The 63,811-nt window shown below is 50.3% G+C and overlaps 2 protein-coding genes across 8 annotated transcripts; one reads left to right on the top strand and one right to left on the bottom strand.

Annotated features, from left to right (window-relative positions):
* The first annotated feature begins 16,938 nt into the window (after positions 1-16,938).
* ALDH3A2 (aldehyde dehydrogenase 3 family member A2) lies at positions 16,939-38,667 on the top strand. 5 transcript variants are annotated; one of them, XM_035724632.1, is made up of 12 exons: positions 16,947-17,052; positions 17,199-17,362; positions 20,304-20,535; positions 21,765-21,850; positions 23,167-23,375; positions 24,753-24,870; positions 26,432-26,573; positions 28,849-29,015; positions 30,430-30,529; positions 32,995-33,230; positions 34,263-34,326; positions 37,092-37,968. In XM_035724632.1, the coding sequence occupies exons 2-11, from the start codon at positions 17,210-17,212 to the stop codon at positions 34,284-34,286; spliced, it is 1,467 nt and encodes a 488-aa protein (XP_035580525.1). In that variant the 5' UTR covers positions 16,947-17,052; positions 17,199-17,209; the 3' UTR covers positions 34,287-34,326; positions 37,092-37,968. The 5 variants fall into 5 exon arrangements, with proteins under 5 accessions (XP_027481982.1, XP_035580525.1, XP_035580524.1 ...); XM_035724631.1 differs by having other exon boundaries at positions 34,199-34,326; XM_027626181.1 differs by lacking the exons at positions 34,263-34,326; positions 37,092-37,968 and adding an exon at positions 38,084-38,667 and having other exon boundaries at positions 16,939-17,035; positions 17,201-17,362.
* A 363-nt stretch (positions 38,668-39,030) lies between these two features.
* On the bottom strand, positions 39,031-58,527 carry SLC47A2 (solute carrier family 47 member 2). Of its 3 annotated transcripts, none has more exons than XM_027624586.2 (17): positions 58,334-58,527; positions 57,298-57,399; positions 56,950-57,018; positions 56,013-56,161; positions 55,359-55,401; positions 52,387-52,431; positions 52,071-52,168; positions 51,523-51,620; positions 50,414-50,527; positions 49,569-49,636; positions 48,475-48,583; positions 47,731-47,806; positions 47,225-47,294; positions 42,248-42,380; positions 42,074-42,168; positions 41,518-41,638; positions 39,031-40,588 (listed from the first exon to the last, which is right to left on the bottom strand). In XM_027624586.2, the coding sequence occupies exons 1-17, from the start codon at positions 58,484-58,486 to the stop codon at positions 40,368-40,370; spliced, it is 1,764 nt and encodes a 587-aa protein (XP_027480387.2). In that variant the 5' UTR covers positions 58,487-58,527; the 3' UTR covers positions 39,031-40,367. The 3 variants fall into 3 exon arrangements, with proteins under 3 accessions (XP_027480387.2, XP_035580285.1, XP_027480388.1); XM_035724392.1 differs by having other exon boundaries at positions 56,013-56,116; positions 58,334-58,508; XM_027624587.1 differs by lacking the exon at positions 52,387-52,431 and having other exon boundaries at positions 58,334-58,508.
* Positions 58,528-63,811: the final 5,284 nt, after the last annotated feature.

Below are 63,811 nucleotides of genomic sequence, written 5' to 3'. Positions count from 1 at the left end.
GACTTGAATAGACATTTTTCCATGAAAGATAAATAGCCAATCAACACAAGAGAACATTCTTTACATCACTAGTCATTCGGAAAAGGCATATTAAAGCCACAAGACTTCACTTCACACCAATTACAATGGCCATTATAAAAATAACAGAAAAAAAGTGCTGGCAAGGATGTAGACAGAATGGAAATCTTGTGCATTGCTGAAAGGAATGTAAAATAGTTAGCCACTGTGGCAGATAGTATGTGTGGTCTTTATCAATGAAATATAAATTACCACCTGATGCAGCAATTCCACTTCTGGTTATATACCTAAAAAGAACTGAAAGCAGGGAATCAAACGGATATTTGTACACCAATGTTCATAGCAGCATTATTTACAATAGCCAAGGTGGAAGCGACCCAAACGTCTATCAACAGGTAAATGGATAAACAAAATGTTGTATATGCTTGATAAGGAATGAAATTCTGATATATGCTCTAACTTGGATGAACCTTGAAACATATGATTCTAAACCATATGTAAAAAGGATCACTTTCTTAGTCCACAGACAAAAATAAACCCAAAATGGATTTAAGACCTAAATGTGAAACCTGAAACCGTAAAAATCCCAGAAGAAAACATAGGCAGTAATCTCTTTGACATCAGCCATAACATATTTATGGATATGTCTCCTCACGCAAGGGAAACAAACACACAAAAACAAACTACTGGGACTGCACCAAAATAAAACGCTTCTGCACAGCAAAGGAAACGACCAACAAAACAAAAGGGCAGCCTACAGAATGGGAGAAGATATTTGCTAATGACGTATCCAATAAGGGGTTAACATATATAAAGAATTTATACACCACCACCAAAAAACCAAAAATGGGCAGAGGGCCTGAATAGACATTTTTCTAAGGAAGACGTCCAGATGGCCAACAGACATGTGAAAAGATCCCCAACATCACTGATCATTAGGGAAATGGAAATTAAAACCACAATGAGACTATCACGTGACACCCGTCAGAATGGCTAGAATCAAAAAGACTAGAGATGAAAAGTGTTGGCAAGGATGTGAAGAAAAAGGAACATTCATGCACTGGTGGTGGGAATGCAAACTGGTGTAGCCACTATGGAAAATAGCATAGAGGTTTCTCAAAAAAATAAAAATAGAAATACCATGTGATTGAGTAATGCCACTGCTAGGTATTTACACAGAGAGCAAAACACTAACTTGAAAAAATATATATACATCTATCTGTATATGAAATGGAATATTACTCAGCCATAAAAAGAATGAGATCTTGCCACTTGCAACAATACTACAAATGGACCTAGAGGGTGTAATGCTAACTGAAATAAGGCAGACAAAGGAAGACAATTACCATTTTATTTCACTTGTGTGTAGAATCTATAAAGCAAACAATATGAACAAAGAAACAACCAAAAAAAAAAAAAAATCTAGACCCTTAAATACAGAGAACAAACACGTGGTTGCCAGTGGGAAGGAAAGGTGGGTGGGGGATGGGTGAAATAGATAAAGGGGATTACCAGGTATTAAAAAAAATTAAATAAAAATCGGGAGGTGGGAGAAAGTGCAAGTTCCTTAATTTCCTAAGTTTTCCTATGAGTAGATCCCGCATAGGGTTAAAATGTATGGTATAAATAAGCCTCCAAGTTCTTTTCTTCAATAAAATTTTTTAAATGTTTTACTTTAAGGGATATTTTCATTCAATAATATCTTTTGTGATGAAACCTCACTTGAAAGTCGGCAATTCGGTTTCACCTTGGTCTTTCTCTTTCGTTGAATTTCGGTAAAATTAAATTTGCTTTTAAAAATAGTGCTATACAAGGGCGCCTGGGTGGCTCAGTCAGTTGGGCAACTGCCTTCAGCTCAGGTCATGATCCTGGAGTCCCGGGATCGAGTCCCGCATCGGGCTCCCTGCTCGGCGGGGAGTCTGCTTCTCCCTCTGACCCTCTTCCCTCTCGTGCTCTCTATCTCTCAAATAAATAAATAAAATCTTAAAAAAAAAATAGTGCTATACAAGATGGCGGAGGAGTGGGAGACCTAAATTTTGTCTGGTCCCAGGAATTCAGCTAGATAGGGATCAAACCATTCTGAACACCTACGAACTCAGCCGGAGATTGAAGAAAAGAATAGCAGCAACTCTGAGTGAAATAAGTCAATCAGAGAAAGACATGTATCATATGACCTCACTGATACGAGGAATTCTTTTTTTTTTTAAAGATATTTATTTATTTATTTATTTTTAAGATTTTATTTATTTGACAGAGAGACACAGCGAGAGAGGGAACACAAGCAGGGGGAGTGGGAGAGGGAGAAGCAGGCCTCCGCGGAGCAGGGAGCCCGATGCGGGGCTCGACCCCAGGACCCTGGGATCATGACCTGAGCCGAAGGCAGACGCTTAACCATCTGAGCCACCCAGGCGCCCGATACGACGAATTCTTTTTTTTTTTTAAAGATTTTATTTATTTATTTGAGAGAGAGAGAGAATGAGAGATAGCACGAGAGGGAAGAGGGTCAGAGGGAGAAGCAGACTCCCCACTGAGCGGGGAGCCCGATGTGGGACTCGATCCCAGGACTCCAGGATCATGACCTGAGCCGAAGGCAGTTGCTTAACCAACTGAGCCACCCAGGCGCCCCCGATAAGAGGAATTCTTAATCTCAGGAGACAAACTGAGGGTTGCTGGAGTGGTGGGGGGTTGGAGGGATGGGGTGGCTGGGTGATAGACATTGGGGAGGGTATGTGCTATGGTGAGCACTGTGAATTGTGCAAGACTGTTGAATCACAGATCTGTACTTCTGAAACAAATAATGCAATATATGTTAAGAAAAAAAAGACGAAGAAGAAGATAGCAGGAGGGGAAGAATGAAGGGGAGTAAGTCGGAGCGGGGGACGAACCATGAAAGATGATGGACTCCGAAAAACAAACTGAAGGTTCTAGAGGGGAGGGGGGTGGGGGGATGGGTTAGCCTGGTGATGGGTATTAAAGAGGGCACGTTCTGCGTGGAGCACTGGGTGTTATACGCAAACAATGAGTCATGGAACACTACATCAAAAACTAATGATGTAATGTATGGTGATTAACATAACAATAAAAATTTTAAGGAAAAAAAAAAGAATAGCAGCAACTCTGAACAGAGAAGCGACCACTTACTGGAAGGTAGGACGTGCGGAGATGTGAATCCGAGGCGATATTCGGGAGGATAGACGGCGGGGGAGGGGGCCTCCATCGGCCGCTTCTGGCAAGTGCTAGAACCGCGGAGCACAAAATCGGAACTTTTAGAAGTTGGCTTCGCTGAGGGACGTCGCTCCAGTGGCTAAGCGGGAGTGGAGCCCTCGCGGGACAGTGTGGTCTCAGGACCCTCGGGGTCACAGAAAGACCGGGGGTGCCTGAGTGCGGCAGAGCTCCCGGGTATCGGAGCGGGGAAGCCGGCTGCAGAGATGAAGCCGAGGCGCGGGCTCTCAGCTCGGGGTGGCCATAAACTGTGATCCGCGGCCCAGTCGGGCCACTGCTCCTCCAGCAGGGACCCAACAAGCGGCAGAGCCGGGAAGACTCCCCTTCCTTCCCCGGGAGGAGTGGCGCGGGAGCGCACCGCAGGGATCTGCTGGGTTTGGAGACTCCACACCGGGTCGGGTGCCAGAGATAGAAACGGGCACAGGCCGGGTGAGCACGGAGTGCGGCCGGAGACCGGGGACACGGGAGTGACTGCTTTTTTCTGGGGGCGCACTGCTTAGCCCAGACCGACAAGGGCGGGGCAATTCCGCCTCCGGCATAGACATTTGGGAACCACGACAACAGGCCCCTCCCCCAGAAGATCAGCACGAACAGCCCGCCAACACCAAGTTTACCAATCAATGAGAATGGCAGATACTGCACAGAGAATTCATGGCTTTTTTACCATGATTTAGTCTTTCAAAGTTAATTTTTTAAATTTTCTTCTCTTTTTAAAAATTTTTTCTTATTTCCTTTTTCAACCAACTTCTCAATTCCGTTTTTAAAATCTTTTTTTAATTTTCATTTTCATAGTCATAGTCTATCCCTTCACAGCACTTAACCTTATTTTTGTGTATATATAAGTTTTTCTTTCCTTACAATTTTGGGATGCAGTTTCTTCTAACAGACCAAAATACACCCAAAATCTAGTGTATGGCTCTGTTCTAGTCACCCGCTGATCATATTCTTTTTTTCTTTTCTCCCTTTTTTGTTTTGTTTTGCTTTGTTAAAGGCTTTCTTAATTTTCATCTTTATAGTTATATTCTATCCTCTCAATGTATTTATTTTTATTTTTGTACATATACAAGTTTTTCTTTTTTCACAAATTTGGGATCTAGTTTTCTAAAACAAAACAGACCGAAATACACACAGAATCCAGCATATTGATCTATTCTGCTCATCTGCCTGATTATATTCTCCCCCCTCCCCAGTTTTGGGTCTCTTCTGATTTATTTAGTGTATATTTCTCTGGGGTGGTTGTTGTCATTTTAGTACTCTGTTCTCTCATTCATCTATTCTTCTCTGGACCGGATGACAAGATGGAAAAACTCACCTCACAAAAGAGAACAAGAGGCAGTACTGACTGCCAGGGACCTAATCAATATGGACATTAGTATGATGTCAGAACTAGAGTTCAGAATAACGATTATAAAGATACTAGCTGGGCTGGAAGAAAGCATAGAAGACACTAGAGAATCCCTTTCTGGAGAAATCAAAGAACTAAAATCGAACCAAGTTGAAATCAAAAAGGCTATTAAAAGATGCAATAAAAAATGGAGTCTAACTGCTAGGATAAATGAGGCACAAGAGAGAATTAGTGATATAGAAGACCAAGTGATGGAGAATAAAGACGCTGAGAAAAAGAGAGAAACAACTACGAGGGGAGAATTAAAGAGATAAGTGATACCATAAAGTGAAACAATATTAGAATAATTGGGATCCCAGAAGAAGAGGAAAGAGAGAGAAGAGCAGAAGGTACATTGGAGAAAATTATACAAGGGCATGACATATTCAGGGTACTAAACAAAAATGTGCAGCCAAGAATGTCCAGCTAGGATGTCATTCAAAATAGAAGAAGTGAAAAAAATTCCAGGACAAACAGAAACAAATAATTTGTGATCACCAAAGCAGCCCTACAAGAAATATTAAAAGGGATCCTCTAAGCAAAGAGAGAGCCCAAAAGTGACATAGACCAGAAAAGAATAGAGACAATATACAGTAACAGTCACTTACAGGCACTAAATTCATATCTTTCAATAGTTACTTTGAATGTAAATGGGCTCAATGCCCCCAGTCAAAAGACACAGGCTATCAGATTGGATAAAAAAGCAAGACCCATAGATACACAGTCTGCAGGAGACTCATTTTAGACCCAAAAACACCTCCAGGTTGAAAGTGAGGGGGTGGAAAACCCTTCATGCTAATGGACATCAAAAGAAAGCTGGGGTGGCAATCCTTATATCAGATTAGCTTTTAAACCAAAGACTGTAATAAGTGATGAGGAAGGACACTATATCCTACTTAAAGGGTCTGTCCAACAAGAAGATCTAACAATTGTAAATATTTATGCCCCTAACATGGGAGCAGCCAACTATACAAGCCAATTAATAACAAAATCAAAGAAACACATCCATAACAATACAATAATAGTAGGGGACTTTTTTTTTTTTTAAAGATTTTATTTATTTGACAGAGAGATAGAGAGCACAAGTAGGCAGAGAGGCAGGCAGAGGGAGAGGGAGAAGCAGGCTTTCTGCTGAGCAAGGAGCCCGATGTGGGGCTCGATCCCAGGACTCTGGGATCATGACCTGAGCCGAAGGCAGCCGTTTAACCGACTGAGCCACTCAGGCACCCCAATAGTAGGGGACTTTAACAGCCCCCTCACTGCAATGGACAGATCATCTAAGCAGAAGATCAACAAGGAAATAAGGGCTTTGAATGACACACTGGACCAGATGGACTTCACAGATATATTCAGAACATTCCATCCCAAAGTAACAGAATACACATTCTTCTGAAGCGCACATGGAATATTCTCCAGAATAGATCACATCCTGGGTCACAAATCAGGTCTCAACCGGTACCCAAAGATTGGGATCACTCCCTGCATATTTTCGCACCACAATGTTTTGAAACTGGAACTCAATCACAAGAGGAAATTTGGAAAGAACTCAAATACATGGAGGCTAAAGAGCATCCTACTAAAGAATGAATGGGTCAGCCAGGAAATTAAAGAAGAACTTTTTTTTAAAGATTTTATTTATTTATTTGACAGAGAGACACAGCGAGAGAGGGAACACAAGCAGGGGGAGTGGGAGAGGGGGAAGCAGGCCTCCCGTGGAGCAGGGAGCCCGATGCAGGGCTCGATCCCATGACCCTGGGATCATGAGCTGATCCGAAGGCAAACGCCCAACGACTGAGCCACCCAGGCGCCCCTAAAGAAGAATTTTAAAAAATTCATGGAAACAAGTGAAATGAAAACACAACTGTTCAAAATCTTTGGGATGAAGCAAAGGCAGTCTTAAGAGGGAAATATATAGCACTACAAGCTTTTCTCAAGAAACAGGAAAAGTCTCAAATACACAACCTAACCCTACACCTAAAGGAGCTGAAGAAAGAACAGCCAATAAAGCCTAACCCCCAGCAGGAGAAGAGATTTAATAAAGATTAGAGCAGAAATCAATGAAATAGAAACCAAAGAATAGTAGAATAGGTCAATGAAACTAGGAGCTGGTTCTTTGAAAGAATTAATAAGATTGATGAACCTCTGGCCAGACTTTCAAAAAAGAAAAGAGGGCGCCTGGGTGGCTCAGTTGGTCAAGTGTCCGCCTTCAGCTTAGTTCATGATCCCAGGGTCCTGGGATCGAGTCCCACATCGGGCTCCCTGCTCAATGGGGAGCTTGCTTCTCCCTCACCCTTTGCCCCTCCCCTGCTTGTGCTCTGTCTCGCTCATGCTCTCTCTCAAATAAATAAATAAAATCTTTAAAAAAAAAAAAAGGAAAAAGAAAGGATCCAAATAAGTATAATCATGAACGAAGGAGGGGAGATCACAACCAACACTGAATAGAACAATTATAAGAACATATTATGAGGAACTATATGCCAACAAATCAGGCAATCTGAAAGTTATGAATGCATTCCTAGAGACATATAAACTACCAAAACTGAACCGGGAAGAAATAGAAAACCTGAACAGACCCATCACCAGCAAGGAAATTGAAGCAGGAATCAAAAATCTCCCAACAAACAAGAGCCCAGGGCCAGATGGCTTCCCAGGGGAATTCTACCAAACATTTAAAGAAGAATTAATACCTATTCTTCTGAAGCTGTTTCAAAAAATCAAAATGGAAGGAAAACTTCCAAACTCTTTATGAGGCCAGCATCACCTTGATCCCCAAATCAGAGAAAGGCCCCACCAAAAAGGAGAATTACAGACCAATATCCCTGATGAACATGTATGCAAAAGTTCTCACTTCATGGTAGAGTTACAGAAGGGAAAATAAAATAAATAATAAAAAAGCAGCCCTACGTGAACAGTTGAACGCCACTGAAGCAGGCCTCCACTCCTCTCCTCAGGAAGCACCCTTGCCCGCAATGGCACTTGCCCAGAGGAAACACCAGTTCTTTTTTCCTTCTTTTTTTAAGATTTTATTTATTTGACAGAGAGAGACACAGCGAGAGAGGGAACGCAAGCAGGGGGAGTGGGAGAGGGAGAAGCAGGCTTCCCGCTGAGCAGGGAGCCTGATGGGGGGCTCGATCCCAGGACCCTGCTATCATGACCTGAACTGAAGGCAGACGCTTAAAGACTCAGCCACCCAGGCACCCCTCACTAGTTTCTTCTGCAGTCTTCCAGTTGTTTCTTTAGACAACAGTAAGGGAATATGAATGTATGTTCATTCCCACCATTTCTTACAGAAATGGCAGCATACCACCGTGCGTCATCTTGTTTGTTTTTTTTTTTTTCATAACAATGTATTCTAGAGAAAGTTCCATATCGGTGCAGTGAAAGCTTTCCTCTTTTTCCTTTTTTTTTTTCCCCTTAATTTTTAGAAGCTCTTACTCCACTAATAAATATGGCTTCATCAGGGCCCCGGGATCTGACCCACTTATGATTAGCGATGATTCCTCTTGGTGAGGAGCTAGACGAAAGTTGGAAGAGTAATGGGAGCTTTGGCTTCTCCTGTCTCAGATATGGTTCAAAAAACAATTATATACTGTGGTCAGGAAACAATGGAAATGAAGAAGAAAGTTTAAAAATTTAGTGGTAGGTGGGGCGCCTGGGTGGCTCAGTTGTTAAGCATCTGACGGGAGTTTCAGTCTCTCCTCATGGGGTCCCAGTTTCTTGGGGTTCCCTGTCCGCCTTTGATCTCCTCTGCTTTATATTCATCTTTTCTTCCCGAAGGCCTCCCCCACCAACTCCAGGCTCCAGCGCCAGAGGCCCTGACAACAACCTCACAGAGATTGCTTAAGCAGCACGGTATAAACCAGTTCACCATAACAAACGGATATAAACATGGATGCATATATCTGCTGCTGGTTCTGCTTCTCTGGCGAACCCTGGCTTGAGACAGCACCTTTCAAAGATCAAGCACCAAGTAAAACACCCCATCAACTCTACGACACGGGCAGAAGCGTGCTCTCAGTAAATAGGTCATTGTTGGTTAGAGATGGAATATGGCATAGATTGAGAATTAGTCCATTCATTCATTCATTACACGTCCGGGGCGCTGCACTGGCAAAGGCACACGGAGGCTGGTCCTCTGTGGCCTCCTGGTAATGAAACAAACCTGGAATTCAAAAAAACTCCTGAGAATTCAACAAAACTTCTCTTCACTTGAGAAGCAGGTAGCTTGACAGTTTACACACTTTGATGGGGTGATTCTATTCCTAGGAATCATCCTGAGGAAAGATTCAGGGATGTTAGTAATTCATACACCTAGGATGCTCATCACAATCTTATTTATAGGGGTGCCTGGTTGGCTCGGTCATTAAGCATCTGCCTTCAGCTCAGGTCATGGTCGCAGGGTCCTGGGATCGAGCCCTGTATCGGGCTCCCTGCTCAGCGGGAAGCCTGCTTCTCCCTCTCCCACTCCCCCTGCTTGTGTTCCCTCTCTCGCTGTGTCTCTGTCAAATAAATAAAACCTTAGGGAAAAAAATCTTATTTATAAAGAGAAGCAATTTAAATGTCCACTATCAGGGAAGCATTAAAGAAATGATACAAGGAAATATTATAGAGGCACTGAAAACCATGCCTTTAACATGGAATGGGGGAGATCACATATTCAGTGTAATCCTACATGTGTGAATAATAGAAAAAAATACTGGAATAAAATGCATTGAAATGCTTCAGTTTTTGTATGTTAGGGGTGAAATTATAGGTATCTTAAAATTTCTACTTTATATTTGTATGCATTTTTACAAGTACTCCATATTGTTAAAGTATAACTTTAATAATTTAAAAGGGTAATTTTAGAAATCTGAGTACCTACTAAGTACAATAGCAAGAAGTGCTTTTGTGGATGAAGAACTGACATGTCTTTATTCTAAAGAAGCTTAGAGGCTAATAGGGAAGAGATTTTATGTGTTTTGCTTTTTTAAAATAAGGTTGAATTATAAAACCCCAGCAGCCTTCTTAGGGCAGAGGCTCTTGCAATTTGGTTAAATGGTACTTCCCGGTGTTTAGGACGATGCTTGGCAGAGATGAGACAGTAATAAACATTTGGCAGTTGTTGTGTCCCAAATAGAGAATGACAAAGTCCTGCTGGATATCAATCAAATGCCCCATAGGCCCCCAGCCTATACCAAAAAGAGAGATGACATTGAAGACAGTTATTCATTAAGCCACCAAACAACATTTCCAAAAAGTTAAAATAAGAAACTAAGCACCTGTTTGTGTGGACACAGTGAGGATCTTAGGACAGCCACAAGATTAAAATTTCACAGAGAAATGGGGGCATATCAAAATTTTTACATGGTAAAGTGTACTGGTTGGATACAGAAAAAAATGAGCTATTTGAATACGTATTACAGAATTCAGTCAGTCCTCTAGACTTTTTTCTTTTTTTTAAATTTTTTATTGTTATGTGAATCACCATACATGACATCATTAGTTCGTGATGCAGCGTTCCATGATTCATTGTTTGCGCATAACACCCAGCGCTCCACGCAGAACGTGCCCTCTTTGATACCCATCACCAGGCTAACCCCTCCCCCCACCCCCTCCCCTCTAGAACCCTAGACTATCTTTTTTTCTAAAGAAAAAAGCAATCCTTGTTACTGAAGGATAGTTATGGAGAATGCACATATGGATTGAATTGCAGAACATATATATAACAGTTTATCCCGGAAGCACATGTATGCAATTCCCTACATTTAGAATCTTAATTAAATGGATAACTTTATTTAAAAAACATATAATTTGCCAAAGTTGACCCAACAAAAGGTAGAAAGTCTAAACAGACTGATTTTCGGAGAAAAAATCACGAAATCTGTAAGAATAAATTCCTCCAAAACAGCAGGTCACAATAGTTTCATAAAAGAATTCCACCAAACTTTAAAAAAAAAAAACAGACCACTCCTATTCTAGGTAAATTGTTCCAGGGCATACAAAAAGGAAAAAAAAATCAATTATGAAGTTAAGAATAATATTAATATCAAAACCTAAGAAAGATTACACACACAAACTATAGACTAATCTTACTTAAAAATATTGTTGAAAAATTCTTTTTTTTTAAAAAGTAGTCTCCACGCCCAGTGGGACTTGAACTCACAACCCTGAGACCAAGACCTGAGCTGAGATCAAGAGTTAGATGCTTTGGGGCACCTGGGTGGCTCAGTGGGTTAAGTGTCTGGCTCTTGGCTTTGGCTGAGGTCATGATCTCAGGGTTGTAGGACTGAGCCCTGGGTCAGGCTCCATGCTCAGCAGGGAGTCTACTTGAGATTTTTGTCTCTCAATCTCCCTCTGCCCCTTCCCTCTGTGCTCTCTCCAAAAAAATAAGTAAATCTTAAAAACAAAAAGAGTCCAACGCTCAACTGACTGAGCCACCCAGGCACCCCTGAAAAATTCTTAAATAAAATATTAACCAAATCTAGCAACTTAATAAAATAGCACATAACCAGAATTGTCCAACATGAGGAAACCAATTAATATCTTTTATCATTAAATAGATCTAAGGAGGGGCACCTGGGTGGCTCAGTCGTTAAGTGTCTGCCTTTGGCTCAGGTCATGATCCCAGGGTCCTGGGATGGAGCCCCGTGTCAGGCTCCTTACTGAGCCGGAAGCCTGCTTCTCTCTCTCTCCCTCCCCCTGCTTGTGTTCCCTCTCTCGCTGTGTCTCTCTCTCTGTCAAATAAATAAAATCTTTAAAAAAAAAATAAATCTAAGGAGAAAAACTATAGGATCATCTCTATGAGCACTATGAAGTCATTGAACAAAATGCTCAACCATTCCTGTTAGACACATTCAATAAAGCAGACTCCCTGGATACTTCCTGAACATGATTTTACAAAACATGAACACACAAACTTACTCGTGTGTGTGTGTGTGTGTGTGTGTGTGTGTGTCTGTGTGTGTGTGTTTGCATCTGTGTGTATGTCAGCCTAAAGCCAGCATACTACTGGTAGAAAAACATTGGAAACGTTATCTCTCAAGTCCTGAACACAACCAGCATTTCTACTATCACATCAGTTTATTACACTACTAAAGCCATTAAGCAGGGAAAGAAATCAGTGGTATAAATCTGGAATGGAGAATATAAAATTAAGCTTATTCAGTAGATGATACAATTGTATCCTTGGAAAACCCACGAGAATCAGCTGAAAACTACTGGAAACGATTAAGAGGAATTCAAAATTTTAACAAGACACGAAATTCACATACAGGAATTAACAGTCCTCCCATGTAGCCACCTGGATTATATAATGAAAAGAAAGGCCTTACCTACAATGGCAACAAAAAGATTAAATATCCAGAGATACATTTAACAAGAAATGTTATATAAGGTAATATCATAATGACGTAAGACCACACACCCACCAGGAGAGATCATTTTTCAAAACCGACATTATGAGGCACAGAGAGGCTGTAAAGCTACAAGACTGTCATATATTATCAATGGGGCATATAAATTGGTGTAAGTATGTTGGAAAATTATTTGAAAGTTAAACATGTTAGACATTATTTGCTTTCACCCAGAAGTTCTGTAGCAGAGTTTGGGTAAGGGCATAACTGGCATGCTGGTAATGTTCTGGGTGGTAGACACATAGGTGGGTTGACTCTGTAAGAATTCATTGTATACATGTCTTTTTTTTAAAAAAAAGATTTTATTTATTTGAGAGAGTGAGAGAGAACACGAGAGCAGGGTGAGGGGCAGAGGGAGAAGTAGACTATCTGCTGAGCAGAGAGCCTGACGTGGGGCTCGATCCCCGGATCCTGGGATCATGGCCTGAGCAGAAGGCAGACGCTTAACTGATGGAGCCACCCAGAGTCCCTTCATTGTATACATTTCTAATTCACACACTATTTTATATTTGTGTCACAGCAAATAAAAAATGTAATGCTTATTATTTAAAACAATTGTAGCCTATATGCAAAGTTTAGACATTTGATCTCAATTGTCAGCTAGAAGAGTCTTCTTAAAGGCAAAGGTAGAATACACACCCTTAATTCTCTCAACCTGAGAGGGGCTAAGGTTGTGAGTGTATGCCCAGGACTTCTCTCTTCCTTCCGGCCCTAATTTGGATTCCTACGAAGTTGGATGACTTGCTCATACCTAATGCTCCCCTGCAAGGAGTGTACTGATTGCTTACATATATTTTCACACTTTTAAGATCTTTTTACTCCTTTTATCACATAGTGGAATTAATCAAAGGACATGGACAACAGACTTAAGTGAAGTGTAGCAAGTCTCTCTATAATAAAGTCTCTTTTGGTAGCAAGTGGCAAAGATTCAATTCAAATTTCGGGTCCCTAACATTTGGAAATTTATTGGCTTAGGAAACTGGAGATGTACTTCACAGATGTACCTTTAGCTTCAAGCCTTACCAGATACAACTAATCTTATTAAGACACTGTCTCTGAGCTCTGCCTTCCTCTGTATTAGCTTTCTTCTCAGCAAGTCATTTCTCTCAGAGTGCCAGCAAATTAGCTAGTGATCCCATAGGGAAAAGCATGTCCCCAGGGGGTGGTTGGTTGGGTTGGCGGGTGTGGGGGGGGTGGTGTCTGGCTGGCTCAGCTGGTAGAGCATGTGACTCTTGATCTCAGGGTTGTGAGTTCGAACCCCACGTTGGGTGTAGAGAGTCCTTAAATAAAAAAACAACAAAAAAGAAAAGCATGTCTCTTTCATGATAGTTCTAACAAAAGTCCCTGGGTCCCCTGGATATTCCTGACTCAATCACTGTGGCTAGGAAGATTTGATACTCTCACCAGACAGGCATGGGTCATATGGAAACCCTGAGGTGAGGAAGAGGGGTCATGGAGTAGATTATCCTTGATAAACAAACTTTCTTTTACAACAGAGACAGGGAGGTAGGAAGAGTATGGTGGGCAGGCATACTAAAATCACCAGTCTACTACATCTCCTGGAAGAAATGGCTTGTAAGCCCTCACTTCCTCGCCCTGGATCTTGCAGGGGTGATTTCATTGGCCCACAGCTACTTGAATCAATGAGTTTATCATATTCAAAGGCTGAAAGGGAGAATGTTTCAACTTGGGAATGTGGTCAAAGAATCCCCAGTCTCTCACTGCTTCCATACATATATCACCTTATTCTGTGAAAGTATTTGGATGTGATTTTATTTTATTTTATTTTTTTAAAGATTTTATTTATTTATTTGACACAGAGACACAGCTAGAGAGGGAACACAAGCTGGGGGAGTGGGAGAGGGAGAAGCAGGCTTCCCGCGGAGCAGGGAGCCCGATGCGGGGCTCGATCCCAGGACCCTGGGATCATGACCTGAGACGAAGGCAGACGCTTAACAACTGAGCCACCCAGGCGCCCCTGGATGTGATTTTAAATTGTGCCCAACAAAATGCCATTGATTTCTCCAACTAATAAAGAAAATGTTTAAGAATCGGTAAAGAGTCAAACTCTTGGTGACTGTGCCATTAGAAGATTCTTTTAAAGAAACTCTCACACCTTATCCTCAGCAGAAGCAGCTCTCAGCCGCTTAGAGATTAACTAGCCTTAGAGGATACCGATTCCCATTCTATTTTCACTTTGGAATTATGTTCATTTACATTTTTTTAAAATTGTGGCAAGATTTGCATTTTGATTTATCTGGTCCTTTACATAATGATTTACGTAATGAGTTAAAAAATGGCCACGCAGATCAGATTAAAAAGATAACTGGGTATACTCTGTGGTGAACTCTGGGGTAATTCAAACATTGCTCCACAATTCTAAATATTAACATTAGATGGCTGGCCTGTTATTCACAGGCATCTCTGCTAGTTACTGAGTTGGTTTAAAGACTTGGTGTGTGTTAGAGATTATAGCTTTTCCTGAATGTAGAAGCCTGCATTCTCCCCTTTAACCATGATATCTTCATGTGGACTGGCTTTTTTTTTTTTAAAGATTTTATTTATTTATTTGAGAGAGAGAGAGAGAATGAGAGAGAGCACATGAGAGGGGTTAGGGTCAAAGGGAGAAGCAGACTCCCTGCCGAGCAGGGAGCCCGATGCAGGACTCGATGTGGGACTCGATTCGGGACTCGATCCAGGGACTCCAGGATCATGACCTGAGCCGAAGGCAGTCGCTTAACCAACCGAGCCACCCAGGCGCCCGTGAACTGGCTCCCCGCCCCTTTCTATTTGCCAAAAAAAGGCAAGGGAGAAGTAGAGTTTGATGGTCATGACAACTTCTTCCTTCCCTAAGATTCTAAATAAGCCTCAATTTTTACACGCTCTTGAGAAAGCCGCAAATGTGGAGTGCCAAGACACTGAGACTACTCAGCAGTGTATCATTCATTCATTCTTTCAATAAATCTTTATTGAATACCAACCAATGGCCACGTTCTACACTAGATGTTAATATTACAGTGAACATGCAAGACAAAGTCCCTGCCTTTATAAGACATTCGAGTGGGGAAGACGGTCATAAACAAGGACCCATGACAGCTAGCTGGAGAAAAGGTTGTAGCGAGATGTGTCAGTCAGGGTCCAGCCCGGGAAAGAGAAACCACTCTAGTTATTTCAGGCAGAATTTTAGGAGTCACATATCAAATGGAAGAATGGAGTGGTATCAAAGATTAGAGGCTGCTAAAAATACCCTTGGCGAAACGCACGGGAGCTGCATCAGGTCTGGTGCCTGTCCCCCGTCATCCTCTATTTACAACAGAAGTGTTGCCTGGACCGAGGATGTAACTGCTGCTGGAGTCGGGAATGATCCTACCTCCCCTTTCACTGGAGAAGTGGCCAGCAACTATTGCACTATTGAATCCAGAAGCAAGCCGGTTACTCTCCACCTCCTACCTTATTTCCTGCTTACGCCTTCCAATGGCAGAAGCTCCGGGATGAGAACCTGGGGAAAGTAGTCTATACACTCTGGGCCCCCACGGTACAGTAGTATACAAGGGCAAGTATAGAAATGAGAAATGACCTATATGTAACCGCCACAGAATCCAAGAGTAGAAGCAGGGGAAGCAGTAGGATCCTAGTGCCATAGACCCTGCAAGTGAAATGATTTGGCTCGGACTAGGGTTCATGTGGTTGGAATTCAACATATTTTTTGAACATAGGGCCAAAGAGAAGTGTCAGGGATGATTTCAAGGACTTTGGCCTGGGTAAACGGGATAAAGGACATACCATTTATTGAAGTAGGGAACACTGGAGGAGGTGTGCCTTGTATTTGGTCGATGAGGGTAAAGAAAAAGTTCTACCTAAAGTGAACTTCAGATGCCCATTAATACATTCAAATAGAGATGAACGGGATGGAGTTAAACACGGTCCTTGGGGTTCTGGAGAAAAGGGTGGGACTAGAGACTGAGTTTAAAGCCGTCTCTGACCACCACCCACGGGATTAGAGGAGTAAGTCCTGGGCCGTGAAAAGAGAAGTGGTCCAAAGGCTGGTCCAGAAAGGAGATCGCAGAGGGCTCCGTCGGGGAGGTAAAAAGAAAACCAGAAGCGTGCAGAGGGGTGGAAAACAAGCCAAGACGGGGGCTCCAGAAGATGGCAACTGATGAGTGGGGCCAACCGCCGCGGGATCTGAGGATGACCTCGTTGCATTTGGCACACAGCAAGCGGGAGGCAAATGCGAGCGGCGTGGGTGCCCTCTCTGGAGGAGTTCTGGTGCAAAGGGGAACAGAAAAATGGGAAGGTTGCTAGCGGGGTGAGAGGCAGCCCGGGGAGAGCGTTTTGAACATCCGCACTCGGCCAGCACGGCCCTGGATGAGGTCCCGGCTTCCTGCCCTCGGGAGATTAACCTCGGAGGGCTTTCTGGAAAACCGTGCACGCTGCACGCAGTCAGAGCAGCGACGAGCGCGGGCAGGAGACGCGGCGGCGGGCGGCGGTCTCGAAGGCCCAGAGCCGCACGGCCGCGCGGGGCGATGGCGCTCACTGCCCACCGACGCGGCGAGGCCCGGCCCACGGCGCCCCAGGCTTCGGGCGGCGCCGGGCCTCCCGCCTCGGTCCGCTGGGCCGCCTCTGAGAGCCCCAAGATGGAGGAGGGAAGGGAATCCCCTCGCGAGGGCGTCTCTGCGCGTGGGCCGCGCTCCGCCGGCGGTCGGCGCGCTTCCTGCCCCGCGTCCGCTTCCCTCCAGCGCTCGGCCGCTCGCCCGCCGCTCCCCGTCCCCGGTCGGAAACCTCGGCGCCGGCTCCGCGCGCGCGGCCGCCGCAGCCCTCTCCTGCCGCGCGCACCCCTCCCCTGCCGGGCGCACCGGGCGGCCAGATCCCGGGAGCGGTGGCCGGCCCGCCGAGGTCACGTGACCCGCGCCGGCCAATCGGCGCGCGGCTGCGGGTGGAGCCCAGCCCCGTCGGGCGGCGGTTGGACTGCAGGACCCGGGCAGTTGCAGAGGACGCGGCGGAGCGAGCGAGCCGGCGGGTGAGAGAGAGAGAGAGGTGCGGCTCCGGGTCCGTGCCGAGGGGTCGCCGGGCGGGACGGGGGGCAGCGGGGAGGGGGGCGGCGCCCGCCCGCCCGCGGGGGCATCCCGCCGGCCCGCCACGCCCTCGCCGCCGCGGCGCTCCCCGACCTCCCCCTTCTCGGCAGGACCAGGCCATGGAGAGCCAAATCCAGCGGGTTCGCGAGGCGTTCGCGTCCGGCCGGTCGCGCCCCGTGAAGTTTCGGCTGCAGCAGCTCGAGGCCCTGCGCAGGATGGTGCAGGAGCGCGAGAAGGACATCCTGGAGGCCCTCGCCGCCGACCTGTGCAAGGTACGCGCGCGGCGGCCGGCGCCGGGACACCCGCCTGCCGCCGCCCCACTTGGGGACCTAATTCCGCCCGAGCTTTCGCATTTTTTTTTTTAAATTTATTTTTGATTACGTAAGCACTGTGGGAGTGTTATCTCCAGCCGTACTGATAAAGCAAGTTTCCCTTGACTTTCCCGAAACGCTGATGCGGCTTAGTGCCTCTGATTGCAGACAACAGGGAGAGAAAGACGAAAGTGTCTTCTGGCCTCTGTTCTCTTTTGTGAATTGCCTTTTATATCCTTGCTTGTTTTTGTGTTGCATTTGCGGTCCTTTCCTTTATTATTTCTGAGAATTCTTTGTATGTTGCGGATTTCGGTAGTTTGTCAGCTTAATAGATCGCAAAATGTTTTTCTCCAGGTCTGTTTCTTGCCTTTTGGTTTATGGTTTTCTTTTGTTGACAGAGGTTTTTGGGTTGTCGTTGCTGCCTTGAGATTTTCCTCCCTGACTGTGTGCTTTAGGCCAGTGCTGCTCAAACTCGAGTGCCTTGGTGAATCACCTGGGGATCTTGTTAAAATGCAAGTTATAGTTCAGTAGGTCTTGGAGGGCATCTGAGATTCGAAGTTTTCTAACAAGCTCCCAGGTGATACCATCTTGCCTGTTTTGAAACCACGCTTTTTAAAAAATTATTTCATTTTTTTAAAGTTGAGGTATAGTTGATAGACACTATTATATTAGTTTCAGGTGTACAACGTAAGTGTGCAATATGGCTTTTTTCACTTATTTCCCCCTCTCTGGGTCCACCCATATTGTCACCAATGGCAAGATTACTTGCTTTTTCAGGGCTGAGTAGTATTCCATTATATACGTGTGTGTGTGTGTGTGTGTGTGTGTGTGTGTATCTATATACGTGTGTATATACCACATTTTCTTTGTTCATCTGTCAGACACTTAGGTTGCTTCCGTATCTTGGCTGTTGTCAATAATGCTGCAGTGAACGTAGGGATGCATAAGTCTTTTTGAATTAGTGTATTTTTTTTCTAAGATTTTATTTTTTAGGGTAATCTCTACACCCAGTGTGGGGCTTGAGCTCATACCCCCAGGAGCAAGAATCCGCGTGCTCCACCGACTGAGCCAGCCAGGCGCCCCTTAATTAATGTTTTTGTTTTCTTTGGATAAATACTCAGAAGTGGAATTGTGGGATGGTGTGGTATTTCTGTTTTTAATATGGCACACACCCTAAAACTAGTCAATAAATCTTCACATATGGCCCAGGTGCTTTTCAAACTGCTACCTCTATGCTGAGTGGGTTTGTGTGCAGACAGCTTAAGAGCAGCATCTTGGTTTCTTGTAGCCCTGCAGTTCTTCACTAACCCTGTCCCCATCGGGGCCTGCCGATTTTCAAAGCCAGAGTTACAGAGGCTCCTCGGTGCAGGTCCCGAGGGTGGGGACACCTGATGTGGGGCTTGAACTCCTCCCTCTTCAGGGAGGATCGCCACGCCTATGATACCACTCCTGGCTGTGGGTCCCTGTGCCGGGGGTGTACCTTTGGACTAGACCATGTCTCTGCTCCCCACCCCCGCCCCGGCCTTCTCCATGTAGCTTTTTCTTTCTGTCTTTAGCTGTGGAAGAGGTGTTCTGTGGGTCTTTAGGTCGTTCTCAGAGAAGAGTTACTCTCTATGCAGTTGGACCCTTGGAGAGTCCGTGGGAGGAGGTGAGCTCAGGATCCTCCTGTTCACCATCTTCCCCAAAAACACCTGGAACCACTTTTTGAGTAGCAAGGTGTGGGGTAATATTTAGGGTGTAAGTATATTACTCTCTCTTTTTTTTTAAAGATTTTATTTATTTGACAGAGACAGCGAGAGAGGGAACACAAGCAGGGGGAGTGGGAGAGGGAGCAGCAGGCTTCCCGCTGAGCAGGGAGCCCGATGTCGGACTCGATCCCAGGACCCTGGGATCATGACCCGAGCCGAAGGCAGACCCTTAACAACTGAGCCACCCAGGCGCCCCTACTCTCTATTTTGTTAGCACTTTGTTTTTACATTTTATCTTTATTCCAGGGGTAACAAGGCCCTGCTCTGCTTCTGTGAGTCTCCCTCACTTCCCCTAAAGATTATTTTGAGGGGTAGTAACACCAGTAGTAATAGCAACAACGGTAACTCTCAACTTTCCTTTCTAGTAATTTTGGTAGAGAGAGACTGTGATATCAAATAAACAAGGTGACATAATTAAGATTTCAAAAAGGATGAATCTGTCATTCTATAAACAGATGGTTGTGTGAGTGCGTGTACACATATATGATTACTTAAGAAAAACAGTAATCCCTTGTGGGATTTGAATTTGGGAAACAAAACATACTCAGATACAGTGTGACTGCAGTTACAAATCAGTGTGTAAAGGTGAGACATTAACATACACATCAGAGGCAGAATTGCTATGATTTATGAAGTGTGATCAAGATGGGTTAATATTAATCAGGGAAGTCTTCCTGAAAGAAGTAATGTTTAATCCTGACTCTAAAAGGCTTGGATCTGGGATACCTGGGTGGCTCAGTCGGTTAAGCATCTGCCTTCAGCTCAGGTCATAATCCCAGCGTCCTGGGATCAAGTCCTGCATCGGGCTCCTTGCTGGGTGGGGAGCCTGCCTCTCCCTCTGCCTGCCTCCCCCACCCCACCCCATGCTTGTGCGCACGCTCTCTCTCCGACGAGTAAATAAATAAAAATCTTTATAAAAAAATAAAGGGCTTGGATCAGTAAAGAAGGATTTAGAGGGGTTAACTATATTAGAGCCAAGTTCGCAAGGCCTTGCTGAGGGCACGAAGGATGTGAAAGGAGTCTGCACAGCAAACCAGCTTAGTGTCATACATGTCACTGCAGGTGCACCTGACCTGATTTTTGGCGTTCAGGGCTGAGTGTGTCAGACTTGTGCAAGGCTTGTGCAAGGTTAACCGCGACTCTCTTTGTAACAGAGTGAACTCAACGCATACAGTCAGGAAGTCATTACCATTCTTGGCGAACTTGATCTCGTGCTGGAGAATCTTCCTGAATGGGTTACTGCTAAACCGGCTCAGAAGAACCTGCTCACCATGCTGGATGAGGCCTATGTTCAGCCGGAGCCCCTGGGAGTTGTACTGATTATTGGAGCTTGGAACTACCCCTTTGTTCTCACCATTCAACCTCTGATCGGAGCCATTGCTGCAGGTCTGGGGTCATTTGCTGTTGTGGTTTGCCTTGCTTTACACCAGCAGTGTACCGAGGATGCAAAAGTATTATCGTTCATATATATATATATATATATGTGTGTGTGTGTGTGTATATATATATATATTTTTTTCCCCCCCCCCCAGTAAGCGCAAAGCAGTTTATTAAAGCAAAAGTACACTGTCAAGATAGGTGAGCAGGCAGGTTCTGCGGGGTGGAACCGGCCGAGGGTTGTTTTGGGATGGATTATCATTAGATGTCTCTGGGCTGGGAGGAGCTGTGACGTAGAAAGGGATTTTTTTTTTAATGTTATTTTCTTTTAAAGTAATCTCTACACCCAGTGTGGGGTTCAAACTCATAATCCTGAGATCAGGAAGCACACGCTCTGTTGACTGAGCCAGCCAGGCACCCCTTTATTTTATCATTTTTAAAGTGGGCTCCAGAGATTTGTTTGCAAATGGTGACTGTTTTTTGAAATACCCGGAGAATGAACCTGTGAGGGTCTATAAAGTCAGGCGTTGATGGGTCCAGGAGTTTGGAGTCAGCCATCCATGTTCTCGCGTGGTTTTAGTTGCTGACTCTGGCGTTGGGTGAACCAATCGTATCTGACCAGATTCTTCATCCAGCTGTGGGCTGTGGGAGTAACACTAGCTTGGGTATATGGCAGACACCGGAAGATTAATTTCTCACTTCTGCCAGATCCCAGTCTACAACTTTATGTTGACAAGGCTTGTTCGCCCAGTAATTCCAAGGCAAACAGGAAAGTCCAGCGGTGAGAGTCGGAGTAAAGCTATAGGAGTAGGGGAGGATAATGGAGCCTCTTGTCAGCTAATGGAAACCAAGGAGTTCGAATCTGAGGAAGTAAGACAAGCTCTTGGGGCACCTGGGTGGCTCAGTCGGTGAAGCTTCTGCCTTCGGCTCAGGTCATGATCTCGGGGTCCTGGGATTGAGCCCCGCGTTGGGCTCCCTGCTCCGCGGGGAGCCTGCTTCTCCCTCTCCCTCTGCCCCTCCCCCACTCGTGTGCAGGAGCTCGCTCTCTCAAATAAATAAAATCTTAAAAAAAAAAAAAAAGACAAGCTCTTAACGCTCGTTGAGGAAGAGCAGAATTCACAGCTGCAGAAGTAATAGGAGTACCTAGCCTGTATTCCCACCATGAACACCGTTTTGGTAGGTTTTAAAAGTTACTCAAGTATCAAAAGATGCTGTCCTGCTTTTTTTGCTTTGTTTAGGAAATGCTGTCATTATCAAGCCTTCTGAACTAAGTGAAAAAACGGCTAAGATCTTGACCGAACTCCTCCCACAGTATTTGGACCAGGTAATAATGTCTTGACCCATCCTCGGTGTGTCTATTTCTGTTGGGGGTCGGGGGACACACATCTGATCTTCCTACTAGTGCGTGTCATGATGGCTGTCTGCATGAAATTGCTGTAGGGAGGAGTCCTGATTTAGGATTTAGGATCGAGTCACAGCTGGAGTTGTACATGTTACTGGCACAGTCTGGAGGCTGACCATGGGCTCTCCTTGCTGTCCTGTCAGTCACTGTCCCTCCCACGGAACTCCGTTGTCCTAACAGCTGTGGTTATCCGGCTCAAGAGGGTGATGAAGACAGGGAGAGGTCATGGGTGGAGCAGGATTTGGAACCAGAAGATGGAGGTTGAAGGTCTGGCTTTGCCCCTCACCCCATAAATTCTTCTTGGTTTCACTCCGTGGGGATAGAAAGGCCCACCCCGCCTCTCTGAGGTTGTTGGGGGACCAGTCACAGACGTTCCCACGGATTAACCCACATGCAAGTTAAAACTTGAAGCGTTTGTTGGACAGTTGAACAATGGGGTGAGCGAGAGCTAATGAGGCCTCCTAATTAGTAGGGGATCGAGTGGGAGCCTGAGGCCCCCCCAGGCCGCTTTTATGTCGTGCTCTCCGAGTCTTTTGAACAGCTGTCTCTGTGTCCGGTCTTGCTCTCTGTTTCCTGTCCTTGCTCCTCAGCCGCTGCTGCACTAGGCGCTCTTCCATTCTAGCTGTTCGTGAGAAAGAGCACAGGGCACCTGAGGGCTCCGTCTGGAGCGCTGGGACCTCTCCCCAGTCCCACGTAAGGAACCTGAGGCTCACAGATGGGCAGCAGGGCTGCTAGTGAGTGACGGAGCCCAGACTGAGTCCAGATCTGACTTCTAGAGCGAGGGCTCTCCCCTGCATTGCCTCGAGTTCTGCTCATTCCTGGCCCGGGCTGAGCCCCGCACAGTTGCGGAGGGCGAGGACGTTCAGCCGGAGACACTCAGCTGGAGCTGGGACCTGTCCCCTGCTCCCTGACCGCAAATTCTTCACCAAAATCTCCCACTCGCACGGCCCCCATCTCGTGCATCTCCCTGGTCGAATCCAGCCAGCCGTTCGATCTCTTCTCTTGGGTGTCCTCACTGCCGAGCTCGGTGTGGAAACTGCAGGCGGAGGGGTCTCAGACGCCCGCAGACTCTGTTCCGCACGTGTCCCCCGTCAGCGCCCTCCTGCCTCCTCCTCGGGGCTGCTCCCCCTCTTTCCCCCCGCTGTTCCTGAATGCTTCAGGTTTACGTCGAAGAAAGTGCTCGGTAGATGGTGGGATTAATGTGGTGACGTCAGTGCTTCTGTTTCTCCTTCCTGAAGGACTTGTATGCTGTTATTAACGGTGGCGTCAAAGAGACCACGGAGCTCCTGAAGCAGCGGTTTGACCACATTCTCTATACGGGGAGCATGGCGGTCGGGAAGATTGTCATGGAAGCCGCCGCCAAGCATCTGACCCCCGTGACGCTGGAGCTGGGAGGGAAGAGCCCATGTTATGTCGACACGGATTGTGACCTGGACGTTGCCTGCAGGTGAGCCTACTTATATCTGAGGGCTTCCCGACACCGACAGGTTGGTGTGTCCTCTCGGCACCGGGGTCCCGGGCCTCCTGGCTCGAAGAGACATTGGGACGCTTGGGTGGTTGATGTCCCCAGGGGCAGTGGAACTCTTTCCCAAACCGTCTCTTGCTGCCTCTGCCAGAAGAAACGAGCAGTGGGTCTTGACATTGCGTGGTTGTCTTTAGGAGTTACAGAAAAGTGCTATCTTAAGGTTACAGACGTAGCAAGAAATTTCACTCTTCTGCTGGTAGGTGATCTGGGCAGTAGGTAAAAGATCACGTGTACGTAATAAAATCTTTAGATTCCCAACAGAAAGGTATTATGCTCACCTCTTAACGAGTTCCTTTGTTGACAAAAATCAGTTATTACTCATGTTTTCAGTCCGAATAACATCGTGCACCTGGGAGCCAGAAAACAAAAGGTTTCAGATTCTCTCTCTGTTAGATCAGGTTTATTTAGCTCCCCGGAAATGCCAAAACCCGGGACTGGCTCTGTGCTTATCGAGGTGGTCTGGCTTCTCGTTCCCCTTCCAGAGATGCACAAAGAGGGCTTGTAGGCAGGTAGGCTGTGTCCAGGTTGTCTGGTTGCCAGAGCATGAGGCCTTCAGGGAAGGCTCAGGAAGCAGGCTTTGATCCATGTGTGGGCGTGGCTTTCCAGAGTAGGGAGGGGCTCCCCCGAGAAGAGGGTGGTCTTGGGGGCTGGCTGCTTTCCTGCTGTTTAGCTGAACCTCTTGCCAGCAGGACCTAGAGCCACAACCGGGAGAATTGAAGTCTGGTTGGAACTCCTGACATCTGGAAGTCCCCTTGGCTAGAGTGGGAGGAGAAGTGGGTGTGGGGAGTCTGCTGTTTTTCTCAAAACAGGCAGTGGCTTCGTTGCTTTATAAAGTACTGTTTCCCGCGAGCTGGCATGAGAATGTCCCTGCTCCTTAGAGTATACTGTGTCAGTGGGAAATTGCACCCTGAGTCGCAACCAACTGATGAAGAGATGAATTTTTAAAACATTTTTGTTCTTTATAAAGACCACAGGGGCGCCTGGGTGGCACGGTCAGTTAAGCACCCGACTCTTGATTTCAGCCCAGGTCATGATCTCAGGGTCATGGGATCGAGCCCCGCACGGGGTCGGCGCTCAGCACAGAGTCTGCGTGTCCTTCTCACTCTGCCCCTCCTCCTGCTCTCTCTCTCTCTCTCTCTCAAATAAAAAAATAAAATCTTTAAAAAAAAATAACTACAAAGACTACTCAGTAAATCTCTGAATACATGCTAGTTGCAAAATAGTCAAACAACAGAAAAAGGTGTAGCAGATGAATAGTAGAGTGAATTCTATGACTTTTCTGGTTTTTTTCCCCCTCAGGCGTATAACTTGGGGGAAGTACATGAATTGTGGCCAAACCTGCATTGCTCCTGACTACATTCTCTGTGAACCGTCCCTCCAGAATCAAATTGTGCAGAAGATTAAGGAAACCCTGAAGGTTTGTGCTTAACGCATTTGAGTCCATTGGTTTCGTTAAGCTATGCATCTAATCAGCTGTGCAGGCAGAATCCCTGGTCCTTCCTCCCCCTGCTCCCCCCCCCCCCCCCCGCGCCCGCCAGGAGAATTCCAGGAGCACATGTGGCTGAATTAATTTATGGGCTTATTCAGAATGCTCTGGGCACCTTTCACAGAATGTCTGTTAGGAGCAAGATAGGTTGGTGTTTAACCCACTTCAGCTGTCTAGTTGATGTGTTGAAACAACTGGTGAGTTATGGCACGGGCTCTGAAAAAAAAAATGAAATAGCTATGTTTCATGGTTTTTTTAGAGGATGTTGCCAATCCTGTGAAGTGCAGTCAGAGGCCCTTTGGCCTGTTGGCCATTGCTGATTCAGGTTATCGGTTCTTGTGTGTGCAGAGGGCTCAGGGAGGCCAGTAGTTTGGAGGAGCGAGTTAACCGAGGAAGTATGGATCCTATACTCTCGGTCTGGTTATCAGTCTTTCAGGGTGTTCCAAGTAAAGATCTCTCTAGAAGGAATCGAGAAATGCTGTGGTAGTGGCCTGAGCTAAACCTCGAAGAAATGTAGGATTGGGAAGAAAGAGGGGGGTGAACCAGTGTGACTGAGCTCACCGGTGGGAGGGGGTCATTAAGCCCCCTGGGTGGAAGAAATTACTGGAACAGTCACGGTTCACTCAGCAGATGCTAACTGAGCCCTCAAAGGAAGGATTGGGGACACCGAGAAGTCACATTATGATCAGAGAATGAAGAGCGTGTCCCGGGAAGTTGACAGAAAAGCAGGGATCCAGGCAGGGTCACTCTGGGCACAAGGGCCTGAAGGTCTTGATGTGGGACTTGGCCGTGAGGCATGGGACTGAAGATAGGGCCAGAAAAGGAGAACATGCAAGGGGTATTGGCCAGACCCAAGGAATGCGGGATGGCAGGGCTTCGGGGTACCTGTGAGAGGGAAAACCCCTGGAGATTGGAGAAGACGTGCCTAGTTGAATAGGGGGATGAACTTGGTTTCAAAGAAATAGGATCCCCTCTGCCTTCCTTTGAGGCATTTCTGTCCTTAAGACAGCAGTTCTCAACTGAGGTTCTACCAGGGAACTGCGTATGGAAGCTTCCAGTCCTCACCTTCTGTGATTCTAAGGGGCAAGTAGCCTTGAAAACCACTGTTGGTGGCTCCGGAGTTGGGGCCCGGGAAGTTGGGGCCCGTCAGCAAGCTGCCTGCGTGATTCTTGGCACCTAGGCCTGAGGGCGTCGCTTACGGGGGTAGTGAACAACGCTCCTCTTGACTTGAGAGTAAATTGAGAGCGTTCACCGCCAGGATGGCCCCCGACCAGTCTGCAGGAGATCCATACGAACCCCGGACATCACAGAGAGTCCTCTGGTCTGTGCCCCTGCTTTAATTCTCGTCCACAGCCTGCAAGAAAGCATAAACACTGTTAGATGACGTGAGGGAGAAGGGCGCTCATCTACAACCAGGTGGCTTTTTGGGCGCGAGTGGGTTTTGCGCTTACTAAAGACACTTGTGGCAATTAAATACTACCGTTTTAAATAGGAATTTTATGGCGAAAATATAAAAGAATCTCCTGATTATGAGCGGATCATCAACCTTCATCATTTTAAGAGGATACTAAATTTGCTTGAAGGACAAAAGATCGCTTTCGGTGGGGAGACCGACGAGGCGACGCGCTACATAGGTAATGGAGATTCACCTCTTGCTCTGGGGACACGGGCCGCGGGACAGTTTTCATTGACTCTATTTATTGTCTCTGAATAAACTCGTAGATACATAACGTTTAATAAGCGATGACACGTTGTTTTCTCGTGTGCGGCCTTATAAACCACTCAGAGATGGTTTTATGTCTTTATAAATAACAGCACCCGTGTCACACTGGCTTTTTGCCTTTACACGTACGTTTTTTTGTTTGTTTTTTTTTTCCTTCCTACAGCCTAGCACCCTGAGAAGCGAAACAGAACTCTTGTGTAATTCTTTCTGGTTTCTGGCTGGAGGGACAGCCCAAGGAGGAAATCATTCTGCCACAAGTAGCGAGTGGCAGTACTGTTCCAGAAATAATGTTTTCTTGTTTTATTTATTTATTTTTAAAGGATTTATTTATTTATTTATTTATTTATTTATTTATTTACTTACAGAGAGGGAGATGGGGCAGGAGGGGGAGAGGGAGAGGGAGAGAGAATCTTAAGCAGACTCTGCCCTGGGCATAGAGCCTGTTGGAGCTCTCTCTCATGACTCTGAGGTCACCACCCGAGCCGAAGCCAAGAGTTGGACACTTAACTGACTCCGCCACCCACGCAGCCCGGAAATAATGTTTTGATCTATGAGGCTTGACATTATTTGTTTACTTTCTTTTTGTGTTCTTTTATTCTTTGCCATGAATATGTATTCCTGTTGCATGTTGAACACATTGTTCTATTTCTTTTTTTTTAAAGCACGAGCCAAGGGGAAGGGCTAGGGAGAAGCAGGCTTCCCGCTGAGCAGGGAGCCCGATGTGGGGCCCGATCCCAGGACCCAGGGATCTTGACCTGAGCCGAAGGCAGACGCTTAACTGACTGAGCCACCCAGGTGCCCCGAACACGTTGTTCTAAAATAACATAAAGTGACAGAGGAATAACAGACACATTTATTTGGCAGAAGAGCTGCCCCGAATGACTTCACTTAGCCCCTCTTATCAGATGGGATGCTGCACATTCCCAAAAAACCCGGCTTCAAAAAACCTAAAACCATAAAGGACTTCAAACAGTGAGGAAGAATGTATTCTCTCTCATCAGTAATGGCCTCCAAACCCCCAGTTTTTCATCCTTCTGTTTTCCCATCAGCCATTGACTTTGCCCACTCCTCGGCTCATCGGCAGCAAGAGGAAAGGTCTGTTGCAATTAGCTCAACCAGTTAGGCACCTCCCCCTGACCTGGAGTCCAGGTCAGCTTACCTGAGCGCACGGCTCTGTGGGGAGTAGACACCCACATGGAACAGTTCTCTGAGCCTGGGAAGCAGCAGGTGGCGGCTTTGGGGTGACAGCAGAGACAGCACCCTTTGGGGTGCTGGCGAGAGCTGTCTTCTGCCACGTTGCCAGGATGACCCAGTAGGAAACGCGGGGGAAAGGAAGAGAGCAACCTTGTTATTGGCAGGTGTCTTCTGTTTTAGTTGAAGACCCGGCTTGTTTACGGGGTCTTGCGGAGTGTTCCTATTTGGTGCCTGGCCTGGCACGGACGCCTGGACGCTCTGCAAAGCTTTTGTCAGCATCCATGATGTCCTCCTTTCTCGTGCGCCTTCCCCATAGTGGCTGGAACTCTGAACTCAGGGACTCTTTTTTTTTTTTTTAAAGATTATTTATTTATTTATTTGACAGATAGACGCAGTGAGAGAGAGAGCGCAAGCAGGGGGAGTGGGAGAGGGAGAAGCAGGCTTCCCGCTGAGTAGGGAGCCCTATGTGGGGCTCGATCCCAGGACCCTGGGACCATGACCTGAGCCGAAGGCAGATGTTTAATGACTGAGCCACCTAGGTGCCCCTGAACTCAGGGACTCTTGACCCTTGAAGTCCGTTCTTAACTCGTCTAACAGTTGAAATAAAGGGCAACGAGATCCTACGCATGAAAGCATGTGAGTTAAGAAGTCGTGCTAACTTGATCCACAAAGGGGCTGTCTGCTCCCCCAGAGGGACCTGTGCACGGCAAAACGGAAACATAACCGCCTGGTCCGTGCGAATATGGCTGTGAACAGGGTTAGATAGGAATATTCTCAAGTGTCTGTATCTTTCCCTCGGTTTGCATGGGGATCCCCTGATGCACAAGCTTGGAGACAGAAGTGCACGGTTCCTCCATGTCCAGACTCAGGACTTTATTTTTATTTTTGTCACTAGCTAATACTTGGGCAAGAGCGGCAAGGGAATGGATCGGTGAGAGCTTGGCATTCCTGTCTTCGACTTCACGATTTCACCTCGCTCCTTCCTTTTCCAGCCCCAACAATCCTTACTGACGTCGATCCTGAAGCCAAGGTGATGCAAGAAGAAATTTTCGGGCCAGTTCTTCCCATCGTGTCTGTGAAGAATGCCGACGAAGCCATAAAATTCATAAACAGCCGTGAAAAGCCGCTGGCTTTCTACATCTTTTCTCACAACAATAAGGTAAACGCTCCAGAGGATGACTCCCCGGCACGAGCCACTATCACAGACCATGTTCCTCCTTGGCCACAAAGCAAACGATGTTCTATTTTGTCGAGTCACAGAGTCCACCAAGTGAGGCGCTGCTCCCAGATGGCTGTCTTGGGTAATGAGACCCTGGAGTTACGGCTGTCACCCCTGCCATACTCCCTGGGGTCAGACCTGAGTCTTCAGGGTTGTGTCACGAACTTTTGCACCAGCAAACATCTCCCCTATAATTGGAAGGCTTCCATACCAGCCTTAGAAGCTTCTGTGGCGTTAAGCCCCAGGGCGGTCCTGTGTGAGAGCCTTCCCTCTTACCCCCGGTGGCATTTGCAGTGCTCAGGTGGGCTGCGTGGGACTGAGGTCTGCGGCACTGTCATGAACGTGGTTCCGCAGTCGCACACTTCGCTTTCTCGAGCTCCTTTGTCGTTAGAGCGAATGGGGCCATACCAGCCCAGGTGAGTGTGTGACGCCATAAGTACACCAGGGTGAGCGGGCCCCCCCAACCCTGCTGCACGGCTCGTGAGGGGACCGGCTGTTTCTGAGGGACAGTGGCCTCGACGTGGGCAAGTGGGCTCAGGGGCCCTCTGGAGAAATGGGAGGCCCGGAGGGAGGCGGGACCCGTCAAGGTCTGAGGAGTTCACACGCCAGAGGTTTTGCGGAGAGCCTCCCATGGTGACGCACAGCTTCTAGAGCCTGCCGTGCTGTGGAGGTGCGGCTTTGTGAAGTGACACCGAACGCGTGGGTCTCCGTCAATAATGGGTTATTAACTGTGGTCGGACAGTTGAAACGACCACAGGCGATGCGGACGAGAACCTGGAAGCCCGAAGTCTCCTGGGCAGGGTGCAAGTCCGTGGGGGCGCGCTGCCCAGCAACGGGGTCACCTTCAGTGACCACAGTCCACTCTGACGCTCATGACTCGAACTCCCGAGAGCTTGTGGGCAGCGAGGTGAAATGGCATTTACCGGTCAGGTGTCCTCGTGCCCGTTCCGGTCTTCGGCCAGCCGTTTCTTCAAAACAGATAGAATACCAAGTCTGAAAGCTTAAATGTTCTTGGCAGGTCCTACACACTAAAGGGTATCTGTCGATCCTGCGCCGTCACTTAGGGGAGAGGCAGAGAAATGGTAGCGATGGGTGAAAACCAGAATGTGGTCTGCACTGTCCCTCGCGGACAGAGGCTGCTGTGGCCATCTCGGGTGCGCAGCGGTAGAACAGACAGTTCCGTGCTGCGCCCCTTGAAGGACCAGACACGGGTCAGAGCACGTAGACACGATCACGTTTGCCAAGTGCAACGGCGCTGTGAAGTGTTGACGCATGTGGCTCCGTGCGTGTCCATGTGCGTCCCCTCCCTGCGCCACGGGCGTCACTCACCCAGAGCCCGTGTTCCCTTCCTCAGCTTGTCCGACGGATGATCGACGGCACGTCCAGCGGCGGCGTCACCGCCAACGACGTTATCATGCACTTCACCCTCAGCTCGTTGCCCTTCGGAGGAGTGGGTGAGTACTCCTGTGTGCCGCGCGTGGCACCGGTTACAAAAGTCGCACGGTGGCTCAGATCATCTGGCCACCCCGTTGGGAGGTGCCTTCCCGCCACCCTGCCAGGCCCTCCGGCCGAGGGCTGACTCTGTCCTGTCACCCCCTCCCGTCTTTAGTAGCCCCCAGCACAGCCTCTAATTGACTTTGTTCCTTTCATTGGTTTACTTTTTATTGGTTATTAACTTGGTTATTCTTCTTCTCTTAGAAGAAGGGGACTTTTGGGGGGGGGCCAAAAGCCAGGTCTCAGATTCATAGATAAGGTCCCTCTGTCTTTTTCAAAGTGAGGTAGCGGGGCGCCTGGGTGGCTCAGTTGGTTGAGCGACTGCCTTCGGCTCGGGTCATGATCCTGGAGTCCTGGGATCGAGTCCCGCATCGGGCTCCTTGCTCGGTGGGGAGCCTGCTTCTCCCTCTGACCCTCTTCCCTCTCGCGCTCTCTATCTCTCAAATAAATAAACAAATCTTAAAAAAAAAAAGTATCACAAATAATGAACGTGGAGGAATTCTTAGAGTAAAAGGCAATAAAAACCCCTGTCTTAAAAGCTCCTGCTCTGTTGTCTCTCTCTGTGATTGCATAATGAGTCCATGGGAATGAAGTGGCTCATTTTAACAGGACTACCTGTTTCTGATCCGGGCCGGCTCACCCCGAGGCCCAGAGAACGCGGCCTGCTTCCCAGCACGCCCCGTGTCGCCTTCTAGGACGTAAAGGGATGGCCAGCACCCAGCACCGTGCCTGGCCCACATGAGGGGCGTGTAGTGAGAGGCCGGTCGGGGGCCCAGCCTGGAGCTAGTGGGGGCTTGGACTCGCATGATTGCAGGGGAGCTGGTGGAAAGGGGCTGGATGTTTTGGGGGGTCAAGCTGATGGATTGCGCGTGTTGTGGAGGGAGGGGCGGTGAACGAAAGCGACGAGAGCTTACCGGATGGGGGCTACTGTTCCTCACTGCTCGGATTCTTAAAAGGATTCGGTGAGACTCCAGTCTCCTATACCTCAGTGCCCCCCAGGATCCTGGCTCCTACCAAAGACTCTCACTGCTTCACGTGTCGTCCCTGGTACCTCCTGAGTGCAAGTTGAGTGACTTGTGTTCAGTCCCTATTTTGCTTGACTAGATAGCCTTTAGCACCCTCCTGTTTATAACAGAATCTTCCCCCCGCTAAATGCAGAAGGAATCCAGGCTCTGGTATACGTACTTAAAATTCTTTTCTTTACATACATATACATAAAATTTTGTTCAAAATTGTATCCTATTGTAGATTGTTTTTCACCGCATGTGTGAGAGGATAGTGTGATATTTTCCCACGTCAGCATGGTCGTGTGTCATGATTTCAGTAACCACATACTGCTCTGTCCTACGGATGGGGCCTGTTTGCGTTTAATTCCTGGCATTAGGTTTTTATGATTCCAGATTTTTCGGTATTAGGACTCTAAAGCGGTTTTGTGCAATTTCTGATTTTTTCCATAGGAAGACTGTCTCAGAGTGTCATTGCTGTCTTAAAAAGGCTTAGAGCTATTTTTTTTTAAAAGTGAAATGCTTTTTGCCTCCTGTTTCTAAAAGTGACAAGAGGTTTTTTGGGGAAAAGAGCAACAACAGAACACTGGAGACACCTGTAAGGACGAAATGTAATACTCTCCCAGGCATAAACACTGTTAATGCGTTGACATGTAGTTTCGATTTTTCCTTAAAAATGCTTATCTTTTGATGCATATTGCCAAATTTCCCCATAGCTTCAGTTGTCCCTGAATGATGTACCAGCAGCCCCGTAAAGCACCAGTAAGTGCCTTCCTGGCCCCATTCATCTGTGCGGCGTATCTCCCCAGTACCCATAATAAAGAAGACTGTCCTGGAGCATGGCTTTTTAAGAGGGCAGGGACTTCCACTGGCTTACTATCACCCAGTGGGGTAACCCTGTCATCCTGACTCTGTTGTTGCTCTCTAGGAGCTTAGAGGAAGCAAGTGGGTAAAGAGGGCTATGGATAAAGCCACATGGAACAGCAGGAAAAGAGCACACGGTAGTTAAGAGTCCAGCCGACCTGGATTCACATTCTGGCTTTGCATTTTCCACCTTGGGCAGGTTGCCTGACCCTGCCAAGCTCCCTCACCCTCTCTGGGATCGGGAGCACTGACGCCTTTATACAGGGGGGTTGTGGGGAGGATGGATTTAGGGAACGCAGAGCAGGGACCTTGGTCCCGGTGAGAGCCGCTGGCCCGGAGAGCCACAAGTCCTCGCGGGACCCTTGGAGAGCGCCGTTTGGCAGGGAGATCAGCTTGCTGGTGAATGCGGGGAGGAATTTCCTGAAAGAGCCCCTTGCACTGAGAAGTGAGATGGGGGCGGCAGGGAGTGCTGGGGGTTTCCTCTGTCGGGGTTCACACAGACAGGTAGCTTGTGTCACCTACACTGGAGTCAGTGTTGTCTGTTCTCTCTGTTCCAGGTTCTAGCGGCATGGGAGCCTATCACGGCAAATACAGTTTCGATACCTTCTCGCATCAACGTTCCTGTCTACTAAAAAGTTTAAAGAGGGAAGGTGCTAACAAGCTCAGGTATCCTCCCAACAGCCAGTCAAAGGTGGATTGGGCAAAATTTTTCCTCCTGAAGCGCTTCAACAAAGGAAAACTCGCTCTGCTGTTACTGGCTTTCCTGGGCTTGGTGGTGGCCGTGCTGGCCAAGGTGAGTTCCTTTCTGGTCCCGCCCGAAGGGCTGTCAGATGGTCCTCTTGTGTCGTGGGAGCTCCTCTACCGTTAGAGATGAACTCTGTTTCTCATGTTAACTTCCCGAGTCTAGGGCAGGGTCGGTGAACGCAGCCAGCCCCGACTTCCTGGGGGACAGACAAAATGCCCTGCTGACTTAGCGTGGCAAGAGTTGCATATTTGCCACAGTGGTCGCGCGGCCCCCAGAGCCTAAATGATCGCAGAAGAAGTGTGCCGTCCTCTGGTGTAAGAGTTTTAAGACCCCGGGGCGCCTGGGTGGCTCAGGCCACGGTCTCAGGGTCACGGGATCCGTGGGACCGAGCCCCTCGTGGGCTAAATCTGAAACAAAACAAAACAAAATCCCAAGGTTAAAACCCTGCAGAACTCGCTTGCGGTGTTGCGAGCTGTCCAGTGGTCCGATCCTCATGGTGTTGGGTGTCTTCGTTCCGGTGTGCTTCTCCAGTGTCCCTGGCATCCGCATGCAGGGCACTCGAGGGGGAGAGTTGTGTGCTGGAGCGACTGTGACAAGGGAAGCGTGAATGTTCTTCTGCCACAGTTCACTGCCCTGTAAATTCTGTCTTTGGTGATGAGTTCCTGCAGACGTAGGCTCCCTGAGTGGCCCATGATACCTGCCTTCCCAGGGCAGTCTGTGTGTCCCTGGGGGTGATGGAGAAGATCCAAGATTACGGAAATGAAGACGGGTGTGGGGGCAAGGCCACTGTGTTCTTGGGGTGCTTGACTGACCAACCGAGGCGATGTACTGAATATAGTGACAACGCCCTCTTGGAAGAGAGGTCGGATTCTAGCGTTTACTGGATTTTTACCTGTGTTGTTCATGTCGGCACTTCAGTTACAGTTTGCAAGGGGGTTGGCTCGTCTGCCGGTATCACATAGCTTTGGTGGAACTGGAGAGACCAGTTGCATTTGAAATCATTTGGGTTTTCTCAGAAATACCAAGCTGTGCTGAGGAGAAAGGCCTCAGAAAGGCCTGTTGCTTTTTCTGGCATTTTAGACCGTGTTGTCCAGTAAGCCGTGACGGACAGCCGATTCCACGACCCAGCTCTGTTAAGAGTGAGGTAGGAACTGCTTGTTTTCTATCCCCGTGTAAAGTGGGCCGAGTCGGGGGTCTGTTCTCTCTTAGTGGTTCGTTTTCCCATAGCTGGAGGCTTATCAGAAAAAAATCTCCAGACATTTATTTTGGAGCTTGGCCCAGGGTATCAGAGTGCTAAAACCTAACTTATCCATACTTTCAAAAGGGCGAGGGTGGCTCGCTGGGATCTTAAAAAAAAAAAAAAAATGTGTGCAGGTAATGGCCCAGCTGGGTCTAGATGAAGCCCACATCATTTCTAGAAAAAGGAGAGTCACGGGTGCTCTTCCTGCCTCCTCCCCGTCTGCTCAGCTCCCCTAGAGGTCGCACCAGCTGACCCACTCAGCTCTGTAGGTACACGTACACAGTGAACCCTTTGCTTTATAATTGGAGACTCATCTTTTTTATTTATTTATTTATTATTTTTTGAAGGTTTTATTTGTTTGTGACACAGAGATACAGAGAGAGACAGCACAAGCAGAGTGGCAGGCAGAGGGAGAGGGAGAAGCAGACTCCCCGCCGAGCAGGGAGCCCGACGCGGGACTCGATCCCGGGACCCCAGGATCATGACCTGAGCCGAAGGCAGTCGCTTAACCAACTGAGCCACCCAGGCGCCCGAGATTTTTTTTTAAAAGATGAGTCTCGGGGCGCCTGGGTGGCTCAGATGGTTAAGCGTCTGCCTTCGGCTCAGGTCATGATCCTGGGGTCCCGGGATCGAGCCCCGCGTCGGGCTCCCTGCTCGGCGGGGAGCCTGCTTCTCCCTCTGACCCTCTTCCCTCTCATGCTCTCTCTCTCTATCTCATTCTCTCTCTCAAATAAATAAATAAAATCTTTAAAAAAAAATTAAAAAAATCTCTTAGTCACTCTTTTGTTTTGTTTGGAGTTGTTTGGGTGTTTAAAAAGAAGTTTGACTTTAGAATTGGTGGTGGCAGATGGAGTGAATCAAAACACCGTGTGTAATTTAGAGGCTTTCAACTCCTCCCTCTGCATCTCCCCGAGGTCTGAGGTGTGCCTGCATCTCGGGTCGGTATCTGCCTGTCTTCTCTTGTCCCCAGACAACAGTCCCCAGCTGAGAGGCACTTTCCTGCTGGTGGTGGAACCTCTTAGTATTGTAGGAAATTCAGAGCTCCAGGCTGTGGTGCTCCCCACAGGGGCAGCGTGCCGGGTCAGACAGGCTGGGGCTGGCCAGGTAGCCTGCCCAGAGCTCCCCAAAGGGTTTGGCAGACAAGCCTTCCCCTGTGAACGGCTAGAGAAGCAGCAGTGTATAAAAACACGTAGCTTGGAAACAGGAAAATGTGGCTTTGATCCCTGGCTCCGAGATCAAGCCAATTCCGACTCTGAGCAGGGCCTTTTCTGAGCCCGCCCTTTGGCCTTGGCCTGCTCATCCATGGAATAGGGGCCGCCAGCCGCGGTCTCGCAGTGGGGAAACCTCAGTTCTCACTATGAGCGGATGTGTTAGTGGTTTGGACCTTTTTGGATTCCGCGTGAGACCAGCGAGGATTTGGTTTTCTTTTCCTCTTTGCTGCCTCTCTGCTCATCTCTGAGCTTGTCTTCTTTCTAGCAAATCACATTTTATTTTTTTAAGATTTTATTTATTTGAGAGAGCGAGCACTAGAGGGGCGAGGATCAGAGGGAGAAGCAGACTCCCTGGTGAGCAGGGAGCCCAATGCAGAACTTGATCCTGGGGCCCCGGGATCATGACCTGAGCAGTTGCCCAACCAACTGAGCCACCCAGGTGCCCAGATCACCTTTTATTTTATTTTATTATTATTTTTTAAAGATTTTATTTATTTATTCGAGAGAGAGAGAGAGAGAGAGAGAGAGGCAGAGGGAGAAGCAGGCTCCCAAGGAGCAGGGAGCCCGATGCGGGACTCGATCCCAGGACCCTGGGATCATGACCTGAGCCGAAGGCAGACGTTTAATCATCTGAGCCACCCAGGCGCCCCCACCTGTTATTTTAAGGAAGTGACTCTGAGCCCATGTTGTGCCTTTATTTGAGGAGTCTTTATTGGGACTGCAATCATTTTTCTGAAATGGCTTTTCTGCACTTAGCTGTTATTTTATGTGCTGGGTTGCGATTTCATTAATTCACTTCACTAGAACGAGAACGGGCTTGGAACATTTCTAAACGGGAAATTGAAAGCAGCGATGATCACTTTAAAGGGAGCATGTCAGAATCACAGAGTGGAGAGGAATTTTCTATATGCATTTAAAAAAAATCTGTGTGTACATGTGTATACACATCCATGCAAGGTAAAGTTCTAGCAAAGTGTAATATGAGCCACAGAAAGCATGGTAGGTGGGGCAGGTTTTAAAAAGCTGAGAAAGATAAAGGGTTACAATTGAGAGATGTCACAAGGCCTTCGAGAATTGAGTATGCCATTAGAGCTCTGAGTTTTCAGATTTCATGTCAAGAGTTCAGCCTCCCACTCACAACTGGAGGATAGTAAATGAACATTTTCCATTCCTGGCTCAAACGCTGATGTCTCATTGACACGAGACCGAACACCACCTCATCACCACTCCCTGTCTTGCTACGGTTGCTTTGCACGGGAGAGCACAGTCTTCTATCCTCAGCCCAAACTGCACTTAACTTCTTAGAGAGACAGGGACCTTTTTGTTATACAGCGCATTTTGCGTCTCTGAAAATAGGAGGCATTTGGTTGAGTCCCGGTACGGAGTTCCTATTCCGGGGCTGGGCGGGTCGGGTCTTACACCAGCAGAGTAACCTGGATCCCTTTCTCCTCTCTCTAGGCTGGATACTACTGAAGAAAGATCCTGTTCAATCTCCTGGTTGCCGCTACTGAATTATTCCTCTATTAAATAGCTAAAATCCTACCCAAAATAGTAGGGAAATAGGCAAATGCACCATAATCAACTCTCAAAGTCATTGCCACTCCCCAGGGATAAAACTTGCCATCTCAGCCAAACCCCAGCCTTCCCCCCCACAGTGGGGGGGACGCGGAGAACCCATTTTACATTGTGTCACCCAGACCTTAGAGCTTGAGTCTAAGGGAGGAGCATAGGATAGGTGAAACCTGGACTCCTTGGGAGATGTAGAGGAGTCTCCGAACCTGTTGAGTGACTTCTTCACTCCAGTTCATGGGACACAGGACACCCCGCCCCCACCCCTGCTGCCTTCCACCATCTTGCTGTGAAGCCGTCTGTCAGGGGCCCCTCCCTGCCCAGGGTTATCCGAAACCATCTGCATCCAGAGAGGTGAGGCTAGACCTTTCCAGCTCTGCTTGAGGTTTGAGGCACTAGAATTGTACATGGGGTTGGCGGGGGGGGGGTCCCTGTCCCTCATCCACTGGGACACAGGACTTGACTTTCAGGAGTCAACCCTCCTGTCAGATGTACCGTCGGACCAGTGGGCTTCCTCCTTTCTCAGCCATTCTCCACCCTCTCTCGTGTTTGGTTTGGGACAGTCTCTTGTGGCTGTCCAGAAATGCCTTCTGCAATTAATACCACGCAAATCATCTTGTCCGTCCCAGGGCGTCTGGGAAGACAAGCTGCCAATTTCACGCAAGTATCCTCTGTCATTCTTCCTGTGTAGGAGTTGTAGGATTCCGCATCTCATAAAACCTAACGGGCGTGTTTTTATGCTGCAATAAAATGACTTATAACAATACTTAACTCTCTCTCAGGATCTTAAAGTTTCAAGTGAGTGGATCTTCCAGGACAGATCTTTAAGTTTCTTATGTCTGTAGCGCAATGCACATAAATTTCACTTTGCTACACTTTAGAGAGCTCCTTTTCTGGATAAGTGCAGCCTTCAGGACCCAACGCGGAAAGCCATTGCCTGTTGTGACCAAGAGGCCTCGGATATTCAGAACTTTGGAGCTGGAGAGCCTCAGGGGGCTGATGGTGGATCGTTTGGAGGAGAAGGACTCTGTAAGCCACAGCAGGCGGCCGTGTTGAAGGCGATGGAGGGCATAGGAAGGGGATCTCTCCTGAGCACGGCCGAGACCTGAGACCCAGTGGGACAGAACCCAGTGGAGTGCAGCCTCCCTGCCCTGCCGTGGTGACTCTTGGCTGCAGGTGACCCGCCCCGCCTCTGCGCAACAAGAGAATGTGTAGTCAGCTTGGTTGCGTGAATCTCTTCCCAGGAAGGCTGAGTGTGGGATCTTCATCCCAGGATGAGGTGTCAAGACTTCATCACTAGGCTAGTCCATCAGGATAATCGGTCATAAAGTATCTTAGACAGAATTTCCATGTGGAATTTTCATTTAGCATATTGTACGTTCTAATTTCTAGTTCAACTAAATTACTGGCTTGTCTATTCGTATATCCTGCTTCAAAATAAATACATTATATTTGCTAAAACTGGCATGAAGTTTAAGAATGACATTCTTGGCGTGGAACCCCTCATGCCCTGTTGTCTCGAAGACAGTTCTTTGGCCGTAAGTTTTCCCCCAACTATAAATCCATTTTTTGCCTTTATCTGTCACAGGTGGTATTTATCCACTTTAAGTCCTGCTTTCTCACCTAAATTCTTAGCCAAGAATTTCTCAGGCTTTACTTTCTATCATTTGTGGGTTTTTTTTTTTTTTTTTTTTTTTTAAGGGAGGGAGAGAGAGGGGGGTGGGAGGCAGGGCAGACAGTGGAAGACAGATTCTCCAGCAGACTCCATGTGGAGCACAGCGCTGACGCGAGGCTTGATCTCACGACCCTGACATCATGACCTGAGCCAAAATCAAGAGTCAGACGCTTAACCGACCGAGCCACCTAGGCGCCCCCGTGGGGTTTTATTTTTTAAAATATCTGTATAGTAAAGAGGTTTTTCCCAACTCTCTCCTCCTATCCCCATTTGCTAATCTAAAACAAGCATTTCCGTAAGCCTCTTCCCAGAACATTAATCCCATGAGGTTTTACACAAAAGTTGATCCCACCACCCACCCTGTCCACCGGGATTCGTAAAGCACGGCAGCATATTTCAGGACTCCAGGCCTATAGAACGTTTGCAGGCTGGCGTGAGTGGTTTTCCAAACTTACTTGACCAGGGGACCCTTTGCTCTGAAGACTTTGTAACCTTGGAACACATTTGGGGAAACATTACTTTTCTGTGCTTGGTTCCCAGTCGTTTTGTTGGGTTGCCAACAGCTCACTAAGGTATGTCCCAGGCAAGGAGGATCTCCGCCTTCCAGGGAGCGGGAGGCCCGGAGTGTTACCAGGTCCTCGACATGAATTCACATTGACTCTTTCAAACCGGGATTACGTTCTGTGCTTCCTTTTGTTTCTATTGGTTCTGATCAATAAATTCATTTTGTTTGCGAGGCGTTTATAGCTACTGATGCCGAAGGGACTGTGTGTGGCAGGGGAGGCCAGACCGCCCTCCGCTTTGGAGGCACGGAGCCTAAAAACGTTCAGCAGTCCCAGGCCTTCAGGAGAAGCGTCCGAGAATTTGGGTCGGCATTGCCTTCCATCCTGAGGCTGTGTGGCCCGGCCATCTGGGTTCGGCTGCCCTTGCTTCTACCCCATCCCTGCTGTAAGAACCAGTGTTTCTCAAGGTCTGTGATCAGCATGATGCTGACGGAACGAAGGGTTAGCGGAAAGGCAAAGGCAAAGGAGGGTCTGTGGACGGCCACCTGCCTCGTCGGGGTTTCATGGCGCCCAGATCTACAGGGGCGCGTGGGGCAGGGACCTCACAAAGGCTTTGTGAACAGACCCGGGCCCCAGAGTCTCCTGGGAGAAAATGGAATTTTTAATTGGGTGACAGTGTGTTTTGTGATCGTGCTTTGATTTGAAGTCTCCCGATTTGAAGCCATGTACATCACTGACTCCTGCTTAGCAGCAGTCCCAGGACTCTGTCTCTTTGGTCGGCGGATGGCTTCTTAAAGAGCAGAGGGGAGAAAGCCAGTTTGACACACCAGTTTGACACTGGTCACACGAGGCGCCGGCTGCAGGTCGTCCTCGGAGGTGTGCACCAAGGTGTCCCCCCTCCCTGGATCCCGCGTGTGCTGTTGTAGGCAGGTGTGGGCAGGTGGGGGCGGCCGCTCTTGGCTCCCTTTCTGGTTCCGAGCTGCGTGGCTAGTGTCTGGTGGTCAGGAACCTGATGACCAGGCCCACCATCAGCATGGCTGACACCACCCCCAGAGCAGCCCCACGGCGGATGAGCAGCTGTTTTGCTGACAGGGGGCTGGCCGGGGCCGACAGGGCATGGGTTGCTTCCGGGGTCCTGAAGAGGTCCAGGTGGCACTCGGGCCTTGAATACGTCGTCAGGGTGATGCCTGGGGAGTTACCCGTGGCCACTGCGGACACAAACAGGAGCCAACTCAGCAGGGCTGGGGGGCCGGGGGGCCGGGGGGCTGGGGGAGAGCTTCGGCCTTGAATCAAGAAGCCCAGCTGCATGTGTTATGCGGGGTGACAGTTAAGAATCCGCCTCTGTGCCTTACACTAGAAAATGCCCGCACAGGAGAAGGAGTCTCATCTACTCCGCAGCAGGGTCAGAGGAGGAAATGACGTGGGAAAACCTCTCGCGATGTGAGTTCGATGCATAGAGCTACTGCTAAGATGACATTACAGGGGTTCCTCTCCGAGCCTGTCCTTGTGATGACCTGGCGAGTGGGACGTTCACATGTGTCTTCAGAGCGCGTTAAATGCTTAGTCGGACCTTACCGTGGTCTCTCGCGACACTCTGAGCTCCCCGAGCTTAGTCCGTAGCTCCCTACTGAAGGCAGAGCCCGGGATGCGATGAGCTCACCGAGGTAAGTGAGGCCTCTGGGCTGTGCACACGCACGCCCCGCACTCCACGCCCGCCTGGGCCATCACTTCATCACAGACACCCTGGATATCAACCAGGGCTGCCCGCCCATGGGGAGGACGTGGCCTTCAGAGAGGAGAACGGGTCCCTGCAAGGATCTTCTCCCCTTTTCTAGTAGCGGGACCATGGGGAAGAGACCTAAGCTCTCAGCCTGCCTTCCTCATCTGAGAATGGGACTATAGTCGCGACCTCGCGAGGTCAAGGATGTGAAGTACTTGGGGCAGGGCCCGTTAAATCAGAGGTAGTAATGTCGCCTTCCTGGTACTTAGGACGGTGCGTCCGAGCCAAGAGGAGGAACGGTGGCTTGCACGATTCCCACTCGACCCAGGCCCTGACGCAAGGCCGCCAGGAGCAGTGTGCTCCCCCCTCCCCCCCCGGCATGGTGTGTGCCCAGCAGAAGCACCAGGACAGCATTACCTGAAGAGGTGACAGCTTTCGCAGGCCCGGGGCGTGGGGCCGAGGTCGCCGAGGTCCCCGCGGTCACCACGCTCACCGTGCCGTCGGGGCTCTGCGGCAGCAACCCCGCATGTTTCTGAGCCTACAAGAGCGACAGCTTGCCTGGGTCAGCCAGTCGGCCCTCCCGCTCACCACCGGCCTCACCAGCACCCTGCCTTAACACACTGTAGGCTGAGGGCGCCTGGGTGGCTCAGTCGGTTACACGTCCGCCTTCGGCTTGGGCCACACGCTCAGGGCACGTGTCTGGGTTCAGCCCTGTTTGAGCTGTTGGCTTTTGTCTGGGTTTCCAGCAGCTTGGGCTGGCTAAGGAAGGGTTGTGGTGTGTGTGCTCCTCCTCGTAATTGGAGAGTATACTGGCGCCATCTGGGGTCCCGCTATAGCGCGGGGAACAGATGGGGGGCCGTGCCCCCCAGCCTATCCCGCAGTTCGCTGCTGCCGAGGCCTGACGTGCCCTGAGCGCTGCCGGGGAGCAGTCACCCTGCACGCTTGGCCAGGCCAGGGCCCACCTCTCACTCACCTCCTCTGCAGCGAGCTTCCAGTCCATCCGGCCGGTGTAGACTGCAAAGGCAGCAGTGACCAGGAGGCCACAAGCCAGCATGCCCAGCCAGAGGCCTGCAGGGGACACGCAGCGGTGGGGCCAGGGTGTCCGAGGGCCCCCAGGCCTCTTCCGGCTTCCCCTTGTGACACTTACCCATGATTCTCATTCTGACTACAAAGGTCAGAACGATGCCCAGAGGGAGGCCGACGACATAGTACATGACTGCATTCACAATGGCTCCGAAGGCCTGCTTGCCGGTCCCTCTCAGGACTCCGCCGTAGACGCACTGCGGGGCGGCGCAGAGAGGGGCGAGAGGTGGGCGTGAGACCGACGGCCACTCCTGTCACGAGGCCTCCTCTCACTCAGCCCCGGGACCGTGCTCTCGTCCCCTTCCGTGGGGAGACCGAGTCAGGGCAAGTCACTTGCCCACAGTTGCTCCAAAGTAGCACTGTGTTCTGGACACCACTCCAGGGCCCCCCGTCATCACTCCCGCATCATGACCGCCTCTCTAGAAAATCTAGAAAATCGCTACGCTAAAGGCAGGGCGGGTTCCTTCTGGAGGCCGAGGGGAGAATCTGTTTCTTTGGCTGCCCTGCATTCCTTGGCTCCCAGCCCTCAGACAGCAGTGATACCAGCCCAGCCTCTGCTGCTGGCTTGGTGCCTTCCTTCTGTCTCTCCGCCTCCCTCTCCTGCTTATGAGAACCCTTAGTGGTTATATATCGGGTCTTCTGGATAATCCAAGAAAATCTGCCCCAGCTCAAGATCCTTCACTTAATCCCATCTGCAAAATCCCCTCCTGCCACCTGACAGCCACAGGTCTGGGGATTTGGATGTGGATAGATATCTTTGGGGGCCCCGATTCTGGATTCCGCACGGGGCGAGCAAAGGTGTTGTCTGTTCCAGACCTGCAGCCCTAGCTCGCTGCTGTCCCCGTAATGCTCACAGACAAGAACTACTGGAGAAAATACTAACTCTGCTTGATTTTACTAGGCTCACCCTCCCAACCTGATCTCCGACCTAGTGAATGAAAGAACTACAGCCACAGTTCTGTTTCATCAGCGCTGCTGATGCAGAGATGCTTGGCTCTTTTTCTTTCCTTAAGATGAAGGACGTGGAGGATTTTGTGGTTTGCTTTCACACTTTTGAGCAAAGAGGCACTGCGTGCGGGAGGGGAGATGTGTGCCTCTTGAACTTGGAAATGTGGCAGGTAGGTTACTCATGTATCTATCGGTGACATAGAAGGTATTTTTTTGGTTAGAAAAAGACTCCTCCCAAATGATGATTGATGCGCTCTGGACAAGTGTTTCTCAATTTCGTCCTCCAGGGGACATTTGGCAATGTCTGGAGATGGTCTGGGGAGATGCCGACTGGTACCTAGTGGGTTGAGACCAGGGATGCTGCTCAACCTCCTTTAGCAGCCCCCTTAACAAGGAACTGTCCATCCTGAAATGTTACGGTGCCAAGATTGTGAAGCCCTTTAGAGCATTTTGAATGACAGGGACAGTCTCTAGTGACCAGCACACCAAGAAGGGCCAGTGCGCCCCGCCCCCCCCACTCCAGGAAGCTAAGTCTAAAATTAAAGGGAGGGAAAAAAAAACAAAACCAGAAAACCAAACTGAGTAGTGAGAACACCTACGGGTTGTAGAGGAGAGGAGGCAGGATTCACACACACAAGCAGTGCAGGCAAATTACCAAATAAAACAACAGGCCTTGGGGGAAGGTCACACACAAGACATTCTCCGGGATGGGTCTGTGCCAGAGCATACAACAGAATTCAGTTAGAGACACTGACAAAAAGAAATCTGGGAAGACGCCCAATATTGGAAATTAACACACTTCTATGTTTTTTTTTTTTTTTTTGGAAGTTAACACACTTCTAAACCTATGGGTCAAAGAATAAAGAACAGGAGAAATTGTAAAATATTTTGAATGCAAAGTAAAACAGCATATCAAATGTATTAGATGCCACTAACGCAGTGCTTAGAAATGTATAGCTTTAAATGCCTAGATCCAAAAAGCAGAAAGGCCTCACTCAAATCAATAGCCTAATATTCCATCCTAAGAAACGAGTAAGGGCAAACCGTATCGAAATAATGCAGGAGAAAGGGAATACTGATGATGAGAGTGGAAATCACTGAAACAGACAACAGAAAAACAACCAACAATCGATGAAACCCCAAATTCTAGGTCTTTGAGAAGATCCACAACACTGCCAAACGCTTGCCAAGGAGTTGGCCTTGGTAAAATAAGACTAAGAAAATAAGAAAGTGAAAACACGAATCACCAAAATGAGGCATGAAACAAGGGACATAACCACGGACCACAGAGGGAAGGATGATAAGGAAATATGGTGAGCAACTTCGTGCCAAAGAATTAGACAAATTTAGTTGAAATGAATAAAGGACTAGAAAGACACACATTACTGAAGGGACCTCAGCAAGAAAGAGAAAGTGAAGAGACCTGTAACAAGTAAATAAATGGAATTAATTAAAAAATTTTCTGACCAAAGCTCAGGCCCGGATGAGCTTAAATGTTTAAAGAAGATATAATGCCAATCCTTCCCAAACTCAGAAAGCCTAGGAGGAGAGGACATTTTCAGAATCATTCTGTGAGGCCGGTGTTACCCTGACACCAAAGGCAGATCAAGATACCACAAAGATACAAGTTAGCAGATGAATATCCTTCATGAATGTAGACCAAAATCTTGAGCAAAATGTTAGCAAGCCAAATTCAGCAATAGATAAACAAGATCTATGCCATGGTCAGGAGGGCCTTATCACAGGAATGCAAGGTATGACATTTGAAAATCAATTAATGTGATTTGTATTGATAGAATAAGGGACAAAAGCCACCTGATTATCTCAACAGACGCAAAAAAGGCATTCTAGAAAATCCAACGCTGTTCTCGAGAAAACGTTTTACCAGACGACGAGTAGAAGGGCTCTTCCTCAGCCTGATGAAGGGCATTTATAAAAATCCTACAGATGACACTTCATGCTGAAAGACTGAACACTCTTGCCCTAACGTTGGGAACAAGGCATAGATTATGCTCCGTGTGTATCCAACATCATACTGGAGTCGAGTTCTAGCCACATGAAAAGGGGGAAGTAAAACTCTTGATTCACAAATGACCTGATCCTATATGAACATCTTAAAGGAATACCCCCCCAACACACAAAACTACTTGAATGAGATTAACAAAGTCACAGGATAAAAGATCAATAAACAAAGATCAGTTCTATTTCCAGGGGCTAGCATCAATGAACTAAAAATGAAATTAAGACACCAGTTCCATTCACAACTGCACCCCCCCCCAAAAAAAACCTCCAAAATACTTGGGGATAAATTTCACAAAAATAGTGCCGGATGTGTCCACCAGAGACAACAAAACGTTGTTGGATAAAGAACGTCTAAATAATTGGAGAGACACTCCGTGTCCATGGATTGGAGGCCCCAATATTGTTAAGATGTCAGTTGTCCCCAAACGACCCTGTAGATTCAACACAATTCCTTTCAAAATGCCAGTAGGGAGAATGGAGGGGGGGGTAGTGAATGGGAGGCACAAGGATTTTTATGACAGTGAAATTATTCGTATGATACTATCATGGTGGGTCCGTGTCCTTCTATATTTGTCAAAACCCATAGACTCTACAACACCACCAGTGACCCCCGACAATGAACTGTGGACTTTAGTTAATAACATATCAATATTCCCTCATCAGGTCCACAAGTGTGCCACACTCACTCGTACATAATTAATAACTACTAATAAGACGTGAAATGATAAGGGAAACTGAGGGAGGAGGTTTATGGGAATTCTATTTCCTTCTGTAAACCTAAGACTGCTCTTTAAAATCTACTTTTTGAAACAAAAGTTTTGAAACAAAAATCTAGTTTTTGTTTCAAAAGACAATACCAAGAATTAGCAAGGGAGTAGAAAGACTGGAACCCTCATAGATCGCCAGTGGGCACGTAAAATGGTACAGCCCCCGAGGAAAAGAGTCTGGCAGTTTCTTTGGAAGTTAAACATACACTTCCAACAATTGAACGCGCGGGACTCTACCAAGAGTGATGAAAACAGACATCCACACGGAGACTCATGTGTGAATTAACTCCTCGAGGAATTCCTATTCCCAACCCTTACTTGCAAGAAGAATTTCTCAGCTGTGGCAAAAAAAAAAAAAAAAAAAAAAAGTGTCCTTGACCCCATCCTATGACAAAAGCCATAATAGATTCCATAGGATGGTTTCTTTTAATGTTCTGTGATAACATTAGGATATCATCACGAAGCCCAGTCCAAAGGAGGCAGTTCTGCGGAAGGCTGAGCAGGTGCTCTAAGCTTCGTGCATGCCTGCTCGAGTCGAAAGTAAATTCTAGAATATGTAGCAATCTGGACAGAGTGCACTGTCTTTTAGAAAAATCCTTCATTGAGAAAAAAAATTTTTTTTCATACTGGTGAATAGTTATTGTACAGGTGATTTTCCCCAGGGCAGGACCAGCCCAGAGGGCAGGTGCTCTGTGGAGCTCTCAAAGCCCACACTCCCAGGCAGAGCTGTTGCCTGTTAGGCAAGGGACGCATTCCTGCCGACCTCAAGATGTGAAGGAGAAGACACAGGGTTCCAAACTCTGCTTCCAGAAGGAGCTGTTAGTAATTTTTCTTTTCTTTTCTTTTTATATGATGCTCTTTAAAATTCACATCATTCAGATCTGCACTAAATGGGACCTGTCTTGTAGGGGTCAGAGATTCAGAAAACTCTGGTCCCTCTGTACTCTGGGATGACTCCCTCCCTCGCAGGTCCCTTTGCTCGGGTAACAGGGTGCGGGAGTTTATACTGATGCAATCTTTCCGTTTTTTGCTAATCTGCATTCATCTTTTTTTTTTTTTTTTTTTGCATTCATCTTTTGGCTTGTTCGAATTGCAGAATTGCAGAAGGGAAAGGGAATTATTGTTTTGAGTAATAATAGAATTAATCCGAGCGAAGACTTTGGGCACTTACAATATACAGTTAGCCCTTTACATGTGTTAATGAGTTAAGCCTCACATCCCATGGAGGCCTCAGGGAGCGCCCATGAACATGGACTCGGACGGGTGGGGGGGGGGGTCAGGTTTCCCACCAGGGCAGTACTCACACAGACGGCCTCAAAGAGCTGAAAGACGATATAAATCGGCAGGACCTTGTTCACCAGGGCAATGACTTCTCTGCAGGAGAGACAGGGAAGAACATTCGTGTGGAAATCTGAGGCATGACCGTGTCCTTGAGACTCATGTATCTCCCCTCTGTTCCACCACCTCCTATAAAGGGTCGGAATAGAGGTAGTGGCCCCACACGGACTTGACATTCCTAGCCCTGAGTTTCTGCATGTCTGTGGGTCTTTTAAGCTCCAGAAGAGCCCCCCAATATCCTACCGCCCTTCGCTCAGCATCCTGTCCCAGCAAGTGATGGAGGCCGTGGTCCGGGGAGAGCAGCAAAGACAGCTGCTAGCTAGCTTCCTCCCAGGGAGGGCAAAGTCGGGGCTAGTCCCCACTTCCTCCGGACCTAGTGCCAAGCCAGCCAGCCGTGTGACAAGCCGCCGAGGACTAGCCGCCAGCCACTCTGACACGTCCCAGAGGTCAGTGAAGAGAACTGATTACCTACTCATCATTAGTAAAAATATGCCCCAGTTTGTTTTTCAGGAGGCTCAACAGCATGCCCACAACCAGCGAGGTACCAACTGGAAGAGACAAAAGGAAGAGCATTTGCACCCCCACCCCCACCCCCCACCCCGACCCTCGGAGGAGCCCAGCTGAGGTCAGCGCAAGGCAGGACAACGGAGGGAATGCTTTTCCTCCTCTGGTTCGCAAAGTGGGGTTCCTGGACCAGCAGCACCAGCATGACATGGTAACTTGGTAACATTGCAGGTTCTCGGACCCCCGTCTCAGACCTCCTGAATCGCAAACTCTGTGGGGGAAGGCCCAGGGGCCTGTGTATTGACACAGCCCTCTGGCTGATTCTAAAGCAGCCTAAAGCCTGGGAACCGCTGCTCTCCACAGCTGAGCTGATCTGGATCGGGCAGCCTCAGAAAGCAGAGCCACGGAGGAGGACACAAGTTTGGTTCATCCCAGGGTGGGGGGATGGGGGATGCGCAGGCCCCAAGCTCCTTGGGGCGGGGGAGATAATGCGAGGGCAAATTTGCAATAGGACCCTGGAGAGCTGGAGGGAGAAGCCTGGGAAGGAAGAGACTTCACAAGATCACACTAAGGTAAGGGGTGCAAAGGCTGTGTCAACTCAGCAGGGGCTGCTCCGGACCCCCCCACTGCCCCCCCTTCGGGCTGGTTTCTCCCCTGCCTCCGGCTCTAACTTTCCAAGAGCCTCCCCCCACGCCCAGAGGACTCTACCCACCTGTGCAGAGCATGCCTGAGATGGCTGACCGCTTAGCTTGGGCAGTATCTGCGGCTCCCAGGGCCATCCCCACCCGGACGCAGACCGCGTTGCTGAGCCCCAGGGGAATCTGGGATCACAGGTAACAAGGGGCTGTCAGTGGAGCCAACCTCCAGCCCCGGGAATGGGGTGGGTCCTGAGCCAGGAAGAGGCCGGGGCTGGGGGTGGAGCGGTCCTCTAGCCCTCCAAGCCGGGCCAAGAGGGAGAAGAGCAGGGAGACAGGATGGATCCCTAGGAGGCAGCATGAGGGCAGAGGGCATCCTCGGCTGTGGTTGGGAGATGGGTTGGGGATGCCCTGAGTGAGCCAGGCAATGCTGCCCCCCACCCCCGCTCCAGAAGACATCACAAGGCCACTGGCCCTGCAACCTAAATCGATGTGTTGCCAAAACCTCGTGAGTAAATACATTTTTAAGAGGTAGCTGTGGTCTTAAGTATGCCAGAAAAACAAAGTTTTGTGGAAACCATTTGTAAAATAAAGCACCTTAGACGTTAGTGCTCTAAGTGCAGACTTTCGTGAGTCATTTCCTTAAGCCCAGGGTCGCATACTGCATGTCCCCAGGAGGCTGGCAGATAGATACACACTTGAGTGACATGGGACAATTCATGTCTCTGTGGGAAGAGGAGGGAGCTACGGGGACCGTGGTGGGGGACAGCGATGTCCCCCCCCACCACCACCAGGGGATACCATCACCCAGCTCTTGCTGACTGGGGCGTGCAGGAATATGGGCCCACCGCTAAATGGAATGTCCCATTTTTCAAGAAAAGGCAAAAATTCAAATTACGATGTGAAATCTCCCCATTTTTAAATGGTGCTCATTAAAAAAATTCTAACACCACGTGCATTCAGTATTACCCTCCATGGAGCAGCTGTGAGTCACCTGTGTGTCCAGCAGGGCCCGGACCTGAACGGGCACAGAGGGTCCAGGAGGGTCTCTCGGGAGATAGAGATGGCCCTTAGGGTGACCGCCTGCCCCTCTTCTGTGACACCCCAGACCGTCAGGGGGGGCTGGGCCAGCATGGAGGGTTTGGCGAAGGTGCCCCCAGAAGACACTCACCATGTAGACTACCGTGGCCAACTCGTAGAGGATGGCCTGGCCAGAGAGGTCCAGCACGCTGATCAGGCCTGCGGGGGCGAGTGGGGGGGTTTGGGGGGCACACGGTCAGCATCCAGCCCTGGGGCTGGCTAACAGACCTGGGACAGGAGGCCCCTCTGCTTTGGAGGCCAAGGGGCAAATGATTTCCAAGGGCAGATTTGCAATGGAAGATGTTTCTACTTGGCCTTCAGCCTTCCAGGAAAATCCCAGTGGAATTTTCTGGAGGCCTTTCCCTGTATGGTTTGACTTTCAAGTCCTTGGTATACCTCGGCATGGTGAGCGAGAGAAAAGAGACCTGGACCAAGATCAGGAAAGCCGAGTTTGGGTCACAGCCCTACCACTGTGCAACTCTGTGCGACTCTGGACAGTCTCCTGTTCTTGGGGCTCAGTTTACCTATCTGTAAATGGGGGGCAAGGGTTGGACCAGAAGGTCTCCCAGGACCATTCTCGCACTGGCCTGATTCTCAGGCTGTGTGGACTTTGCCCTGGGTGCTCCGGTGAGCACACCTGTGTCACATGCCTGACAAACCCACACATGCTCACACCCCTGCTGGTTCAGTCCCTCGCCCCCTCACTGACTCAACCACCTGCCTGGGGCACCTGCTCGGTTCTAGGCCTTTTGCTGGGCGGTGCTGGGGTCTGGACATGAAAGGCCCAGGCCTGCCTTCCGGGAGCTCAGGACCTCGTGGGGGAGATGAGAGAGCCACAGGCCCAGCCTGGCCCAGGCTGCTGCGTCCCGGGACGGGTGGGTGGGAGGGGTTTCAGAGCTGCCCACACGGTTCCCCGAGCCGTGCTCATCCACATACCCATGAGGAAGCTCCCGATCTCGTAGGCCCACCACTCAATGCATATCATGAGCATGCTGGGGACGGCCAGAGAGAAGAAGGGGCCCCAGTCCTGCAGGCACTGGCTGGACCAGCCTAGGAACAGAAGCCGCGCTGAAGAGCCGAGCAGGGAGCCCACTGCGCATGCCCGTCCACTGCCAGAAGCCCCTGCCGGCCTCTGGCTCTGCGCCCCCACCCCCCTCCCCCCGCCCGGGGCTCGGCTCAGCACGTGCAGGCACTTTGCATTCTGCACAGGGCGTGCCAGCTGGTCCAGGGTTGGTGTGGTGCGGGAGGAGGGTACAGGGCAAGGGCCAGCACCACATGGCAGGTGAAAGACCTCACACTCTGCTTGCGTCACCACGCCGGGATCTCGGGCAACTACCCTGCCCTTTCTGGGCTCCACTTCCTCATCTGAAAATCGGAGTTATCTTTGCCCTGCCTCTCCGGAAGGATTCTTGGGAGGATGGTATGAGGTCAAGGGTGACAAAAGGATTCGCAGGGCAGATAGGGCTGCGCAGGCATGGAGAGCGGGGCGGGGGGTGGGGGGCACGCCGGGCTCCCTGCCCGGTGACTGAGGCCCTGGCCAGAGAGCTGGTCCTGAAATGCCTGCAAGGGGACCCCACGGTCTACAGAGTTAGGTTTCAGGAGGCAGAAAAGCTCAGACGGCCACAGGTTCGAGTCCAGCCCCACCATGTACCAATTTCCTCTGTGTAAATAAAATGGGGATAATAAGGCATCATGGAGTTTAACTGGGGTCAGAAACGTTGGTGCTGGGTCCACGGCTGACACCTAGGATTTCCCCCGTGTCACCACCCTGAGATCAGGGAGCGGGCCAGAAAGCGGGGCTCTGCACCACGTCACATTTGATGGGGGGGGCGATCTGGGGCCTTTGGGGGCGGGGTCCTGAGGGGTGGAGCAAAGGGGAAGGAGGCCCCGAAGGGAAGTAGAGGCAAGCCTGGAGACAGGGCCCCTCCAACGGGACTCCAACCGGGTCTTCTGTCCACCTGCCAAATGCACACCCTGGGCCCGTGCCGGGGTCCTGCCTAATGCTTGTCTGTTCAGCCCCCCGAAGGCAGGGCGGCCCTCTGCACCTGCCCACGTCTCCAGGTGCAGCTTCTTCAGCACAATGTAGAGAAAGAGGAAGATGGTCTGCACGAAGTAAGACATAGTGCTGGCGTAAGCAGAGCCCCTGGGAAAGGAGAGAGAGCAGGGCTGGGGCCGGGGGCCGACTCTGGCCCTCGGCGTAAGGGGCTCCCCTGCTGAAGCCAGCATGGAGGGGAAGCGGGCCCAGGCATGGCCCAGCCAGCGCCCCCATCCCGGGATTGGCCACGGGACCCTCTAGTGCCACAGGCACCATGACGACAGAGTCCCTAGAGTCACCCTGCCAGGTCCCCACTCTCGGCCTTTCCTGGCAGGCTGGGGCACGGATGAGGAGGGCTCCTCTCCCCGTCTCCTTGGTGGGGAGCCCCCCCAGGACCCAAGGGACCAGCGGGACCCCCCAATTCCTCGCGACACCCGCTTCTGGACGGCAGGGGCAGTCCCCGCAGTTCTTGTGAGGCGAGGATGGTGACCAACCCACCCTAGTTGGGAGTGGGGTGCCTGGTGGGCAGTGCTGCCTGATGGGGTCCCCAGTGCTCACCTGACCCCCAGGCTCAGCATGGAAACCAGGATGTAGTTGGCCAAGCCATTGATGCAGTTGCCCACGATGCCACTGAACACTTGGGGCCAGACGATTCCCTGAAATAAATGAAGGGGGTGGGGGGCAGGAGTGAGGGGTGTGGCCCAGCCCCGGCAGGTCCAGGGGTTGGAAGGAGGCTGGGGACATGCAGCTCCTTGCTGGGCCCTAGTCAGGCTCACAGATCGTGCAGAAAGGAGAAAAGCCTCAGGCACCCCTTCCCACGGAATAGGCCAGTGTGCTGGGCCCGGGGGTCACCCTGCTAGCCAGAGACCTGTACCTGATTTTGCAAATATTTCGCCAGCAGGACATAAAGGAAAAATGCCTGTGTAAAATAAAAACAAAAAACCAGACACACAAATAAACAATGACTACCCAAAAGCACGAGATGAACATCAATAGATATTTCTCTGATACCTGAGTATGGAGCAATTACTTCACCAAAGTATGTCTGGAACCCCCGCGCCCCCCACTCCCCCGGTGGGCTGAAGCCCGCTGAGCCATCTCGGGTGCTCTGGCCCTGCCTAGGAGGATAGAGGCCCCCATCCGGGCTCCTGCTCGGCTGCACGGGAGGACAGACAGGCAGGGCAGAAAGTTGAGAGCAGAGAGCTTCTGGCTGCAGACCCGGACCTTCCATCAGCTCAGGGAGGCCACCCAGGGGCCTGCGTACAGAAGCACCCAGCAGAGCCCCAGTCCACGGGCTGTGACAACCCTTGAGTCTGGCTCTGGCTGCTGAAAACCATAATCTGGGGGGAGTGGCCTCGGGCTAGGGTGGCGGGGGTGGGGGGAAGGGGGCTTAGCCGTGTGGCCATCAGTGGTCCCTGCTGAGTAGGCTCAAGTCCCCACAGGGTGGCAGGTGGAGGACAGAGAGAGCATGCGCGTCAGTGTGTGTGTCCCTGCCCCCCTTTCTGTCCTCTGTCAAAGCATGGCCCTTGGCTTGCGCCTTCCTACCCCATCCCTTCCCTTAGCCCTCTGCTTCTGTTGAGTAAAGCACAGTGCTTAAGAGCATGGAGCTGGAGCTAGATTGCCTGGGTTCAAGTGCTGGCCCCACTCTCTTATCGGCTGTGTGATCTTAGGCAAGTTGCTTAACCTCTCTGGGCCTCAGTTTCTTCATCTACAATGGGGACAATCATCCGTGCGCATACTGCATGCATATTCACCTCTACATACATATGTAAAGTTAATATTGCCAAATGTTTACAAAACAGGAAATGGCACGTTTAAGCATCCCAAGTGTTAGGTAAGCATTATGTAAATGATGTTTGGCACTTCTGTTATTACTTTACTGGTAAATTATACAGCGGCATTGTATGGGAGGGACTTGCTTTATTCGATAAAGGAGTTGCCACAGTGATTAACATTATTGGATGTCTCCCGCTGACCCAGCCCCAGTGGCCCTGTTTGGCAAGACACCAAAGGGGTGCTGTGTCATTCCAAAGACGCCATCCCCAACACAGTACTGCCAGCTAATCACGTGTCTCACTAAACCTCAACAAATTAAAGAGGATAGCAGTGAATTCTTGAGCAGACATACAGACTACCGGTCCAGCCGGAAATCTCAGAAACTGACTTGACTAGATGCACTGCCTAGCTGGTATTTAATAAATTAATGGAGAAAGGAGAGAATATGCAATCATGAGTCCTAGTTAAAGTTTGTTAGATGGATTAGAGTCTTTTTTTTTTTTAAGATTTTTATTTATTTGACAGAGAGAGACACCGTGAGAGAGGGAACACAGCGAGAGAGGGAGTGGGAGAGGGAGAAGCAGGCTTCCTGTTGAGCAGGGAGTCTGCTGTGGGGCTCGATCCCAGGACCCTGGGATCATGACCTGAGCCGAAGGCAGATGCTTAATGACTGAGCCACCCAGGCGCCCCTAGATGGATTAGAGTCTTAAAGGTAAAAATAAAAACCATAGGAGGGCTCAAAGACAACAGAGGCAAATGTTTATATAATCTTGCAATGGGGCAAGTGTTTTTAAGCTCATCAAAGACCCCATAAAGAAGAGGGTTTATGGGTCTGTTATGTATACATTAAAAATTCTTTAGGTCAAAAATATCAAAAAAATTATAAGGCGAGTGACAAGCTTAAAAAATGAAAAGGTATGTGCCATATATGATAAAGAGTTATTAGTTAACAAGGGTTATAATAACTAGAAAAAGATTAACCCAGAGGTGCCTGGATGGCTCGGGCCGTTAAGCGTCGGACTCTTGTTTCAGCTCAGGTCACGATCTCTGGGGTCAGGAGATTAAGCCCTGAGTCAGGCTCTGCGCTCAGCGGGGACTCTGCTTGAGATTCTCTCTCTCCCTCTGCCCCTCCCTCCCTCGCTCTCTCTCTAAAATAAACAAATAAATCTTAAAAAAAAAAAAAGATTAACCCATTAAAGCGAAGGGTATGGACAGTTCACAAAAGAACAAAATGATCAATAAATACATGAAGAAAAATGTTCATTAGCAATAAAATGCCTGTGAAAACTATTTCGAATCGGGAAAAAAAAATTAGTAACAATACTCTGCGCTAAACGAGAGTGTTGCTAGTGGGGGAGAATTGGTACAAACTGGTATCAAAAGCCATTGCCAAAGCAACGCCAATTCCAGGAATGCACCTGAAGGAAATCGTTACAGATGTTCACAAAGATCTTTCTATAAGGGTGTTTATCACAATCTTCTTTCTGATAGTGGGATATTGGAAACAACCGAAATACCTACCAAATAGGGATTGGTTAATACATTGTGGCACCATAGGATGTTCCATAGCCTTTGAAGTGGATATTGTGGAAAGCTATTTATAATCACATCCAGGGACAAACAACATATTGGAAAGGGGAAAAGCAGGTTATAATGCAAGATACGTTGACCCTTTTTCCAACTACACGTGCGCATGCGTGTTTGAACACACGCGTCCCACGAACAGAAATAACCCTGGAAAGAGGAATTACCCTATGTTCTCCGGGTCATGGGGGGGCAGGATTAGAGGTGATTTAAAATGTTTCTTTCCCACGCTTCCCACGCTTTCTCCAATAAATGGTTTTCTAATCAGAAAACATGTTACTTCCTAAAAGGTGCTTCTGCGTGCACTGGAACGAGGCCAGATTTCTCCTCTCGCCTCCAGCCAGCCTCGGTGGCTCGGCCGGAAGTGGCTGCAGGCTCATGGGCCTCCCCAGCAGAGAGCATGGAAAAGCATGGAAAAGCAAACCGCCGGAATCAAAGGGAGTGTAGGTCCACCCTCCTCCAGGCTCGGGAGACAGAGGCACTTACCGGAAGTGCTGGGATGAAGATCAGCACGTACTCCTGGGTTAGCCTGCAAGAGAGCCAGAAGCTCCAGAGCGGCGCAGGCTGTGCCCTCCAGGAGCGGGGGGCGGGGGCTGGGAAGCTGCCCGAGGAAACTCTGGGCACCCCAGGTTTGAAGAGAGGCCTTGCCAAGCCCTGAAGACAAGTAGTCACGGGGTGCCACTACTATGCACTTGGAAGGTGCCGGGTGGGGGTGGGGGGGTTGGCAAGGACCTAACCATGAGGCCGTCATGGCTAGGGAACGTAAACTCGCGGTAACATGCGGTGTGTAAGGGGGAGCGGGGAGAAGCTGATATCAAGAAAGAAGCAAATGAAGCGCAGATCCTACAAAATGAAGGAGGTATTCCCAGGCGGGGGCACACATGCAAATGCCTTCATCAGGTCTCCTCTCCTTCCGAGTTAAAAACTGGCCGCGTGTCTGCCCCCTGCTGGTCGCAGTTGGAGCAGCACGCCCCAGAAGGGAGAGACCCGAACAGGGAATCCTGGAACCTTGCCCCTAGGAGCTGCGCCTGTGACCGCTGGCGACCCAGAGAAGCACAGGGGCGGGGAGGGGCGGGGCGGGGCGGGGCTAGGGGTCTCCTTGACGGGGTCCCTCCCCGGCGTCCCAGCAGAAGCCAGTACCTGGACACGGCCGGGTCCTGCCGGAAGAGCAGCAGGATCTGCTGGGTGTTGAGGAAGAGCGCCCAGCAGGGGAAGCAGCACAGAAGCAGCACCAGGGTCCCCCTCTGCAGGATGACCCCCACGTGCTTCTTGTTGGGGCTGCCGAAGCTCTGCAAAACAGCTCAGTCCTGGGTCAGGCTGCCCACCCCTTCAGCACCTTCCCTCTGTCCCCGGGTGAGCCTAGCCAGGGCGTCAAGCTCCTAGTGGAGCTAGGGCTGTGGGGATGGGCCCAGGACACCACCACCCGCAGCCTTCTGCGCCCCGGGAGCGGGCTTTTGGCACCCCCTGATTACAGCCTGGAGGGGGTCCTTCTGGGCTCAGCTTCCTCAGCAGGGGGCTCAACCTGCTCATAGAATCACAGTAGCCGTTATTTAGTGAGCACTAGCTCCAGGCCCGCCCTGCGGCCAAGGCCAACCTCTATCTACCCCTTGTGCCCAGTTCTTCAAAAGCCCCTAACAAGGAGAGCTTCATTCTCCCAATCACAGCTAGAGCAAGGGAAGCTCCGAGAACATTTGTCAAGTCCCCATACAGCTACGTGGCAGCCAGGACCAAGCCCGGGTCCCCAGGTCCACCGTGAGTCCAGATCCCTGCCCCAGGAAAGCTGAGCCCCCCTGGGCTGTGGGCCCCCGAGGGCGGGAGGGTCCGCACAGGTGCACCCTCAGCATTTGACACATGAGGTCAGGGACTGGCCTCCACCCCGTTCCCTCCATGGCTCTCTTGCCCGTCTGCGCAGCCTCTTTCAAAACGATGGATCTAAGTCCCTGACAGCATGCAAGGCCTTGCAGGCGGGCCGGGGGGCAGCTGTCCCTGGGGCCTGTTTGATGGGCTCCCAGGTCCAGGGGTCACTGAATGGCCTTCAGTGGGTGCCCTCCTGCCCGGCTCCAGGAGGCCCACCTACCTGGGACATCAAGGTGTCACATGCCGAGGACAAGCCCAATCCTATGGAAACTCCACAGACATTGACAAACTGGAGTCACGCACAGGAGAGAACACAGGGCTTGTCAGGGGCGGGGGATGAAGGAGGGGAACCTGGGGGGCACCCTGCGTCTGGGGGAGGCCACCCAACGGCAGCCCTGATGTGCGGCTGAGCCAGAGACCCCCTTCCTGCCCCAGGCCCTGCCTGCACCCACTGTGGGCCACTGGGCAAGGCCCCCCTCCCAGGCCCAGCTGGGAATGTCAGCCCTCATGCTGTGGCTCAGTGGGGAGGGGGGGGAGAGCATCCCCACACCGACCCATCTATACTCACGGCCACTGAGAGGGTCACTGACGCCAACTCCAGCTTGCCCAGGTGCCCGCAAAACACCGAACTCACGACATGGATCATGAAGGTCAGCACCTGGAACAAAAACTGGGGGACAGCAACCAAGGTCAAGAGCCCTGCACCGCCCAGCCCCACACTGAGGCTTTTCCAGCTCCTGGGGGGGGCCTCAAACCAGAGACCCACAAAAAAACACAGTCCCCGGACCCATTGCCTGCAACCGGGGAAAGAAAGCGAGCACTGTGGCTGAGGCGGACGTGGCAGCCAGAGCGGGAGGTCAGGACACCTGAGTCTTGTTCCCTTTCCGCTGTCAGCAGTGGTCGTGAGCCTCTGGGCTCCACCTCTGGGCTCCTGGTTCCCTGCCTGAAAGTGCAGGAATGCACGAGAAGCAGCTAGCACCCAGCAGCCTGGAGCACAGAGAGCTCAACTCAAACATCTCATACTCCAACGGTGTTATTAATAATCATGTGGTCAGACCTCATACAAAAGAGTAATGGTTAGGTCCTGGTGGTGGGATTAGAGATAAATTTCATCGTAACTTTTCATTTCGTCCGGAAATTTCGTAGGGAGCATATATTGATTAGTCTTTATGGTGAGAGAGAAAAAAAAAAAAAAGGATCTAAAGCAAATTTCCCATTGGAAATAAAACGGGCAGATGGCCCCGTCTTCTCCCTGCAAACTGTCTGCAGGGGGGGCCCACAGACTCCTGCATTAATGGGTCTCACTGGTCATCCCAGGGATTTAATCCAGCCTTCCTGTTTGTTTCTGAAGGAGGGCACACCTGCCCCTTCCGAGTGGGGGCTGCTGGCTGCTGAGCGAGGTCGGGCCCCACTGCCACCCCAGGCACTGTCCAGGGACAGCTGTCCCGCTGCCTGTCACCTGCTCTGGGTGGTGGCCCCTGGTAGTGCCTGGACACCGTCAGCGTGGGAAGTTTCTGGGGAGGGGGGTGAGCTGCTCCTGGCACAGCCTCCGTCACACCCAGCCTTACTGCCCATCCCCCCTCCGCGCAACTTCACCTCCTTACCAGGGGTCCAGAAAGAGCGAAGAGCGTCCACACCTCAGCCCCAAAGCCAACGGGGACCAGCCTGCGGAGGGCAGGGCAACAGCCCCCTCGGTCTTGGGGGACCGTGTCCTGAATGCTGTCCATTCCGAGACCAGGCTGCTCTCCGCCCTGCATGCCTGGGCACTCCTTCAGCCAGCCTTGCCCAGCCAAGTCCATGTCACCTTGCCGGCTGGCTAATGAGTAAGGGGCAGGAGGAGGGGCCGCTGCAGCAACCTATGGGATGTGCCCTCCCTCCCAGCACCGTGGCCCTGTTGCCCAGCCCCCTGGCTCTGTCAACCAGGGCAGGACAGGTTGGAGCCCTGGGCACCCGGGAGTCACCCAGGCTGATGCCTGTGGGTGCCTCGGGTCTGCTGTCCCCAGGGTGGTCAACTGCAAAGCCCCGGGAGGAGAAGGTTTGGGGCAGTGTGGGGGTGTGCTGGTTCTGGGGGTGAGGGCAGGACGGCCTGGCTGGGGTGGGCTGAGGCGCTGGGCATCTTACACCCTGGCATGTTGGTACCCATGATGACTCCGACTCCAGAGAAGAAGCAATGAAGACTTAGAGAGGAGGGCAGCCTCCAGAGCCCTGCCCGGGGAGCGGTCCGGTGGGAGGGGGCAATGGCCTGGAGCCAGGAGCCAGGATACCTGGGGGAGACCCCTAGCCCCCTCTCTGCCCACCATCCCTTTCAGCAGCATCCCTGAGAGCCAGGGTGACCCCACTTGGGTGAACAGCTCACCGCTCTCCCCCTCCATTTTGCCCAGGGAAGCTGTCCCTGGGCATCCCCCCAGGTTGCTCTCTGGCCCGCCCAGTCTACCCTCTCTTCTCTCCCATGCATGCAGGGCTGGCCTGTGACCCACCAAGGACAGGCAGGGCAGACCACGGGAGGCTCATAACTGCCACCTTACCTGGTCCAGTCCCCAGTCAGGCTTTGGGATGTGGGCTCAGCCAGGAAAAGGAAGCCTGAGGGAGAGGCGCCGGCAAGAGGGGCAGGCAGGACAGCGGCCATGGGATGGTCCATCCGCCCAGCTGGTTCCCACACGCTCCCCTGCAGGGAGGAAGCAGCCAGTAGGACCCCGGGACACAGCCCTGCACGCACGCTGCTCCCCACATGCACACACAGAATCCCAAATGCTCCGCCGCCCTGTGCACCCCAGTGACCTGGGCGACCACTCTTCCTTCCCCGATTCTGCCGAGCTCCTAGTGCAAATTTCTACAACCTGCACACGACACAGCCAAATTAACTGCCACTGACACAGAGGACCAAGAAGACATTTTATTACCATTGCAATGATTAGCCTGTGACCAAAACAAGGCAGGCCTACGGATCAAAGCCAAAGGGCTCTAGTGATAAGCCCGTTGCCTTGGGCTATGTGGCTTGGGGCTATGATGTGCTTCCTTTGATGCGTTTTCCGGTTCTTCTCACCTTTCGGCCCGTTCTGGTTCTGGGCTGGTTTGGCTTCCTCTCTTGAAAGGCTGGCCAAAACCTTTTCCTTCACTCCGGGGCACCTGGGCCTCGGGGGTGGGGGTTGGGGGTGGGGGAAATCTCTTTTAGATGACACCCACTGTCCCTAGACGTGGGGCCACGCGGCCAGAGGGGTGTCCCGCCGGCCTAGGCCCCCTGCCCCACTCCTGCGGCAGGAAAGTGACTTCCGTGGTCAGAAGTCACGTGTTGTGGGAGTCCCCAGTGGATGGGGGGGTTTGGGGGAGGGGGTTCGGGTAAGCCCGTGGGTGCGGGGCAGGCGAGCAAATCTAAATCCAAGGTCAGCTTTAATGAAGGCAAAGCCGTCCCCACCAGGATGGAAGATAATTTGGTGCAAATGGCAACACTGGGTGCAGTTTCCAGTGAGGGTTTCTCCATCTGGCCAAGGGGGTGCCGTAGGGCAAGGTCAGTTCAACCTCCCGAGGGCGGGTCCTTGCTTGAGCGTCCTCAAAACCATTCCGACAAATGTTCCCCAGGATTCTTACAAAAACTAAGAATGCCTACATTTCCCTCTGGGTGGGTCCAGGTCTGGGCCTGGGGGGTTAGGAACAGGGATTAGGGGCCAGTGGCCATGTGGGTTCTCCCTCAGGCACAGGCGCCCTGTGGGAACTGCCTCCTCCAGGTGGGGAGTTTCAGGATCTCAAGACTTCCAGATGCTCCCAGATGACGGTGCTTTCCAGCCGGGCCTGCGCTCTGGGCTGTGGTTCAGCTGCCTGCAGGTCCAGCCTCCGAGGCTGGTGTTCTGGGACTCCAGCCAAGGCAGCCAACGTGGAGGCCCTGGCACCCTCCTGCGGGGAGGTGAGAACTTGGGGGTGTCGGTCCCCCTCTCCAAGCTGCCCAGCGCTATTGTGAGCATCCTGCCCCACCTCCTGTCCGTGGTCACGGTTCAGCTCCCGGGAACAGGACCATGAATCCCCATGACCTGGGGAGCCTCTCACTTCTTGGGGTGCCCTTCCCCTTGGGGCCCCGTGACTTACAACGTCCTCCCTTGTGCCAATTTCGGTGCCAATGACAGTTCTTTGGTGGGAACAGTAGAAATTACCTTGAGATTGATACCATCCGAGCAAGGAAGGGGGGAGAGGGAGGGAGGGAGGGAGGGAGGAGTAATTATCAGCAGGTGATCACTGGTAGAAGAAAGTTGAGCAACCAGCCTGGAAAACAAGACAATCCGGGCAACTTTGGACTCGGGGCTTTTCAGGCAAGCTCCTGAGATTACTCGGCTGCAAACACCTTCCTATCCCAGAGGCCAATTCTTGGAAGACGGAGCAGGGATCAGCCACTGCTGGGAACAGAAGAGGAACACGCGGGGAGCGGGGTGCTGTGGCCATCTGGAGTGGGGCAGTGGGTTCCCCCAAAAGATGGGATGCCGTACAGATAAAAAGACACGGTATCCCCTACACATCCTGCATAGTAAACGCCCCCCGCCCCCAAGTTAGTGTCTTTGACCAGCCACCGTTTGTATGCTGGGTCTGGGCTGGTGGGATCAGCTGGGGTCTCTGCTGGCAAAGTTCTGGCACTGCTGTGTGAGCGAGCGCCCGCAGGCCGGCCTGGGCTGGACGGTCCCCGAGGGCTGGCAGGGGTGCCTGCTGAGGGTCACACTGCCTACCCGGATCTCCCTCCACAGAGTCTCCCTGGGCTGCGCGCGGGGTTGGCTTGAAGAGAGAACATTCCAGGAGTACAAGAGGAAGCTGCCTTCGCAACAAGACACAGCCTGGGAAGTGACAGCGGTCACTTCCGTCTGTCGGCCCGAGCTAATCACAGGGCTTGCGCCGACTCCTTTCTTTGCCCCATCTCCTCTCCCCTGCCCTGCCCATCCCCCACAGCCCCGCCCAGCAAGGGTGGAAGGGATGAAGTCTCGGGCACACAGTGGTGAGGCTCGGGCCTGCCCAGGACCTTCCCACAGAAGAAGGACCTCAAGTCACAAAGTCCTGGGGGCAGTAGGAGGTGGGGGGGGGGCACGGGGGGCCCTGTCCTGGGCCTGCTCTCAGGTAACTGCTGGATACGGCGGATGTCTGGGCCTCTGCTAACCTCTTTCTTCGCTTGGTTACACTTCACCACGCTTGTTTGCCCTTTGGCTACCCCAAGCCTTGCACCTCCAGGCCGGGGAGCCAGATTTTCTCTCTTTAACCGCCCCCCACGCCCCACTCACTGCCCCGTGACTGAAACAACTCCCGGTTATCCAGCGGGGAGAGCAGCGACTCTGGCCTTCTGGTCCCTCAGCTCCACATCCATCTTCAGGACGAAGGACAGCTGGGAAGGACAAGGTGTCTGCCTCCTGCCCGTGCCTAGGCCTTCAGCTGAGCGGTGACCCACATCGCCCTGACCAAAATGCCCGAGGCCACTCCGACAGCCCCAAGACAGCTGCTTCCTTCTCTCCCTGCGTCCACCCAGCGCCTCGTTCCTCCAGGCCTCACCCCCTCCTGCTCTCTCCTCCCTCCGTCCTCCCACAAGGCCTCACTGGGCACCTTCCCCACAGAACCACCCAGAGCCTTAGTCCCAACAGAGGCTCAAGGTGCTCCCAGGCCTGCGGGTGAGGGGAGGGACAGAGCTGCCAGAGCCGCAGCGGGAACAGCGAGGCCCCTACGTGAGACCTGCCAAGAGCAAGGCTCCTAAAACCCCAAAGATGTTGGGGGGCATTTCCTACTGGGAAAAAGTCTGCAGGAAAAAAAAGACGATTATTCAGCACTAGAGAGAAATGAGCTCTCAAGCCATAAAAAGACAGGGAGGCACCTGAAATGCGTATCACTAAGTGAAAGAAGCCAATTTAGAAAGGCTGCGTGATTCCAACTATGTGACATTTACCGGGGACAGTAAAAGGATCAGTGGTGGCCAGGGGTGGGTGGAGAGGGAGAGATGAACGGTTGGGAAGGAGGATTTTTCCGGCTCCCTGCTATTGTATGTTTGTCACAACCCCTAGAACATACATCATCAAGAGGGAACCCTGGTGTAAACTCTGGACTTGAATTAATCATCTGTATCCATATTGGTTCTTCAGTTATAATCAATGTACCATCCTCTTGCAAGAGATTAATACTCGGGAAAACCGGGGAGGGGAAGGTTGGGGAGGGGACTGGAAATTAAACTCTGTACTTTCTGCACAATTTCTATATGAATCTAAAAGTGCTCTAAAATATAAAGTCTATTGGGGGCGCCTGGGTGGCTGAGTCAGTTGAGCGTCTTGATCGCTTGATCTCAGCTCAGGTCTTGATCTCAGCGTCGTGAGTTCAAGCCCGGTGTTGGGCTCCATGCTCTCTGTGGAGTCTACTTAAAATAATAATAATAAAGTCTATTAAAAACTGATAGGGGCGCCTGGGTGGTTCAGTCGTTAAGCTCCTGGGATGGAGCCACGCATCGGGCTCCCTGCTCGGCGGGAAGCCTGCTTCTCCCTCTCCCACTCCCCCTGCTTCTGTTCCCTCTCTTGCTGTGTCTGTCAAAAACAAAAACAAAAACAAAAACAAACTTTATTAAAAAAACACAAAAAACTGATAGACAAAATCATAATAAAAGGGTAGCATTTACTGAGGTTTCTAAGGAAAATACCCTCCCCCTTGTCCCTTCAGTTTAAGAATGCAATGGTAGGGCTATTCACAGTCACCAAAAAGCGGGGACCCCCCGAGTGTGCATCGACTTGATAAAAGGACGAACAAAGCAGGGTCTATCCAACAACGGAATTTTATTCGGCCCTAAAAAGGAACGAAGGACTGACCCAGGCTACAACGTGGGTGAGCCTGCAGACATGCGAAGTGGCTCGGAGAGATTGCACGAACCAGGCAACGTCCCACACTGGGACCAGGCTGAACCTAATTCAAACCCAGGTCAGCCCGCTGCACCCAGGACCAGCAGGTGCGCCGGAGGTCCCGAAGGACAGAGAGAAAGCGGGTAGGGGCAGGCCAGGCCAGCTAACCAGGAGCTCAGGACCAGAAGGAGCAGCGGCGGGTACTCAGAGAGGGTAGAGGGAAGGAGGGGTGGCAAGCGGCCCCAC

This window comes from Zalophus californianus, chromosome 16, assembly GCF_009762305.2.
Source record: "Zalophus californianus isolate mZalCal1 chromosome 16, mZalCal1.pri.v2, whole genome shotgun sequence".
Taxonomy (NCBI): domain Eukaryota; kingdom Metazoa; phylum Chordata; class Mammalia; order Carnivora; family Otariidae; genus Zalophus; species Zalophus californianus.
This window is presented reverse-complemented; position numbering and strand designations above follow the sequence as displayed.

What these genes read in the sequence shown, in the direction of transcription:
- ALDH3A2 (XM_027626181.1), top strand. Translation starts at nt 17,210, where the DNA reads ATGGAGAGCCAAATCCAGCGGGTTCGCGAGGCGTTCGCGTCCGGCCGG. An exon ending in TCCCACAGTATTTGGACCAG is followed by an intron (nt 21,851 to 23,166) that starts GTAATAATGTCT and finishes TCCTTCCTGAAG; the next exon opens with GACTTGTATGCTGTTATTAA. An exon ending in GTTGCCCTTCGGAGGAGTGG is followed by an intron (nt 30,530 to 32,994) that starts GTGAGTACTCCT and finishes TCTCTGTTCCAG; the next exon opens with GTTCTAGCGGCATGGGAGCC.
- SLC47A2 (XM_027624586.2), bottom strand. Translation starts at nt 58,486, where the DNA reads ATGCAGGGCGGAGAGCAGCCTGGTCTCGGAATGGACAGCATTCAGGAC. An exon ending in TCTTCATCCCAGCACTTCCG is followed by an intron (nt 52,432 to 55,358) that starts GTAAGTGCCTCT and finishes TATTTTACACAG; the next exon opens with GCATTTTTCCTTTATGTCCT. An exon ending in AGTCAGAATGAGAATCATGG is followed by an intron (nt 42,169 to 42,247) that starts GTAAGTGTCACA and finishes TGTCCCCTGCAG; the next exon opens with GCCTCTGGCTGGGCATGCTG.